This window comes from Oryzias latipes (genome assembly GCF_053564925.1).
Source record: "Oryzias latipes strain Hd-rR chromosome 1 unlocalized genomic scaffold, Olatipes_Hd-rR_3.1 chr1_Y".
Classification (NCBI taxonomy): domain Eukaryota; kingdom Metazoa; phylum Chordata; class Actinopteri; order Beloniformes; family Adrianichthyidae; genus Oryzias; species Oryzias latipes.
The window spans coordinates 4,891,895-4,960,506 of record NW_027616335.1 but is presented as its reverse complement, the minus strand read 5'-3'; the positions used below and the strand labels follow the sequence as shown (position 1 = coordinate 4,960,506).

Genomic DNA, 68,612 nt, shown 5'->3' with positions numbered 1-68,612 from the left:
TGAACTAGCAGCTTACACAGCTAAGCTTGCTGTACTGCGAGCTGCAGATGAAGAGTATGAAAATGAAGCCGATGGAATGAATTCTTACTTTGAGAAGCAAAGGCATCATATGGAGACTAAAACACCATTAAATCCTTCAGCGGAGGAATACAAACCAGAAACATGGAAATTAGCCTATCAAAATACTTCAAAGGGACAACAACCGACTCTGCCTATGGATGCAGTACCAAAGGAAACCAAACAAATGGAGTCAGCTGTCAAGTATCAACACAGCATAAGTCTACAACCGGAGCACAACAAGCAAAAAACGGTTCAACAAACTCAATCTCATTCATCAGTTCTAGTTTTAAATGATCACACAAGGCAATTAACTAACTACCATTATTCCAGCAATAACCAACAAGAACAGACTGGGAACTCACCAAATGACCGCATAATTAACATAATGGAGAAGCAAAATGAAATAACATCAGCACTTGTGCAACAGCAGCTTTCAACATCTCTACCACCACGAACTATTCCCATATTCGAAGGGGATCCTCTGGAATATAGAAGTTTTATCAAGGCTTTTGAGCAAGGAGTGGAAGCAAAAACAGGAAAAGCCGATTGCTTATACTATTTGGAACAGTTTACAAGGGGACAACCTCAAGAAGTGGTGCGTAGCTGTCAACACATGACTCCTGAACATGGCTATGCAGTGGCCAAGGATCTTCTTCAGTACCACTTTGGAAATCCTTATAAAATAGCAACAGCTTACAATGAAAAGGCGTTGGCTTGGCAAACAATAAAAGCTGAGGATGTTAAAGCTCTAAAAGCATTTTCTTTATTCCTTCGTTCCTGTTGTAATGTTATGACGGAGCTTCAGCACATGCAAGAACTTGACATGCCTGCAAACATGAGAGCTATAATCTCAAAGTTGCCATACAAAATGAGAGAACATTGGAGAGTCACAGCACATGAAGTTATGGAAAGAACCAACAACAGAGCTCATTTCATTGATCTTGTCGCTTTCATTGAACGACATGTAAAAATTCTTTCAGATCCTCTATTTGGCAACATACAAGATCCTTTATCAAACAATTCTCATGCAAAATCCTTTATAAGACCCAAGTCATTTCCTAAGTTTGGATTCAAAGGAAACACTGTGGCCACTACAGTAACATCAGGTGTATTTAAAAAACCCAGCAACAACAAAGAGTTTCCTAACTGTGTTTTTTGTGCAAAAGGCCATCTATTGGAAAACTGTAAAGCCTTTACAATAATGAAACATAAAGACAAGATTCAGTGGCTTAAAGATAGACAATTATGTTTTGCATGTTTAAGCACTGGTCACGTGAGTCGCATTTGCGAGCAGCGGCTAAAATGTGAGGCCTGTAGTCAAATGCACCCTACTGTGCTCCACATTAAAAGACAGCCCCTAGCTGCAGAGCAGTCAAAGGAGTCCATAGAGAATACACCAACCTTACAGACAACATGTGGACATACAGGGGCCGGAGTGGATTATTGTGCCCTATCTATACTTCCTGTGAAGATCAAGGCAAAAAAGGGAAATTGTGTCATCAAAACACATGCATTTTTGGACCCTGGGAGTTCAGCTACTTTTTGCTCAGAACATCTTATGCAAAAGCTGAATGTTACTGGTAGAAGAACTTCATTTCTCTTGCGTACAATGGGACAGGAGACTGTTGTTCCAGCCTACTCTTTGATTGGTCTAGAAGTGTCTGGTGTAGAAGACCATAATTTTTATCCTCTGCCAGAAGTGTTGACACAAAGGAAAATGCCAGTTTCAACTGAGAGCATGGCAACATCTGAACATCTGAAGAAACATCCTCACTTGTCTAAAATTCACATGCCAAAAATAAATGCAGAAGTCGACCTGTTAATAGGTACCAACGCCCCCCAGCTACTGGAGCCTTGGGAAGTTATTAACAGTAATGGAAATGGACCATATGCCGTTAAGACAGTGTTGGGATGGGTCGTCAATGGTCCACTGAATGGAAACAGTGGTGTTTTGGAGGAGTGCCCCCGCTCTGCTACAGTGAACAGGATCTCTGTGAATAAACTTGAGGAATTGCTGTCCAGTCAGTACAGCTATGAGTTTAATGAAAAGGTTTCAAAAGACAAAGAGATGTCAAGAGAAGATGTAAAGTTTCTAAATACATTGGAAAATTCAGTAACGTTGATTGGCGGACAGTACTGCATGAACTTACCCTTTAGAAATCCTGAGGTTCATTTTCCAAACAACTACAGTGTGGCTAAGCAAAGACTTCAAAGTTTAAAGAAGAGATTTATTCATGATAAAGCTTGGCAAGAGGAGTATTCAAGATACATGAATGAACTTTTCAAGAAATCTTATGCTGAAAGGGTCCCTAAACAGCAGATAAAGGGGAGGGAAGGAAAGGTCTGGTACATCCCTCATCATGGTGTTCAACATCCAAGGAAAAAATCCCTGCGAGTTGTTTTTGATTGTGGAGCCACCTTCAAAGGAGTGTCATTAAATGGAGAGCTCATGCAAGGCCCCAACCTAACAAGTTCATTGCTGGGAGTTCTAACAAGATTCAGACAGGAACCTGTGGCTTTCATGGGTGATATCCAGGCAATGTTCCACCAAGTGAAGGTAATGGAAGAACATAGAGACTTTCTGCGATTTCTATGGTGGCCAGGTGGAGATTTTGCTAAAGAGCCTGAAGAGTATAGGATGACTGTGCATCTGTTTGGTGCCGTTTCATCACCAAGCTGTGCAAGCTTCGCTCTCCAGAAAACAGCAGATGACAACAAATCTGAATTCAAATCAGAGGTTTGTCAAACAGTCAAGAAAAACTTCTATGTTGATGACTGCTTGAAGAGCTCGCCCACGGAGGAGACAGCAGTAAAAATGATGAAAGATCTCATTTTTATGTGCGCCAAAGGAGGGTTCATTTTGGAGAAGTGGATCAGTAACAGTCGAGCCGTTTTGGAAGCTATCACTTCTAGTCAAAGAGCCAAGGACCTGAAGAAGCTGGATTTAGATCGTGATAAACTTCCAGTAGAAAGGGCTTTGGGACTGCAATGGTGTGCAGAGACTGATGTGTTCATGTTTAAAATGGAGATAAAAGAAAAGCCCCTCACCAGACGTGGTGTTTTGTCAGTCACCTGCTCGATCTACGACCCTTTAGGTTTTCTTGCACCAGTCACATTGTGTGCCAAGATGATTCAACAGGAGTTATGCAGAAGAAAATGTGGATGGGATGACACTTTACCACAAGACCTTCGGTCCCAGTGGAAAAAATGGCTTGAAGAATTAGCTCTACTGTCCACATTTGAAGTGAGAAGGTGCATCAAGCCAGTGGGATTTGGAAAAATCAAATGTGCACAATTGCACCATTTTGCAGATGCCAGTGAATGTGGATATGGGACAGTAACCTACATCAGACTGGTAAACCAGAATGATCACATTCACGTAGCCATTTTGCTTGGCAAAGCCAGAGTAACACCTTTAAAACCTATAACAATTCCCAGATTAGAACTAACAGCAGCTGTTCTTGCTGTTAGACTTGATGCAATGCTAAAAACAAAACTAGAGATCTCACTGGAAAGTTCTGTATTTTGGACTGACAGTACTTCCGTGTTGAAGTACATTCGCAATGAAAACAAGCGCTTTCACACGTTCGTAGCAAACAGAATCTCTGCTATAAGAGAAGCATCTGAACCCTCACAATGGAGACACGTTTGCTCCAAAGATAATCCAGCTGACAAAGCCTCAAGAGGAATGAAGGCTTCAAGCTTCCTAAAGGACAGTGTATGGCTTAAAGGACCTGAATTTCTTTGGACACATGAATGTGAAGAGCCAACATCATTCACAGAGTTTTCAGTTGATCCTAATGACAAAGAGGTCAGAAAAGAAGAAACTGTAAATGCAATCAGTGGCTGTGATGCTTCTAACCCTACAGAGAAGTTGATTGCCTATTTCTCAGACTGGAGCAAGTTAACGACTGCGGTTGCCTGGATCCTTAGACTTAAATCCATACTCTTGGAAAAGGGTCGACAGAGAAAGCAGTTGAAAACTGTACAGGATGAAACCACAAGGACAAAGCAGAAAAATGTCACACCTGCAACAGACGCAACATTTGGCAAGGTTGACTTCTTAACACTGAGTGATGTGAAGGAAGCTGAATTGGCCATCATACGCTATTGTCAGCAGCAGCGATTTATGAAAGAAATTCATGCATTGATGACAAACTCAAGTGTGAGTAAACAAAGTTCGATCTACAAATTAGATCCCATCATGGATGATGGACTTCTGAGAGTAGGTGGAAGACTGTGCAAAGGAGCAATGCCCGAAGAAAGCAAGCATCCTCTTATCCTTTCTAAGGACCAGCATATCTCTATGCTCATTCTGAAACACATACATCAACGTCTTGGTCATGGCGGTCGGGCTTATACACTCTCCAAAGTAAGACAAAGATTTTGGATTACAAATGCCAACTCTGCGGTGAGGCGAGTAATTTCAGAGTGTCTATTTTGTCGACGGTTTCATGGGAGATCAGTAACGCAAAAAATGGCTGATCTTCCAAAAGAACGAATCCTTCCTGATCTGCCTCCATTCACCAACACAGGTGTTGATTACTTTGGTCCAGTGGAAGTGAAAAGAGGAAGAGGAACCTGTAAACGCTATGGGGTCATCTTCACTTGTATGGCTAGCCGAGCCGTGCATTTGGAGGTTGCAACGTCTCTGGATACAGATTCATGCATTAATGCTTTGCGTCGCTTCATTAGCAGAAGAGGACAAGTGAAGCAACTAAGATCTGATAATGGCACAAATTTCATCGGTGCCAATAAAGAACTAAAAAGAGCGTTGTCTGCAATAAACCAAGACAAAATTGCAAAGGTTATGACACAAGCCGGAATACAGTGGAGTTTTAACCCACCAGGAGCTTCACATTTTGGAGGCGTATGGGAGCGTTTAATCCGCCTAATTCGTAAGGTTCTTTGTTCAGTTCTACAGCAGCAGCAACTGGATGATGATGGACTGTCCACAGTACTCTGTGAAATAGAAGCAATTCTAAATGATCGTCCACTCACGAAGATGTCTGATGATCCAAATGACTTGGAACCTCTTACACCAAACCATCTTCTTCTTCTCATGAGGAAACCTGCTCTACCCCCTGGAATATTTGATCCACAAGACCAGTATGTTAGAAAACGCTGGAAGCAAGTACAATATCTTGCTGATCTTTTCTGGAAAAGGTGGATACGGGAATATTTGCCTTTACTCCAAGAGAGACAGAAATGGAAACAAAGGAAGAGGAATTTGTTAGTCGGGGATATAGTTGTAATCATGGACTCATCAGCTCCCCGTGGTTCCTGGTTACTTGGCAAAGTCTTAGAAGTTTATTCAGACAAAAGGGGACTTGTACGATCTGTGAAACTACAAACTAAATCTAATGTAATCAACAGGCCCATATCAAAACTTTGTTTGTTACAAGAAGTGTGAACTATGTTTGGCTCCTTTTTTTTTTGTGAGGTATTTGTAAATTGTTATTCAATTGTATAACAATTTAGGGGCCGGTGTGTAGGAGCCATATGGAGAAACATGTCCTGTGGGTGTCGCTGTTTTCATGTTTTTCTGTCAATTATAAATTTGTTGATTATCTGACCACAGACAGGTGTGCATGAGCCAGATGGAGAAATGGTTTTTGACCGCTTGTGCGGGAAATGAAGCAAAAAGAGTAGTCCAATCCGTTCAGTAGTGTAAATAAATAAAAGAAACAAAGTAATGCAAAGTTGATCGGAGTAAAGGACTCATTTTTCTTCGTCGTATAAGGAAACGACAGCCCGCTTGGCGCGTCAATCAACTCTGGCGTCGCACATCTCAGTGTATCAAAGGAGCTAGAACTTAGTTAAATAGTTTCTAGGCCTTTAGCTCCTACATCTAGTAATTATTAAGATTATTTAAGGCCATTTAAACAATACTATGCTGTTCAGCCTTCACCCCAGACTAACACATCATTTGACAGCTATGAAACTGGTCTTACAGTGTTGCCATCAATTTTTGAATTTTTTAAAAGATCACTCATCTGTCAAATTTTGTTGCACTACCATCAGGTTTGTTATTTCTTTTTTTCACGTTTTCATTGCTTTTTTTGTTGCATTTACATAACCTTTTCATAGCTTTTTTTCTAAGAAGCTTTAACAGTAGAAAAAGTCTTCAGGTGTGGGGGTTAAGAGGTTAATGGGGTTAGAAAACGATCAGAATACAACCAAGAACATACATGCAGTGGATGTGGAGGATCCATTGCTGTTTACAGACGACGCTGAAGATGATGCAAGCTCTTCACTTGTGGACGCAGAACTTCCATCTGAGGTGGAAGGCGAAGGAGTTGCAAGGAACGCATCACCTGTGTATGCAATTAACAAACTGTCACACATTGTATTTCAATGTTATAAAGTTAAGTCACAGTGGCTATGCCATGTGCAAATAACTCACCTGTATCAGTATCACCGCAAGACCGACCAGCCAGGCTGGCCGCGGCGGCTGCGGGACCTGGGCCCTCCTCCTCGGTCTCCTCTTGAGCAAAGCAGCTGTCCAACAGTTCAACTGGCTGAACGCTGGGCTTATCCCCCAAAATGCGGTCCAGCTCTTCATAAAACGGACATGTATTCCGTTGACGGCCACTTTGTTTGTTCCAGTCCTTTACCTCCTTGTATTTTGCTCGGAGGCTTTTAATTTTTCTCTGGCACTGGAGCCAGGATCTTCTGTATCCCCGCTCGTTCATTTCTCTCGCAATTTCTTCCAAAACCGCCCTGTTCCTATACGAGCCCTCAAGTTTTGCCTGGATAGAACGATCGCCCCATATACAGATCAAATCGGTGACCTCGCTTCCCTTCCACTGACTGGTCTCAGATGCAGCGTCCGCCATGGTTGCTGTTTTCGTTCCTGCCTAATTTAACGCAGAATGATGACGTTTGTAGCGTATTGACGACGTACGATTCGGAATCATGTGGCCTGGCCGGTCAGACGGCGGTCGCAATTGAAAAGAACGGCTACAATTCGAAATCAGGACGGCAAACCCACGGGGCCTGGGTCGCAATTGAAAAGATCGGATCTGTGTCATTCAGACTGTCATGAAAGGATCGGAATTGGGCCGCTTAGGGGCAAAAAATTCGGAATTGGGTCGTTTCAGCCTGCAGTGTGGACGTAGCCCAACTGAAGCCCAATCACAAGAGTGAATTCTGGTGTGATTGATGGTGACAAACCCCTGAAGGAAGGCGCTGAAAGAAAACCCAGTAAACAGTAAACTGTTGAGTTTTGGCACACCGGCTTGGTTTGGTCTTATTGGTTTTCTTTGTTGGTTGTGGCGTAAATGAGCAAAAGCTGAAGTGAAGCTGCCTTGCATTCATCTAACCACAGCTGAAAGCAGCTCTTGGAATCGTGGATGTGAACATCTCAAAATCCTAACTTTCTTGACTCATTACAGGCTGGTCCACAAATACGATTGCTAGGATAAGAAGCTGTACCCTATGCTCACTCACAAACACTAAGTCCTCACACAGACGTGTGCCGTCTGCCATCTCTTTATTGCCAGGTTTGGAAAAACAAACATTCCCAGTAATATTAGTCTTTTCTTAAACTAATAATTCCATCTTCTTGACACTTCTAGATGGTACACCACTAGTGACCAGTTTGCTCCCAGCGACCCGTGTCTTTTTGTGACAAATGCTTCCGGATGCTGCATTACGATGCTGACGGCAACAAACTGGGAGAGTTTTCAGCTTATCCTCATGTGGATCGAGGTGCTTTAAACTAAAGCTTTTCTGTGCTGAAGCCTCAGGGAATTATATTTGACTGTTGAGCAGTAAAATCTTTATTTCTGAAGGAAATGTTTGTTTTTGTGTTCTAACAGGCTGTAAATTTGTTCTGAGTAACAATTTTCCAATAAAGTTATTTTGTTTCCAGACTTGTTTTTCTGTAACATTAATAAACATCAGCAAAAACGTCTTTGTTGGGGTCACCTTACAGATATATTTATATGAAAGTTTCAAATTGAGACTTGTTCCTATGAGATTCATTTGCTTTGTTAAACAGTTCAAGTACATTGAGATTCTGCAGCATTTCATTTCTAATAAAGAAACAAAAAGGTTGTCAAAAATAGGAGGTATTAAAAACTGGAATATGAGCTGAAAGCTTTTTGCAATTGTTCTGAGCAGAAGAGCAACTCTGAATGCAAATCAAAAGTCAAAGTCAAAGTCAAAGTCGGCTTTATTGTCAAATGTACTGCATCCATAAAGACATACAGCACAGATGAAATTGCTTTCCTCTCACCCCACAGTGCAAGCAGCATATAAAATAATAAATAAATAAACGACTTAAAAAATAGATAAAAAGACAGCAATAATAAGAAGAATAACAGAAGTCTAAACAGTGCAGAGAGCAATGAGATGGTTAAAGTGGCAGTTTAAAGTGACAACAGTGCTGAGAACAATAAGTTGATGAGTTAGTGGTGGCAGTCTTTGGTGAAAGTGGTGATCTGAACTGTTGTGAAAGTTTTCAGTGTGGGCTTGTAGGACGGAGTGGAGGGGCCAGAGGGGGGAGGGCAGGGAGGGAGTTGAGTGTCCTTATCGCCTGATGGAGGAAGCTGTCTTTTAGTCTGCTGGTTCTGGCCTGCAGACTTTGCAGCCTCCTCCCTGATGGTAGCAGGTTGAAGTGACTCTGGGATGGGTGTGAGGGGTCCCCTGCAATCCTGATGGCTTTGCGGGAGCAGTAAATGTCCGAGAGGCCAATAAGAGGGACACCAACGATCTTCTCACAATGTGCTGCAGAGTCTTCCAGCAGGACGCGTTGCAGGCTCCGTACCACACGGTGATGCAGCTGGTCAGGATGCTCTCGATGCCCCCCCTGTAGAAAGTCTGCATGATGGGGGGGAGGAGCTCTGGCCCTCTTCAGTTTGCGGAGGAAGTACAGGCGTTGTTGGTATTTCTTGGCCAGTGATGCGGTGTTTTGGTTCCAAGACAGGTCGTCGGAGATGTGCACCCCCAGGAACTTGGTGCACCTCACCCTTTCCACAGCAGCACCATTAACGATCAGTGGAGCATGCTGGGTGGGAGTTCTCCTGAAGTCCACAACCATCTCCTTTGTCTTCTCCACATTCAGGTGGAGATTATTGTCTTTGCACCACAGAGCCAGCCTGCTCACCTCCCTCCTGTAGGGGGTCTCATCGTTGTTGTTGATGAGACCCACCACCATCAATATTGTAAGTATTGTGAACATTAACATTTTTGGAACCAAGAACCTTTGTTGTTGGCAGAAGCAGCTGCCATGTCTGCTTCTGGAGTGGTTTCATTTTTCTCTTTAGCTCTAGCCCTTTTTCCATCAGTTTAATCACTGACCTTCTGACAGCCACCTTCTCCAGGTCATTCTGTAATCAACGACAATTATGTCTGGTCTTAGAAAACATCCTGCCCTTTCATGTCCAGGTGTTTATAGCCAATCAGAATCTTTAATCACCTGATATAGAACGGTACATGTCTGCTTCTGGTGAGAAATGCCCAAAATCTGTACACGGGAGCAGTAAATGTCCGAGAGGCCAATAAGAGGGACACCAACGATCTTCTCACAATGTGCTGCAGAGTCTTCCAGCAGGACGCGTTGCAGGCTCCGTACCACACGGTGATGCAGCTGGTCAGGATGCTCTCGATGCCCCCCCTGTAGAAAGTCTGCATGATGGGGGGGAGGAGCTCTGGCCCTCTTCAGTTTGCGGAGGAAGTACAGGCGTTGTTGGTATTTCTTGGCCAGTGATGCGGTGTTTTGGTTCCAAGACAGGTCGTCGGAGATGTGCACCCCCAGGAACTTGGTGCACCTCACCCTTTCCACAGCAGCACCATTAACGATCAGTGGAGCATGCTGGGTGGGAGTTCTCCTGAAGTCCACAACCATCTCCTTTGTCTTCTCCACATTCAGGTGGAGATTATTGTCTTTGCACCACAGAGCCAGCCTGCTCACCTCCCTCCTGTAGGGGGTCTCATCGTTGTTGTTGATGAGACCCACCACCATCAATATTGTAAGTATTGTGAACATTAACATTTTTGGAACCAAGAACCTTTGTTGTTGGCAGAAGCAGCTGCCATGTCTGCTTCTGGAGTGGTTTCATTTTTCTCTTTAGCTCTAGCCCTTTTTCCATCAGTTTAATCACTGACCTTCTGACAGCCACCTTCTCCAGGTCATTCTGTAATCAACGACAATTATGTCTGGTCTTAGAAAACATCCTGCCCTTTCATGTCCAGGTGTTTATAGCCAATCAGAATCTTTAATCACCTGATATAGAACGGTACATGTCTGCTTCTGGTGAGAAATGCCCAAAATCTGTACTGTTGGCTGTAGGCTTGACCCGTCAAATAGCTCAGGTGCAGGCCACTTCGCTCTGTTGGGAAGGAAACTCACTCGGACAAAAGTCAAAGCGGAAATGACAAGAGGAGAGAGCAGCAGTTCCATCAAACGGCTCGGGGTGTCCCAGTCTAGTCAGCTGGGGCGGAGACGGGGGTGCCTGCACTAGTATGGAAAGGCGATCATGAAGCTGCTGCATACCAGACAAATAGCTGCGCATGTCCTGCTTCAAGGCAGATCCCTCCTCAGGTGGAGGAAAAACCTCACTGAAGTTACTCCTTCCTGCTGGGTCTGAGATGGTCACAGTGTAATGTTTCAAGGGTATCTGGATGACCCAATTGCAGACATGAAGAGGCAAGAGTAGTGAGGTGAATGTTTAAATTTATAATTTATGAACGAAATTATTAAAACATAGATCATCAACAAAACACCAAAAGAAAAAAAAACAAAATAAAAACAAAGGGTCTTTTGATTTGATTCTTCTCCCTGAAATCACAAAAACAAAAATCACATCCTTAAATTATTTCAGCATTTAAATTTGTTATCACAAATATTCCATTTTCTATTCCATTTTTCCCTTTTGGGGTCACGGGGCGCTGGAGCCTATCCCGCCCACTTGTGGGAGAAGGCAGGGGACACCCTGGACAGGTCGCCAGTCTGTCGCAGGGTAAGATGTCCACAATCAAACACCCATTCACTCTCACACCTATGGACAATTTAGAGTTGCCAATTAACCTATGAAGCATGGTTTTTATTGCAAGTAAACTATATAACAATTTGCTTCAAAGTCAATTTATATATATCTTTAGAATTTTCACATAAACCTTCATGACACTAAGAAGTCAGTATTCAACTTTAATGTGCATTATTCACAGCATATTTTTTATATTAAAACAGAATTAAAAGAATTTAAAAAAAAATTTAGTCTAATCTAATTGTCTGGCAGTTTTTATAAGATTTATGAAAGTAATCTTGCTAATTATTCCTTAAAAAAAACTTTAACCCCATTTGTTCCAAAAGAAAACTTCCAGTTTAAATATACATGTATCATTTTTGATCAATATCCAATAATATTTCACTGTCCTGACAGATTTTTCTTTGAAATGTAAATAAACTAGTAACCCTTATTTGTTTTTATATAACAAGATTTAAATGAATGAATACTTCCAAAATAAACTTCAAACAGTCTAGAGTGCAAAGGCACGCGCACCTTTAAAGGTTTTACCTTCATATAAGGTTAACTCAAATCTATCCAAAAAGTAATGAACATAACTTTTGTAAGCAAAAAAGGACAAATGTTTCTATTAAAAAAAAAAAAAAATGTTTCTATTTATACATAAACTCAATTAAAACGGTGTTCCAAATCAGAAATATACATTTCTAATTATTACTGAAACGTCCACATGTAAATTTGTTTCTTTTTAAATGAGACAAATGTGTTTCTCAAGTAAATAGGAATTCATTGATTTGAAAAACCTATTTTTTCCAATTGTGTAATAATTACTTCTGATGCTTCTCTCATACGTTTATTTATAAATTGTATGAATATTTGGCAAAAACCTTAATCTGGTTTCAAGCTTGACGTATCCAGTAGAAACAAGAACATCTATCATTTTTTGACTTAAATAATATGTTGATTTCTTTAAATGAGCTAATATCATATGACAACATAAGTACAAGAAATAAAGAGAACAATAATTGTAGGTCAGTTTTTTTATATTTAATGATTTTCAATTTCGTTTAGATTTTTTAAAATTTTATGCACATTTGATTGAAAAATAACATCACCGACTCCTCTGTTCACACACAACGAGCAGGAGGAGTCAAACTTACCATTTTATCTGGACCCACAAATCTGGATTAGCCGGCGCCTCTCCTGTTCGTTCCTGGGCAAGGCCAGGAGCCTCCGAAGGAGAAACTATTTTGTAATGAGTGCACCATTCTTAAAATGCACTTTGGTTAAAGTGGGTGCGGCTGGGCCTCTGGGCAGGGGTGGGGGTCTTGGCGGGAGCGGGGCTCTGGGAGGGGGTGGGATTCTGGGCCGGAGTGGGGTTCTTGGGGAGAACGAGGCTCTGGGAGGGGCACCACGAGGGGGTGGGGTTCTGAGAGGGGGTGGAGGAGGGAATTTCTTCATTTTCCTGTGAGTTCAGAATACATATGTTAACGGTTAAGGCACATATCACTAGAGACATCACGTGATTCCTCATGGGAGGAGAGCACCGCCATCTTGGTGAGGTCAAGTTACTGCTGCAGTGCATGCATGTGAACACATTTTTTGCAATATGCCAGTTCATTGTGCAAGTTTCAACTGCCAAAATAAGAGTCCACAAAGGAGGAAGGCAGAACATTTCACAGGTAAAATTTTTTCTTTTACTGCTGGAGGGGCTTTCTTAATAGAACACAAGTTGACATGCATGATGCTGCAGGGCTATTATCAACATGCTGCATGCTGTACGCATAATTTGCTGTTGACATAAATGTAAACTTTATTTAGTTAAACCTATAAACAGCATACTAGGATTAGGCTAATATGGTAATATAGATTTAAGCATTTCTGACTCAGTGACTGAACTTTTCTTGCAGTCAGGAGGAGGACCGCAGAAGGCAGACATGCTTCTATGTAGTCCTGAGAAGCTGTGGAAACTCATCAGAAGTTCACAACCAACTCAAAGCCGTTTTCTCTGCCGCTAACACAGTCTGCTCCTGGTGCGTGTGGCCGGCCGGCCTGACACAGAGAGCGGTGACGTCATCGCCCCGCCTCCCCTCTGCTAATGCTTTTTCGAAATGAATATTGCAACAAGGTGCGCAGGGTGGATGTTAAAATGCAAATGCAATCCCCTCTTTGCATTTTCGTTTTAATTATGACACAGAATGAGCGGTTTTAAGTGTAAAATGAAAAAGCATTTAGAAATATTGGTTTTTCTTTTTAATTTTGAGTCAAAAAAATGCAGCTACATTTTGAAAATTAAAAAGCATTTCTGTTAATCCATTTTAAATGTTTAGACATTTCTAAATAAATTTTGGTACACATTTACCATGGACCTTTTTAAAATGAAATGTCAAATACATTTTCATTATCATTTTAATTAAGTGACAGAATAAGCTGTATTGAGGAAGGAAATGATCAAGCATTTTGAAGTATTGCTTTTTCTTTTTAATTTTGAGTCAAAAAAATGCAGCTTCATTTTGAAAATTAAAAAGCATTTTTGGTTTTGACTTTATTTTTTATTTATGCTACAGAATCGCTTCCATACATCTGATCTGTTCACACAACAAGCAGGAGTCAAACTTACCATTTTAGTTTGCGCCATTGCCGGAGGCAGAGTCTCTCCTCCTTGCCAAGGCCAGGAGCATCCTCAACAGAAACTGACAGAAAACAATATTTGACTTCACAAGGAAAAACTTCGAACAATCTGCGTGTATACAATTGTTTAAATAAGAAAATGACGTGAAATTTTAAACGTTGGGCCTACACAAAGCATTTCTACATAGGTCAGTGTAATAGACAGAAAAAGTTTAATGATGAAAACTCCAAAAAGGCTAAAATGTATCTGTTTTCATTTGAAATCAATTTTAAAAGAGTATTTGTAACTATAAATTGTACTTCTTTGAGAAAAAAAATCGTGGAGAAATGAGGTGTGTCGTATGTGAGAAAGATGACATGTTTTTGAGCAAACACTTTCAACTCACCTGATTTTCCCAAGCGACTCTGCGGTCCCGCCTCGCCGGAAGTATGGCGGAGTGCCAGACTAGGTGTTCCTTTGCGGGGGTGAGGGGTTATTTTTTCTGTTAATTCGGCAAAAATACATGAAATGGTTAACGTTGAAGTACCTACAACCTGAGTGGTTAGCTTACATTGTATTGTACAATTGGCAAAGAAAAACACTGAAAGCATATTTATCTAACAAACAATTTATCTAACTACAGTTTGTTTCCACACACAACAAATTGTAAAAATAAAACAAGTACCTCACCTGGCTTGAGGGGGTTTTCTTCTGTGATTTGCGTCAGTTAGTTTGAAAAGAAAACAAATCTATTGTCGTTATTAATTGAAACTATGGATGTCACATCCAGCAAAATTATATCCATCTATATTTATTAGGGGTGTAAAAATAAGCTAAAAATCTCAATAATTTGGTTGTATTCAGAGTTCGGCTCCATACGGTTCGGTACGAGCCACGGCTGTTAACAAATCTGCTTGATAGAAGTTACTATTTGTGAACCATAAAGCTTAACTATTTCTATTTTCCATTTAACAATCCAAGCATAGTTTCCACACACAAAATAGTAAATCAACGAAACAGAAAAATATACCTCACCAATTGATTATCCGGGATTTCAGCCTGACTCGATTGCGGACAGACACCCGCGTTCCCTCACACAAATGGTCTGATTCGGAACATACTGCAGCGATCCAGCCATACACTTACTTCAGCGAGGAATCAAACGTATATCTGCCTGTCAGATGATTTTGTTGGAGAGCTGACCGTGCCCCATACACCGCACGACCCCGGTCAGTCTCAGGAAGGATTAAGCCGAAGGGAGGGCTCTATTTGCTTATCAGCAAATGCCCGTTAATTTCATTAAACCCAATCGGCCCAAACAGCATGGAAGTCACTTCAGTACACAACCCTCTGACTCAAGGTTTCACCCTGAAGCTCCCCACTTCCCATAGGCCTTTGGGGCTGAACACAGCGCTAAACTCCTAACCCCCGGGTCGCTACGTGAGACTGTTTTCACGTCTCACAAATTCGTCCGTAAATGCTGCGTTTAAATACCAGTGGAATGCTCGGTCATTAGAATTTTCCTATCAGCCTTCCCTTCTAAACGTATTTCCTTCAGTGGGTGTAGCAGGCAATGAATTATATAACTCATTGGTAGCAGGGCTTAAAAATACTTTAAAGGAAAATAAAAATTATTATCTGAGAATATGACGTTCACTTTTAAACGCTAATATATATATTAAAATTATATTATTATCCGAGACACCGAATTGATACAAAATGCGTAACAGGAACAACCAGTAGGGGGCAATGTTTTTTTTCCCCCGGAAAAATCAAAGGCAGTCACACTGAGAGAGTCACGGGAAGAATGGCGGCCCATCTCGGTGGTGAGCGCCCCGAAGTAAGTAGCCTCTATGTTCAACACTAACATCTACTGTCTTCATGTATTGATTGTGTCATTGTCTGGATACGTTTAAAAGGGAAGGCTGATAGGAAAATTCTAAAGACCGAGCATTCCACTGGTATTTAAACGCAGCATTTACGGACGAATTTGTGAGACGGTCTTTTTTTTTTTTTGGTTTTTTTTATTTGAACATTAAACATACAAATAATAACAACACACAAAAAATAGAGAAAAAAAATTAAAACAAAATATATAGAATTGTAGTTTACAATACTAGGGATTGTGATACAGCATATGATCTTCAATGAAAATACACAGTTTTATTGCATTTTTGTTTTTCATCAATGTCAGAGATTTAAAATATAAACTGATTTCTTTAAGAAATGTATTGAATAATGGTTTGGTTTTTAAGAATCTGCACTTGTGAATGAAAAAATTCCCAGATATTAATAAGGTATTGAATGTCAAATCAAATAGATTATCACCAGAAACTACTCCAAATAATATAATGTGCTTTTGTAATTGAATAGAAATGGGAAAGGGAAACTTTGAAGAGCACCAAAAAAAGAAATCCTCCCAAAAACTGTAAACATACATACACTCAAAAAACAAATGATCAAGTGTTTCAATATTTATATCACAAAAAGAACAGTTATTTTCTGGAAAACCAAAACGTATGTGTAACAGTTCTTTGCACGGATAGACTTCATTCATTATTTTAAAATGGATTTCTTTGTATTTTGGGAAAATTGGATATTTAATAAACTGAGATCTTAACTTGCTTATTTCCTCTCTTGTGTAATGCTGTGACATAGAAGGATTTTTGTCAAATGTTGGAAACAGTTCTCTAACAAATAAAGATCGTATAAATGAGTTTGGAAGTTTTGAATTAAGCGGTCGACCATCGAACAGCAGAGATAAAAGCAGAACTTGAACATTTTGAACCAGACTGGAGGACATTTTGATCAAAGTCTGAAGGATTGCTTTGATCACGTTGTTCTATTGTTTTCTATCATTTATTTTAAAGTTACTGGAAAGAGTTTCAAATGAGACAATGTTTCCACTGTCATTCATAATATGTAGTAATGACCAAATGCCGTTATCAATCCAATTTTTGTAAAACAAAGATTTGTTTCTACATAACACATACCGACAGTTCCATATGGGAGTATTGTGTGGACTAAAGTTATGCTTGTATATGAGTTTCCAGTGCAGTAACACCTGCTGATGATAAGTAGAAAGTTTAATAGGAAGTTTTCTGTAATCAAAGTCACATTTTAGAAGCAACTCAATGCCCCCCAGATGAGAAAAGATGTTTGAGGGAATATGAAACCAAATATTTCTTCCATTTTGCAGAAAAGACCTAAGCCAATTTATCTTAATCATACCATCCAAACTTTCAAAGTCTATGGCTTTAAATCCACCTTCACTGTAATCCTGAATTATAGCTCCATTTTTTTTGTAATAATTTTTATTTTTCCAGATTAAGTTGAACTTGGCCTGGTTTATTGCTTTCTTTGCAGATTTAGGAATTGGGAGTGAATATGCTGGATAAATGAATCTGGATAAACATTCTAACTTAGTGAGAAACACTCTGCCCAAAATAGAAATATCTCGCTGTGACCACATGTTTAAATTGGCTTTACATTTTTCTAAAGTTTTCCATAAGTTCATTTTCTCCATTGTTTTACTGTCTTTGGTGATATGAACACCAAGATATTTCAAAACAGTCCTAACAGCTGTGTTATGAAGAACTGACTGATCAGAATAGTGAACTGGCAACAATTCATATTTGCTGAGATTTAGTTTTAACCAGATGCTTTAGAGAAGAAATCCACAGTCTGAATGATCTCTGGTATTTGATGACTGTCCTTCATGAATGTGGCCGTGTCGTCTGCCAGCTGAGTGATGGCTAACTGTTCTCTCAGGACATTGAGTTTACAGAAACCAGAGTTTTTAATAAATATTGATAACATTTCTGTTGCTGTTATAAAAAGTAACGGTGAAATTGGACAACCTTGTTTCATTCCTTTGTTAATTAAAAACCTGGGAGAAATGCCATTTGGTAAAATAACTGCACTGTTTGTATCATTATAGATTGTTTGAACAAAACGTATGAAATTAGGTCCAAATCCAAATATTTCTAAAGTCTGAATCATAAATTTGTGTTCAACCGTGTCAAAGGCTTTAAAGAAATCCAAAAATAAAATGAAGCCATCATTTTCAATTAATTGATTATAGTCAATCAAATCAAGAACTATTATTGTGAATTGATCGTCCTTTTAAGAATCCTGATTGTGTGTCTGAGATGATCTGATTCAGTCCTGTTTTTAATCTAGATGCATAAATGTTGGTTAGAATTTTATAATCACTGTTGAGGAGGGATATTGGCCTCAAATGATCAATTAGTCTGGTGTCTTTCCAAGGATTAGGAATCAGGGTACTGACACCCTGCTTCATGGTAGTTGGAAGGATGTGCAACTCAACTTATGACCAACAAAAACTGCTCTTTCAAGTGTTCCCAAAAATGTCTGTAAAGGTTCATGATAAGCGCATCAGATCCTGGACATTTATCTACAGCTAAACTTCTCATGGCTTTTTCTGCTTCTTCCATAGTGATTTCTGCTTCACACACTTGTTTAAAATTTTCCTCCACTTTAGGAGCCAAACCCTTGATGTGGTTGAAGAAGCGATCAGCATCCTGAAATGAATAAGAAGAAGAGTACAACCCGCTGTAAAACTGGAAAATTTCTCTCTTAATTTCCTCCATAAACTTCATCCTCCAATAGAATAGAGTTGAACTTCCAGTAACCTTTGTTTTTAGGATTATTGCGAGGTTGAATAATAAGTTTAATCATAGAATGATCTGTTAATGTTGCAGCAGAAATATTGGCTATTGATGTAAAATTCTGTTGATTTTCATTTGTTAACCAAAAATCCAACCTAGATTTAGCAGATCCGTCTGGTTTAAACCAAGTGAACGCTCGAACATCAGGATTATCACGGCGCCAGACATCAGAAACATTTAAATCTCTACATAAATGAAGAAGAACTGGATTATAATGATGATTTTGAAATGTTGAGGGAAATCTGTCAAGGTATTCATCTTCCACCATATTAAAATCACCTCCAATTATTAAATTACTGCTAGGATATCTTTGGTTTAGCTCTTTAACAGAATTTGTAAAATCTGAAAACATGATTTTGTTTTGCGCTGCAGAGTTATATCCATATACATTTCCCAGAATAACAAATTTATCATCTTTCATATAAACACAAATCAACCAGTGAACAGAACCATCTCTTTTTGTAACTTAAAGCTTGCCAGAAAAACTATTCAGTAATATAGCGACCCCTGCTGACCGATTGGTGCCATGAGAGAAAAGGATTTCATCTCCCCACTGATTGGCCCAAAACTTTTCATCAGTCTCGTTGGAGTGAGTTTCTTGTAGACAACAACATTGAACTTTTTGGTTTTTGCAAAATAAAAAAAGTGATTTTCTTTTAACAGAATCCCTAATACCCCTAGTATTTAGTGAAATGAAAGACCACACAGAACTTAAAGACATAAAATAAAACACAGAATGATGTAAACAACAAAAAAAAGAGAAAATTTAAGATAAAAGAATCTGGTGTCTTAAATTAAGGGTTAGCTGTGCCCCTAACTATTTACTAAATATGAAACTGAGAATTTTACCATTACAGTATATGATGATTTTCATGAAAATGTTTCACTGGAAAACAATATAAAATGTTATAACAAATTATATAACCATATTAATTATGCAGTGCTATTTTGGACAGGATTCCAACCACATGTTCCCTGATGTTCTCGTCATCTTTTTATTTCAGACCATGAATTTTCAAGTTCCATCTTCGTTTGTATCTTTCCAAGTCTGCAACTGTTTCCTTCAGTTCTAGGTTCTCTTTCACTATCCTTGAGATTTCTCTTGCCAACGTTGCAATTTTCGTTTTGCAGTCTTTTATTTCAGCCGCGTTCATCTCAACGAGCCGGGAGATGTTTGCCACCATTATTGTTTTTTCACGCTGCTGACTTCCAAAATCTTCTATTTTGGACGTCAACCTTTCAATTGCAGCCAAAACAGCATCATCAGATCTGGAAGTAGACTCCTGTCCCGTTTTCACCTTCAAAGGTGGTCCCGTAGACTTTGTGGGAGTAGGTGGTGGTTTCCTTTTCACACTAGAAGCGACGTCCATGTGGGAATAGTCATGCTCGCTCATCATGGCTGAGGGCTGCAAAGTTGGAGCTTGCTTCGGACTTGTTTTCTTCGTCGCCATTTAAGCAAAAAAGATGAACTCTCCAAGATGTTTTTTCCAAAACGAAGATAAAGTCAACGCGCAACTGTTCTCCAGTCAAACCGTTCTCTCTCAGTTTTCAAATTCTGACATTTACCGTGCAGATCGGGGCAAAAGGCGAGAGCTTAGCGAGAGACATCCGCTCAGTCCGCCATCCCAGCCGGTCTCCACGAATTTGTGAGACGTGAAAACAGTCTCACGGTAGATCCGTGCGTAACTTTGGCTTCGTGTGTGCGTAACAAGGGATTCGTGTGTGTTTTTTAAAGATGTGTGTGTGTAAGTAGTTTCAAGCTGTTGTAATCTTAATTTGTGCATACGTAAATTGCATTTTGTATTTTTTTCCTTTTATATTTTTTTAACTTATACAAAAAACGTATTATGTGAGTAAAAAATCACGCACAAATCCAAATTTATGCACAAATCCTAATTTACGCACAAATCCGACTGAGTCTAATTTCTCTCCATATCGGTGTCAGTAAAGCGGAGCTTCATATATAAAATAAGGAGCTCAGAGACACATTTGGGTGTAGAAGACCGCTGCAGCCTTTATTTTCCTTTTCCTTCACATAAGTTCATCTGTCACCTTACGACATAAACCTGTCATCCGAACACCAATGCAGAAGTAAACAGTTTTACATACGCCCCCTACTCCAGATGAAATGTCCCGTTATAACATATAACAATAAAGAGGAATGAAAATAGTCTGTTATATTAGCATTAGAACGTTTAAAATGCCAGAAAGTATGGGGCGCCAAATGTAAAAATTAACCTCATGAAATTTATGTCTCAGTTTCACCACATTTAGACATTTCCTTCCATATTACTACATTTATATCACATGAATGTCAATCTGGGACTACCAGATGCAGTAAGTTACAGGGACCACATGGGGGCACTCTCACATGGTTCCATGAGCCAGGGGGTTGAGTCAGGAAGTGCATACGCTCTCCAACTGAAGCCCAATCACAAGAGTGAATTCTGGGGGGTATTCCAGAAAGCAGGTTATGCTAGCTCCCACGATAAGTTTGAGGCTAAGGAAGTTAATAACTTCAGCTTTCAGTTCCAGAAATGGAGGTATATTTCAGGTTAGGTCAAGTTACCATGGCAACTCATGCTCTGAACATAACCTGGTCCGGAGCAGGTTTAGTTGAAGCTTAGTTTGTTTACAGAGAGGTGAAGCAGCATGGCGTGTCCATTTGAAGATGATTTAGTGGATGAAAAAGCTCAGATAATACTTTTTCCACCATGAGAGGGTGATGAGACCACGTATGGATGTTGTATAGATAAACTTTTTTACTTTGATCTAACTTAATTATTTGCTTCAGTTAAGATAAATCATTTTTTGTTAGGTCACCTTAAAAATAAAACGTAGTTTTCAGACAATTATTGTCCTTTCGTTCAAATTAATTAAATTAAGTAGGTGTAACTTTGATGCTGTTGTTAGATCGGCACCGTAAGGGATTCTGGGATATCATTCCCTTTGCCTGTCTGGACGGATTTGGGTTTAAGTGTGGGTTTTTTACAAAATGTGTTTAGTTGTATAGCTTTTTACTGTGTTTCACCGTGTTTTGCCGAGCTATTTTGTCCTACTATGCTTACGTCTCTGCACCATGAGTGAGAGTAAATGAGAGGATGATGAGTTTATATCACCCCTACCACCTTATCCTGTTATGACAGAGATGGAAAATTCTTTAATGAATTTTTGCACTCCGTGCATTTTTATCCGTCCTTTTTATTGTTATAAAAATAAGCATATCTGCCGGCTCAAACTTAGACATATGAAAGTTCAAGAAATATAAGTAATTAAGATGGAAAAAAGATTAATGGAGTAATGTAATATTTAGTTAGATAAATACGTACATTTGAGTTGTATAAACAATTATTGAGTTTGAATAAATTTAACTAAATTATTTTTCAGCCGTGTTACTTTTTTGATGGACTCATTAAAATCTCAGACGCCGTCTCACTTCCGTCTCAAGTGTCGCGCTTTCTTTTTTTTTTCTCCACGCGTTTCCATGGTGACTCCAGAAATCGGCGATCTATTGAGGATGTCTTTATGTACCGTGCGTTAACCCAGGGTTACCAAGTCGAGCGTAATTACGCCAACTCATATCCGGTCTTTTGGAACCGACATACCCAGAGTAAGCAAGTTCAGGCAGATTGCAGCCAGAGTTCAGGCTTAAAGTCAGGCTAGTTTAAACATGCTTCCTGGAATACCCCCCTGGTGTGATTGATGGTGACAAACCCCTGAAGGAAGGCGCTGAAAGAAAACCCAGTAAACAGTAAACTGTTGAGTTTTGGCACACCGGCTTGGTTTGGTCTCATTGGTTTTCTTTGTTGGTTGTGGCGTAAATGAGCAAAAGCTGAAGTGAAGCTGCCTTGCATTCATCTAACCACAGCTGAAAACAGCTCTTGGAATCGTGGATGTGAACATCTCAAAATCCTAACTTTCTTGACTCATTACAGGCTGGTCCACAAATACGATTGCTTGGATAAGAAGCTGTGCCCTATGCTCACACACAAACACTAAGTCCTCACACAGAAGTGTGCCGTCTGCCATCTCTTTATTGCCAGGTTTGGAAAAACAAACATTCCCAGTAATATTAGTCTTTTCTCAAACTAATAATTCCATATTTTTGACACTTCTAGATGGTACACCACTAGTGACCAGTTAGCTCCCAGCGACCCGTGTCTCTTTTGTGACAAATGCTTCCGGATGCTGCATTACGATGCTGACGGCAACAAACTGGGAGAGTTTTCAGCTTATCCTCATGTGCATCGAGGTGCTTTAAACTAAAGCTTTTCTGTGCTGAAGCCTCAGGCAATTATGTTTTACTGTTGAACAGTAAAATCTTCTTTATTTCTGAAGGAAATGTTTATGATTTTGTGTTCTAACAGGCTGTAAATTTGTTCTGAGTAACATTTTTCCAATAAAGTTATTTTGTTTCCAGACTTGTTTTTCTGTAACATTAATAATCAGCAAAAACGTCTTTGTTGGGGTCACCTTACAGATATATTTATATGAAAGTTTCAAATTGAGACTTGTTTCTATGAGATTCATTTGCTTTGTTAAAAAGTTCAAGTACAATGTGATTTTCCAGCATTTCATTTCTAATAAAGAAACAAAAAGGTTATCAAAAAAAGGAGGTATTAAAAAATGGAATATGAGCTGAAAGCTTTTTGCAATTTTTCTGAGCAGAAGAGCAACTCTGAATGCAAATCAATATTGTAAGTATTGTGAACATTAACATTTTTGGAACCAAGAACCTTTTTGTTGTTGGCAGAAGCAGCTGCCATGTCTGCGTCTGGAGTGGTTTCATTTTTTTCTTTAGCTCTAGCCCTTTTTCCATCAGTTTAATCATTGACCTTCTGACAGCCACCTTCTCCAGGTCATTCTGTAATCAACGACAATTATGTCTGGTCTTAGAAAACATCCTGCCCTTTCATGTCCAGGTGTTTATAGCCAATCAGAATCTTTAATCACCTGATATAGAACGGTACATGTCTGCTTCTGGTGAGAAATGCCCAAAATCTGTACTGTTGGCTGTTGGCTTGACCCGTCAAATAGCTGAGGTGCAGGCCACTTCGCTCTGTTGGGAAGGAAACTCACTCGGACAAAAGTCAAAGCGGAAATGACAAGAGGAGAGAGCAGCAGTTCCATCAAACGGCTCGGGGTGTCCCAGTCTAGTCAGCTGGGGCGGAGACGGGGGTGCCTGCACTAGTATGGAAAGGCGATCATGAAGCTGCTGCATACCAGACAAATAGCTGCGCATGTCCTGCTTCAAGGCAGATCCCTCCTCAGGTGGAGGAAAAACCTCACTGAAGTTACTCCTTCCTGCTGGGTCTGAGATGGTCACAGTGTAATGTTTCGAGGGTATCTGGATGGTATCTGGACTTATTCTTCTCACACACTCAGTGGCCGCCTCACAGACGGGCATCACGCAGCGGTGAGCTGCTCTGAGCCGTGCATAACCGTTTGTGGTCGGGGGTGACGCGCCGCCGCGCGCTTAACCAAAACCCTAAACCTTCCTCCGGGTCTGTGTGACCCAGAGAAAAGTTTACCACGGACTGCATGTATTTAGAAAATTACGAGCTAAAAAATGAGTTCTAAGGAAAGTAAGGAACTCCTTAATGTGGTCCGGGGAGGGAGGGGGCTGTCATGTTTCCTGGTTTAAAGCTTGTCATTGTCATGCCCCCAAGAGTCATTTACCCCACTGTGATTGGTTGGTCAGCTCCGCGCACGACAATGAAAAAGTGTCATTCATACAAACTGGCGGGCCGAATTAAAATTGAACTTTCATATTAAGGCGGGGGCCGCAAAATATCATCATGGGGGCCGTGAGTTTGAGACCCCTGCTGTACACTCTGGCACTGGTACACTAGCCGCAGGTCGGAAGAACGAATCAATTGTTTGCTTGCCCATAGCTCAGACGCACATATCAGGTTGTGATGATATTTGTCTCCATTTCTTTCCCACAGATGTTTACGCACGCGAATATCTCTAGGCCCCTCCCCCTAGGCATCACTCGAATGTGTGCTCGCGTTTCATGAGTATGTGCGCGAGTGTGTGTGTCTGCCTGCGTGCGTGTGGGCTCGCGTCTCATTGATCATTTCATTGATCATTGACGTGCGCCTTCCATGTTTGATGTATAAAAAAATACGGAGGGTGGGGGAGGCAAATTTACTGGTCGCACATGTGCGACTGGATGTAAAATTTAGTCGCACACTCTCAAATTTAGTCGCACACTCTCAATTGGTCGCAGTCTGGAGCCCTTGGGTTACTCCCTTACTCAGACATAAGCAGCAGCACCCTGACTACATCGATCGAAAATGCTTTAGCGAACGTGACGGCGCAATGCCCACTCATCAACACTAGGGGGGAGTATGCACCTCATCTTATCTACACTGTTATCAGAAATTGGGCAGTTTTGGTTCTAAATTTGCGGATAAAAAGTGGCTTTCGGCATGTATACATTGAAAAAATTGATCCTAACTGTACTTTTTTCAAAGAATATCCAGAAACAATTAATCTTTTTTGCAATTGCAGGGCTTGACATAGCCATTTGTCTGCTGGCCCGGTCCAGCTTGCTCGAGCAGTATGGACCACAAGACTTTATTTTTCACTTGTCCGCTCGGGTCACTAAAATATCTAACGGTTTATATATTTTTCATTGTTTTCAATAAAGTATATTTTGCGAAAACGTGTAGATTTACCTTGTCTTCTTCGCTTTGAAAGTTTGACGTGATTGTCACTGTTGTTTGTTTGACGTGGTGCGCCGGTGCCACACTCCCTGTCGGAATAAATCATTTGGGCCTGCGCAGTAGTGTTAAAAAATCCCGGAAGAGGACATGAGTCCCGTTGTAAACAAACGGCTGCCGCATTCATTTATGCAGGAGCTCGGTAATATACGAGACGATCTCCCTAACGTGCTTTTATTAATGTAATGAATATTGAGAAGCGCCTGTTTGCTCACCTTTTTATTTTAATCTGCGTGGTTGGTGCTTTTTTTGTGGAAGAACAGAGCTGGAAGAAGCCAGTTAGGAGAGGCAATAAACACGGGCTAACATTATCCTTGTTTGATCATGGACACAAAATCCAGGACCATGCCGGAAAAGCTGTAATCTGCATCTTGGCTGGACATAAATGTGTGGGAATAACATCAGCCTTTATTTTCTCAGGACACAATTGGAAACACAAATCCACGTGATTGTTTGACCGGTTTCTTAACACGAAGAGAGGCATTTCTGCTTTGAAAAGTTTGCACACCGCCCCAAAGCCGGCAGCCGCTAAACCCAGAGCGGCGGGACAGATCGCAGTCCATCTACGTCTCCCACACATAACAAACACGTTTCAAAGCATCTGCCTCCCTCCCCTCAAACACACATTAATAAATGCGGCTACTCTGCTCAGAGAGAGACACGGTCCACTAGGTCCACTGGCACCCGAGCCCGAACACAGAGCTAGGGTGCAGGGTCCGGACGTCGGTGGGCACGAAGCGCTCCTCCCCCGGCATCCCCCTCGTGAGGGTGTAAGATAGCAGAGAGGCGAAGAGCCAGCGGGGCGAGGGCGGAGAGGCGCTTTTCAAGGGGCCTCCGCAGAGCAGCTGGTCGGTCCCCTATGCGCTCCAAAGCTTTCTCTCAGCGAAACACCGTCTATGCATGACATAAACCAGAGCAGTAGTGACTAGAGGTAAGATCGGGCATAAAAAAATCCAGCCCGACCCGACACTGGCCCTGGCATTAAAGCCGAACCCGGCCAGAACCCGACCAATTAACTTGCTTTGCAGGCCTGAGCCCGAAGCAAACCTAAAATTTCAATTTCTCCCATAGTATTTTTGGCAGAAAAAAAACGCAAGAAATGCGTGCGCAGAGCTGTGGGCACCCCTCATTCTGCCAGTAGCTGGACCACAGTGTATGTCAATCAACGGTGGGCTGGTGACTGGTGGGATAGAGGGGGCGGGGTCTACCTGTGTGTGTGTGTGTGTGTGTGTGCGTTCGGTGAACGTTCTCCCTCGGAGTAAGAAGAAGCTGGCTGTGCCTTTCGGTTCGTGCAGTAACCGTTCTGACATTGAGGATTAATAAAGAGCTGTTTGACAACCGCCCGCCTAAGGAGCTTATTTGCAGCCATTACAATATATTTATTAAAAAAATCCGCGAGAGAGAAGCCTGGCCAGACCCCGAATTTCGGACAGTCATTACGTTCGGGTCGGGTTCTGACTCGGTCTCGGGCTTAAGATCCTACCTGTAGTAGTAACACACGATCGGTATGAACCGTTTCCATGACCAATGATCGGATAAACAATCGGTATAACCCACCTGTCTCGATTGGAAAGAAATTTTAATCTGGACGAGTCTGATCGAGGCAGACTATTCCGAACGGCGTGTTTACATGACGCATTTTTCTTCAGATCAGGCATTCTTCCCGATTACTTTTGCCCATGTCAACGCGTCTATTGTTCACTCTCCGCATCTGTCGGAGCAACTTAGTGGCGCAAAAATAGATACAGAAGGAGTGGATGGGGAGGCTACTGAAGAAATATGAAGGAATATGTTAGATGGAGTAATGGGTGGAAGTTGGTAGTATGGACAGAAAGATATTTAATGAATGCATTGAAGATGAAACTGTATGCACTAAGCTTTAAGCTGAATTTCAAAGAATCAAAGGCAACTCCAAATACCTGAATCTCAGAGTCAAATCCAGTATAATGTCAAAGTACTTAAATTTGTTTTTCTTTACAACACTCTAACCAGTAAGTATTTCTAGTCAAAAGATGAATGATCTCAGTAATTTAATTATGGCCCGCAGCAGCAGTCACTGACTGCAAGGACCATATTGTTTTCGCAGATGGAACGACAATTTTGCCGCATTTCAGCAAGAATGTGACCCCCGCCGCATGCTCGAAAAGTCACCAAAACATGCACACACCTGGGATAAATTGCAAATGAATTTTCCGCAAAGTCAACGTCACCACCCCGAAGACGATAACATCACGGCCAGCGATCCCGTCGAAAAAATGAATGGGCCGAAAATCGTGTATGGGGCCAAACAAAATGTACTTCAAAATACAGTTGCAAAACCCAAACACACGTGTTGGGTATATCCCAAAGAAGTTTTGAAATCATTATGGGACGGCAACACGACTTACGGCCTGGAGGCCATTTTGTGGCGAACTCTGAGAATTGGCGATTTTTGTGGTTTCCCATGATATGGGAAAACAACACTTTTGTTTGAGCGATTTTCACGCAATTGCACACACTTGCTGCCAGCTCCAGTCTACAAACACCACAGAAGGGTCGTTGACCTTTGACCTTGGGAAAAGCCTCTTTAGCGCCACATACAAACGAAAACTCGTCCTAGGGATTTCTTGCCATTGTCTCGTAACTTCTTAGGCATCCATAGCAATGCGATGTGGACAAAATGTTGGAATTAGAAGTTGTAGATTTTGAACGGCGAGCGTGTGGCGGATTCACAACAGTTGCCATCTTAGCAACTCGCACATTTTTTATCGGAATGTTGTGAAGAGGAAATTTGCGATTCCCTGGCCCACGCTGAACAAAACGATGTCACGGACGACAAGATCGATAAAGGAACGTGGGCGTGGTAAGCAAAAAACCATCGCAAAAAAATGTGCCGACTCGGAAAATCGGCTCAAGAAACCCAGATAACTTTGTCCAGTATATCCAAACAAAGTTTTGAAATCATTACGTGTAGGTGACATGACCTATGGTTTGGTGGCCATTTTGTGCCAAGATTTGCCATTTTGAGATTTTCGCGTTTTTACACAATATGGAAAAAGGAACGTTTTTTCGAGCCATTTTCATGAAATTTGACTCGCGTGTCCCTAGCCAATAACCTCTGGAGTTTCGTCGACCTTTGACCTCGGGAAAAGGTCCATCTTGAATTTTCTATAAAAAACACCTTTACCACTGGATTCAATCGTAAACTTGTTGTTGGAATTTTCAGCGATCGTCTCACAATGCTAGCACTTTTAACCACATTTGCATAGCTAGCATATTTAGCATAATTAGCATTTTTAGCAATGTTTTTTTCTGAGAGAGTTGATGATGCTAATCGCCTTGCTAGCACTTTTAGCCACCTTGGCATAGCTACCATAGTTAGCATAATTAGAATTTTTAGCAATGTGTTTTTCTGAGAAAGTTGATGATGCTGATCGCTATGCTAACAATTTTAGCCACATTAGCATAGTTGGCATAGTTAGCATAATTAGCATTTTGAGCAATGTGTTTTTCTTAGAGAGTTGATGTTGCAGATCGCAATGCTAGACCTTTTAGCCACATTAGCATAGTTAGCATAATTAGTAAATGCTGCTTTCACTAGCCTTTATCAAAAGTGGGCGGTGAGGGCAGTGAAGGCGGAGAGGGCGACAGTGGTGCGTAGAGTTGGGCGTGGAAGGTGGGTTGCGTCTGCAGGCCATACAACGCCGCTTGCGGCTTTAATGTTACGTTTCTCGTTTCTAACGGATCCCCGCCGCATACCCGAAAACTCAACAAAATTGGCACACAACTAGGGCTGCAAGATATGAGGAAAACTTGCGATATGCGATATTAGTGATCAATATTGCAATAACGATAAATTTGCGGTAAATAAACAAAAAGAAAAATAAACAGAAACATCATTCCCATTTCATTGCAACAGTTTAAAAATTATACTCCAAATGACCCTCGTCGACATGGGGGACACACATCTAACATAACAGGCCTCCATCTGATTGGTCAACAATGGGAAGGCGTCCATCTGATTGGTCAAAGCATAAAGGGATTTATTTGATTCGTTAAATGCTTCAAGCTGCTAGAAGATTGTTTTAACACATTTTGGGTTTGCGATTTATTGCGATATTCGCCGTCTTTTGCGATATGTATATTGCAGAGCTGGATATTTTGATAACGATAAATTTGCGGTATATTGTGCAGGCCTGCACACAACTAGGATAAATTGAAAAGGAATTTTCGGCAAAGAAAACATCACCCCCCCCTGAGGTCGATTACATCACAGGGAGCATTCCCGTCAAAAAAATGAAAAGGACGAAAATCACTTATGGGGCCAAAAAAAATATTTCGAATTACAGTTATGAAACCAAAACACGTGTTGGAGAAATCCCAAAGAAATTTTAAAATCCTTATGGGATGGCCACACAACCTAGGGCTTGGCAGCTATTTTGTGGCGAACTCAGAGAAATGGCGATTTTCTGTTTTTTTGACTATATTGGAAAAACGAAACTTTTGTTTAAGCGATTTTCACGATTTCGCACTCACATGCCGCCAGCATCATTCTACAATAACCAAAGAAGTTTTGTTGACCTTTGACCTTGGGAAGAGGCTGCCATCTTGAATTTAAAAAAAAGCCCCTTTAGTAATGCCACATACAAATGAAAACTCGTCCTAGGGACTTTTACCGATCTACTCGAAACTTCTCGGGCATCAATGGCAAGCTACAGTTGACAAAATGTTGGAATTAGAATTTGTAGAATTTGAAAGGCGTGCGTGTGGCGAATTCGCAAATGATGCGATTTTAGCTAGCTCGCACATATTTTATCGGAATGTCCTGAAACTGAAATATGCGATTCCCTGGCCCACTCAGAACAAAAAGATGTCACATACGACAAAATTGATAAAGGAATGTGGCCGTGGTAAACAAAAAACGATCACAAAAAAAGTGCCGACTCGACTTTAAAGAAAATTAAGATTAAAAAAAAAAAAATTTAGATTTTTTTTTTAAGAATCGGCTAACGAAACCCAGATAACTTTGTCAGGTATATCCAAACAAACTTTTGAAATCATTATGTGATGGCGACACGACCTATGGTTTGGCGGCCATTTTGTGCCAAAATCTGCCATTTATAAATTTTCGCGTTTTTACACAATATGGAAAAATGAACTTTTTTTCGAGCGATTCTCACGAAATTTGACTCGCATGTCCTTAGCGTAAGTCTACAATTACCTCTGGAGTTTTGTTGACCTTTGACCTTAGGAAAAGGCCACCATCTTGAATTTTCCATAAAAAACACTTTTATCACCGGATTCAAACGTAAACTTGTCGTTAGAATTTTCATAGATCGTCTTGAAACTTTTTGGGCATGAATGGCAAGCTACTGTGGAAAAAATGTTTGAATTAGATTATGAACGGCGTGCACGTGGCGAGCTAGCAAAGTGGCGCACTGTTATATATCCTGTTTTTCAATGGACTACTGTGAAATTTGAATGTACGCATTCATGCCTGAAACTGAATACATGGGCATATAAGAATGTGGGCGTGGTTAGCATAAAACCACTGTTGCTAAGGACAACAAAAAGTTTACTTTTTCCATTTCGTCTGAAACTGACATCGATCTGTTCGTCATCAAAAGGCGACCAAAACACAAAATGGTTGCTATGGAGATAAAATCATGTATGCATGAATTATGTATTTAATTATGAATAGTTTAGGACTCCATTAGGTGAATTTGAAGAAAATTTTAAAAAACTTTTACAAAACACAAAATCACCAACCAACTCTTTGTTGTCAACAAAAATGACTTTAAAAAGCACCCCAATAGCTTTTGACTTTCTTGTAATTTGATACTCTGGGGAGGGAAAAAGTGAGCAATATTAAGGCAGAGTTGCACAAGTACACATTCTAGTACAGCAAAGCAAAATTGAAGGTGAGATCTCGTTTCTGTCACATGTACGTCTCCTAGACACAAATGAGAACCATTTGAGACTAAATTGGTTTTCTCATTCTTAAATATTTTTTCTGAGAAATAAGTCTCACAGTGAGCACTGTGTGAGATCTCAAAATTCTCTCACAACTGTCTCTTCTCCAGATCTCAGTTAAGAGACAAATGAGACATTTTATGATGCACTCAAGTATGTCTCAATTTGATATCCTTTCTTTAAATCCCTATCTCAGTTGCGTCTCAGTGAAAGATATTCATGATTCTGTCTCTCGTTGATCGATAATTTAGATGTTGTTTTAACTTTTTTGTTGTCTCAGCAAAAAGAAAAATGAGAGTAGTACAATCCCTCAGATGAGTCTCATTATAACACGATCACAGTTCATCTCGAGAAAATAACCAATTATGATGTGCTACCAGTAAATTTGCTTCCCCCACCCTCCGTATTTTTTATACATTAAACGTGAAAGGGGCACGTCAATGATCTATGAAATGAGCAATAAAATCATCAATGAGACGCGAGCGCACATGCACGCAAACACACACACACTCGGGCGAATACTCATGAGACTGGAGCATTGAGTGATGCCTGAGGCGGCCAATGCGTGTGAGAAGAATAGGGAAAGTCAAAGTGGCTAAAATATGTGGAGGGGCGGGGCCTAGAGATAATCGAGTGCGCGTAAACATCTGTGGGAAGGAAACGGAGACAAATATCATCACAACCTGACATGTGCGTCTGAGCTATTAGCAAGCGAACTATTGATCTGTTCTTCTGACCTGCGGCTAGTGTACCAGTGCCAGAGTCTACAGCAGGGGTCTCAAATTCGCGAAGCAAACCACGGCTCTCATGCACGGCTGTTACGGCAGCACATTGCTTCCGCGGGAGATGGTCAGATGAGGAGCATAAATGTGCTCCTCAGCTCTAACATTAAACACGTGTAAGCGACAACACGATTTAAAACAGGCGGGGAAACAGCAACAGTAGACGTGTTTAAGATGAACCAGCGCCCTGGGGGGGGGGGGGGGGGGGGGGGGGGGCACTGAAGGAGAACTGGAATTAGGAGTTGTCCTTAACATTCAATTTAGTTTTAATATGCCTCTCCCCCTAAGTATGATCTGTGATATTACATCTTTTATAATTATTTTAATGTTTTGTAATGTATGTAGCCTTTTTTTAATCAGTTGGTACTTTAAATGATTTTAATTTATCAGTGAACTACAAAAAACCCATCAGGACACATGTCCCATAATGCATTTCAGGTTTCAGTCAGTTCAGTACTACATTTCCAGCTGTGTTCGCTTAGGTTGGGGTCTTGCTTCCGCCCCTTTCTGGTGATATTTTTGTTTTGATTGACAGGTGATGTTAGATCAAAAACAAAAATATGTCTCACACCAGGTGATCTGTGCAGGGTTGCGTCCATCTGGGTGATCTCAAATTATTGTGCATCTTGGCTGCACCTATTTGGTGCCGCCAACATGAATTTCCATCCCCTAATATTTACATACATTTAAGTATTGTTTGAAACTGGGAAATGACCGAAAGGTTACTACGGTAATCACTTGTTACTAAAAACTTTTTTTTATTCTAAATGTATGGTATTTTGTTTACTATTTGTACTGTCATGACAGCGATGGTGCTGTCAGTTTACCTTGTTGTTGCATCTTTAAAAGGGCAGAATAAAATGTGACACTGAATTAGAAACAGCACATTTTAATTTCTGCATCTATTATTAAAGTATTTATTAGTAATACAGTGGAAATTAGTAGATTTGGTTAAAATGTTGATTTACGGTATGCGCCCCTAAATTTTCTGGTTGTGCCCCTAAAATTTTCAGTTGGGGGCCACAGTGCTCCTAGTGAAAAAAGTTAGTCTGGAGCCCTGGACTGGTATTTTGAGTCTTTGTTCCGCATTCCTGTTGAGTGGTAATAAAACAGACTTATTAATAAAACAGACTTATTAAAGACAATTAATGGAATAGTCTGATATGGAGGAGAATTCATTTATGATTGTTGCTGTTTCATTTACAGAATATAAATTACTTAAAAACAGTAACATGTCATCCGCATAGAGACTAATTTTATGATGGCTGTGTTTGGTTTTAATTCCTTTAATGCTCTCATTCTGTCTTATTGCTGCAGCTAAAGGCTCAATAAATATAGCAAAAAGAGAAGGAGAGAGTGGGCAACCCTGTCTGGTTCCTCTTCCAAGAAAAAACCTGTTGGAAGTCTGTTTATTAGTTCTAACTGATGCATTGGGGTTGTGATATAATATTTTGATCCATTTGATGAATGATTCTCCAAAACCAAACTTATGGAGGGCAGCAATAAGGAACTTCCAGTTTACTCTGTCAAAAGCTTTTTCAGCATCCAGCGATAATATAGTCATTTCCTGGTTTTCAATGGTGGCAAAGTCAATAATTGTTGATACAACTCAAATTTACATATTTATTTAACTAAATGTCATATTACTCCAATTCAATTAATATTTTTTCAATCTTAATTAATTATATTTCTTGAACTCTCATATGTCGAAGTTTGAGCCGGCAGATATACTCATTTTTATAACAATAAAAATAACTAATTAAAATGTACATAGTGAATATTTTCATCTAGGACTTTTCCAATATTGTCATTGCACTCAATAATTGTAGGTGTGCTATATAAACTCATCATCTTCTCCCTCCCTCTCACTCATGGTTCAGAGACTTAAGCAAAGTAGGACAAAATAACTTGGCAAAACACGGCAAAAACAGTAAAACAGCTAAACAACTAAACACATTTGGTCAAAAAAAACACCCTTTAACCCAAATCCGTCCAGACAGGCAAAGGGAATGGTATCCGACAATCCCTTGCGGTGCCGCTCTAACAGCAGCACCTACGCACCTACTCGGACGGTTCAGGCTTCCACGGGGTGCGTTAAAAAGTAATAAACGCACACTTTGTCGGCCATTAACCCTTACGTAATATGCTCCTCTGGCATATCTGAAGTTTACTTTGTGAAATTGTATTTTGTATTGTACTTCTGTTTTGTACAATAAAGTTGTAAAAAAGAAATTGCAGCCGTTTTTCTAGATGCATTGCTTTTTTTATGTTTTCATTTAAATATTTTTGCATCCCTTTTTTAAATCGCTTTTTTTTCTTTTTTGCTAGTAGTTTTTTATTTTTGCACCTTTTTTTAGTTGCTGCTTTTTTTAAATTTTCATTTCATTTTTCTTTTTTGCTAGTAGTTTTTTATTTTTGTTCCTTTTTATAGTTGCTGCTTTTTTTTAATTTTATATCATTTTTTTTTTTTGCTAGTAGTTTTTTATTTTTGCTCCTTTTTTTTGTTGCTGCAATGGCGGTTCTCGGCCACCGTACTATCGTACACGTTTTTTTGCCAACTTACAGCCAATCAAATAGTGTGACGTCATCATTGGTCGAAGGACCCCGAGAGGATCTGGCAGCTCGAGACGATCCGGTACCCACACCAGTTCATTTACACTCAAAAAATGTTCTATTCGGTGTGGTATCATATAATAGACCAGAAAATACAGTTCTTAATATCCTGATATTGCAAGAAAGTTTCATATGCACTAAAATAAATTTTTGAAGACCAAACCACTTTTTATAACATTTCATAAAGAGCTCTGTTTTTACTTTCAATCACTTCATTATATGAAAAAGAAGAATGGCTTGAAATTGCTTAGTTTTGTTCAGAAATACAAACTTCACGAGTACCCCTAACTAGTATTAGACTATTTACATTGGTTCTATGTTCCTTTATTTTATTTTACTTGTGTTTTTATTTACTTGTGTGTTATGTTCATTGTTTCTTTTTTCCCCCTCTATTCTTTATTTTCTATGTTAATATGTTATGTTTGGCAATGGTGACTGATCTTTGAGGTAATATTGATTATTTTGTTATTGTTCGTTATTTAATGTACGATACCGCAATTGTCAATAAAGTTTTAAAAAAAACTTAGCGACGTTAACTCATTGGTCGTGGCAACTTACAGCCAATCAAATAGTGTGACGTCATCATTGGTCGAAGGACCCCGAAGGACCCCGAGAACATCCGGCGGCCCGAGAACATCCGGTACCCACACTGGCATTGCAATTTTGGAAGAATACCATAAGCAGAACTCATCTCAGAATGTTTTTATAATTCCACAGTTAAAGAAAAAATTATCCACCGTCTCAATGTCATTCAAACAAATACTGCAGTCATTCTCTTCAAACCCAAAACGGATCCTCAAAAACTCCTTAGATGGGTACGACGTCGCTAAGTAGTAAAATCGCTAAACGTAAAAATTCCTTAGATGGGTACGACGTCGCTAAGTATCAAAATCGCTAAACGTAAAATCGCTCGCTAAGTAGTTTGTCCAACTGGTGTTACCGTCGAGAACATCCGGCAGCCCGAGTCGATCCGGTACCCACACCAGGCAACCCTCAGACTAGCCACCCCAGGAGGATGGCCAAATGTTTTTGTCCTGATAAAAAAAATATTACGCTTTTTAATTACACTTAAGCCGCGAATATATTGGTTTTTAAATTATATCATTTTTCTCAACACATCTAAAATTACATTACGTAAAGAAATTGGTACTTACCACTTGTTGCTGCTTTGCCGCTTTCTGCCTGTCTTATTCCCACAATTCTTAGCGCCAAAAGCGGGAAAATTGTGGGATTGACTGTACAGTATAATGTTGGTGTTACATGAAACAATTGAGTGCAATCCACACATTGAAAACCTGTCGGTGTTTTTCTCAGTGAATTATGTAGATTTAACAAAATACTATTACATTAGATACAAAACATAAAGGAATTGTGTCAACGTTACATAATACTATTGCATCAATTCTACCAATTAGTTATATCACAAGAGGAGACATCACGTGGTTCCTCATGGGAGGAGAGCACCGTCATCTTGGTGAGGTCAAGTTACTGCTGCAGTGAATGCATTTGAACACATTTTTTGCATAATGCCAGTTCATTGTGCGGGTTTCAATTGCCAAAATTAGATAAATGAGTCCGTGAAGGAGGAGGGTGTATCATTTCACAGGTAAGTATTTTAATTATTTTTCTTTTAAGACTGCAAGGGCTTCATTAATAGAACACATGTTGACATGCTGCAGGGCTATTATCAACATGCTGCACAATACACATTTATTTTGCTGTCAATATAAATGTACATTTTATTTTGCTAAACCTGTATACAGCATACTAGGCTGTTATAGTAATACAGATTTATACATTTCTGACTCAGTGACTGAACTTTTCTTGCAGGTTTCCAATGGATTCAGACTTAGGGAAAAAGTGGGCCTTAGCTATCAAAAGAGTTAACCCAGATGGATCACTGTGGTACCAACTAGTAATACAGTCTAATAAAAAAAAATAAAAAATAAAAATAATAATAATAATAAATCAATAGTAGGTCAATACAAACAATAAATAACAATAAATAAATAATAAGTCAATAAATAATAATAAAAATAATTTTATTATTATTTTTATTATTATTATTATTATTATAACAATAATACAATTATTTGTATTATTATTTATTGACTTATTATTTATTTATTGTTATTTATTGTTTGTAGGGCTGCACGATATGAGGAAAACTTGCGATATGCGATATTAGAGATTAATATTGCGATAACGATATAATTTGCGGTATATAAAAAAATAGAAAAATGCCAAAAACATCATTCCCATTTCATTGCAACAGTTTAAAATTATACTCCAAATGACCCTCATTGACATAGTTGACAAACATCTAACATAATAGGCCTCCATCTGATTGGTAAACAATGGGAAGGCGTCCATCTGATTGGTCAAAGCATAAAGGATTTTATTTTATTCGTTAAATGCGTCAAGCTGCCATAAGATTGTTTTAACACATTTTGGGTTTAAGATTTATTGCGATATTCACAGTCTTTTGCGATATGCCTATTGCAGAGCCGGATATTGCGATAACGATAAATTTGCGGTATATTGTGCAGGCCTAATTGTTTGTATTGACTTACTATTGATTTATTATTATTAATATTATTATTATTATTGACTTATTGTTGGGTTTTTCTAAATAATTTAAATTACATGTCAAAGAGGTCTAAAACTTCTAAATGTTTAGAAATTAATTTTAAAAATTCTTTCTAATAATTTTTTATTTTTGAGAACTCCTGCAACAATGCATTTTCATTCAAGTTTGAGCTTTTAAGGCTGACTGTTTCTCTTCTTTAACAACAACAAATGATGTATCTATACATTTATTATATATATATAAATATAATATATTTATATATATGTATAAATATATTTAAATCTAAAAATATATACAGTTTATAAAAGCTACTTAGAGACCACTAAAATTAATAGAAATCAATGTCATGTGGGCGTTGTCGACCTCACCAAGATGGCGTCGCGCTCCACCACCGTCGGCCAGGCTTCTAAAGCGGGCGTGTCTCCTCTAGTGATATAACTCATTGAATTCTACAATCAACGTTTCGCCTTTTTTCAGTAAGGGATCAGCCAATATGCGTTTTTTTTTTTTTTTTTTAACTTGTCCTGTCCAACAGCTGGGCAGACAGATGAGAGCTGAGGGCCTCTTGTGTTGGACATATTTTACTTTAACAAGAGGGGTTATTAATCTTCAGACAAACCAAAGGTATGTCTGAATAAACCCCTTTTGTAATTGAGGCCAAACTTTATTAATTTCAAACATGTTTGAAAATCTTTGGTGTTAGACCGGACGGAAAAGGAAAGAGGGGAAGAAGAGAGAGGGACGTTAGAGAGAGGGGGGGTAGGAGGGTGATAATAGGAGGGGAAGGGGGATAAGACCATGAAGCAGCATAAAGCAACAAGTTTACTGGTTGTTAATCATTATGGTAAGGTTCAAATGTAGTATAAAAAGGCCGGAGCCTGTCCACATACACACTCAAGTGTTATAAACACACCTGCTAGCTGCAAAAATGTCCATCTGTCGACATGTACACAAAACAGATAGTGTTCACACGCATACTTATGCCTTAAAACCAACTAGTGTCAGTGTCATTCAGTCATGCAAACTGTTAGTGCAAAGGTGAGCTAACACCTGTGCTCAGGTGAGTGTTTATGTTCTTCTAAAATGGATGGTGGAACGTGAAAAGAAGGAGGGAGAGTGCCCAGCCATCCCCACCCCAAGACCCCCACCACAGCAGCGGCGGCAGCCGGAATCCCACCAACGCCACACGGAAACCGGCAGGGAACAACCGCCGCACGGGCGACCAAGCCCGCCACCCAGGCCAGTGCCAGGAGGACCGCCGCAAGGCCTCCAGAGCCAGAGAGCAGGGAGGCACGGAGGGAAAGAGAGGGCCGCCCCAGCCCAACCAGGAGAGCAGCCCCCCCGCCGCGCCGGGAGAACCCAACGCAGGGCCCCACCGGAGAAGGACGCCCACAGCCCCAGACGTGCACCCCACCACCACCCAGGAGTTCTGGGCATCCCCCCGCCCCAACCCCAGGTACGAGCCAGGACCCCCCAAGGGAGACCCGCTCCGCACTCCAGGCAGCCATCCGCCCGGCCCACGGTTGGTCCAGGGAGGAGCAAGGCAGGGGCCCGCCGCCCCCGCCCAGGAGTGGGGAACCCCGGGGAAAAAACAGGGCCCACAAGGGGTGTTGTAAATATGGCCCGACCAGGCTCGGCCACAGTTGGAAATTTGGCGGGGCCCAGCGCTCAGGAGCAAGGACCAGAACCCACCCCCCAGGGACACCCATACCCCAGGCTCAGATGCAATGTGAACCCCCCCACCGCGCGGAGAGAGCACCGCCGGGCCCAGGAAGCCGGCACCCCGGGGACACGGCCGCCGTTGCAAAGGGGGCCCGTACCCCCCACCAGGGAAGAGGCAGGGGACGGATGGTCCTAGGTCCCACCTTCCTTGCAAAATGTGTGTGCGTGTATGTGTGTTTAAGAGGGTGTGTGTGTGCATGTGTGTGTGTTTATGTTGGGATGTATATATTGAGGGGGGAGGGGTGTGTGTACCAAGGGGGGTGCAGTTAAAATTGGCGGGTAGGGCACTAAGGGGACATCTCCTGATTACTCACAGTGACGTCCCCTCACCCTCCCCACCAACCAGCCAATATGCTTTTAGACCCCACCCACTTTCACTGATTGACAGCTCTTCATGAAATAAAAAACTCATTCTGGAAATGAGCAATGTGAATTATAAACAAAGCTACTTTGGAAAATATTGATTTTGAAATCCAATGTTCTGTAACTGTAAAAACCCATAGCTTTATATTAATGTTCAACATGATTAAAGTTAATATTTTTAAAATGCTGTTTTAAAATAATGAACAGGTTTTAAAAGAAAAATGAAATATATTTAATAATATAATGGCTAATTTAAAATCTGTGTGCAGGTTTTTACAATTTCGTGATCTTTTTATATATTTATGAGAGATTAATTATTTTATTGTGTATTTGCACAAGGTCATATTTATGTATTTAATTATGAACAGTTTAGGACTCCATTAGGTGAATTTTGAAGAAATGTTTAAAAAACTTTTACACAACACAAAATTACGGAGCCCCTAAAGGGCCGGGCCATTTATGAAAAAAAAACTTGAAGTAAAAAAAAATGTTTTTGAAAAAAAAACAAAAAACTAACTGGTGTGCACCATTTAGTATCAGAAGATATCAGATGGTTGACCTGCTTGCTCTTGTGCACCAAGTAGCTACAGTTGTCTTGAGAATGGCTGAAGTTGAGTATATGGACCTTGTAAACTTTCTGAAAACACGAAGTATTACTGACAATTTCATCAAAAAGATTCTGGAAGACAAGGAAAGCAACATTACTGCTGTTAATATTTGCAATAAGCACTATGAGCTATGCCTATGAGCAGAGCAGATGGACTCTTAGCTTCCTGTTTGCATGCATGTGAGGATGCTTTGGTTCAGTGTGTGCAACGGAGAGGACTTCGGACCGCAATCCGTTTCCCTGTTCTGCGTGAGCGGGCTGCCGCCCAGACTTAGAAGAACCGTGTCTTCCGGGAGATTTGTATCGTCAGACAGAGGACGTGCTTTGGGACAGGCGGAGGCGGATTTTGGGAGAACAGTCCTGACAAACTGTGCACACAATCCTGTGAATTTGTGTTACCCGTCAGATCCAGACAAAATCAAGGCTGATGGTTATTCCAGTTTAAGTTGATCCATGGCTAAATCTGTTATTAGCACAGCTAATGTTGTTAGCACATATGTATTAACCTAATCCAGACACTACTCCCTTTTCAGTTCGGCCAAGTAAACACTGGGCGCAAAATTATAAGCAAATATGCACTTGGTAATAATCACAACAATTAAAAAAAGTCAGTTTAGAACAGTGTTTTTCAACCAGTGTGCCGCGGCACATTAGTGTGCCGTGGGAGATGGTCAAGTGTGCCGTGAGAAATTGCCCTCATTAACTGATCTAAAAGCAATTACCATCTCCAGGAAATCAGCTCTTTGTTCATCCAAACAGGCCCTGATAAAACACTGAGAAGTTAAGAATATGAACTATCATAAAATTATTTTTTCTTTATGTTTATTTGATTCTATTAAAGACATTTTGATAAGAATAACGGGGTACCGCGAATTAGCTGCAGCTATAACTGTGTAAGGAAAACTCCCTCCCCTTTAACTGTCTCCACCAATCATTCTTGAAGGCTTAATCACATGCCATCAGTCTGACCAATCAGAAGTGGTTAAAGTATTCACTTCCTTGTTTCGATTTAGCGCAAAAAAGTCTTTCTGTTCTAACAAAAATACCAGCTAAAGCTCGTCTTTAGCGGCGTAGCTTTCTACAGAATCTGGTATCAGACCGTGGAACAAGTGAACAAAACCATGAAGCTCAAAGACTATGAGGTTCCATTTGTGCCAAAAATCTGTTTTTGTGTCCACTGTCTATGTCTTTGGTCGTCTCACTTTGTCGTCAGGACTTAGCAACCGTTGCTACTGTCGATAGCTACTGTCGATAGCTATTGTCGTTAGCTACTGTCGTTAGCTAGGGTGTTTGCTGCTGTCGTTAGCTACGACGTTTCCCCGTGTTTTGTCGTTAGATGTTCTCGTTTTTCAAATTTTGCCAAAGTCGTCAGAAAAGTCCTTTGTAAGGCCGGTAAATTTTTTCCTGTACTACCACGGAACGAAAAAGAAATGTTTATCAAAGCAGACATCAGGGTTAACCATGACAACACGTTTTTAAGATGAACTTTATTTTGATATTCCCTCAAACGCGTATTGCCAGAAAGGGGGGGGGGGGCATGCATACAACGCTTGAAACGAAAACAAAGTGGCGCATTACCGCCACCACCTGATCTGGAGGCGAACTACTTCTATTTAACGCGGAGAATGACACATAATAAATATGAACATTTTACGAAGACTATTTATGAATGTGCTGTGTTCTGATCATGAAAAACGTGGTTGATTTATTAATAATAAAATTACAAACACATTGGTGTTGATTTAATGTATTTGTTCAGAAATAAACCCTCAAGTCATTAGTCCATGGCAATATTTATTTTTTTTGCCGCTGAACGATTTACGGGGGCCTTGCAAGGAGGCCTTTAAAATATCTTTGATGAGTTACCTTCTCAAATTTTAGTGGGTCGAGTCACTAATTATGAATATAACAGTCGAAAACTGACTGGTTTTTGAGCTTTTCTTTTTAATCTATTTATGTGACCATGAGATGGCGCACTCGGGACCACATAAGGCTCTTATTAGCCCGTCTGATCCTCGTTTATCCATCAGATTTGTAACAACATATTTTATAAAGATCAGTCATTTTTCAAAATAATTTGAAATAATAGTTTCATCACAAGATTAAATTAAAGCCATACTCTAAATAACTATAAACGGGAACGTGAAACCGTTGTACGCTGCACCCCCCCCCCCCTTTCTGGCAGTGCGCGTTTGCAGGATTGTCAATAAATGTTTTTTTTTTTAAAAGTGTTTTGTTCCGTGATAATACGGGAAACAATTTATCGACCGTACAAAAGACTTCTCTGACGACCTTTGCAAAATTTGAAATACAGCAAGATCTAAGGACACGACATGGTGAAAGAACGTAGCAAACGACACTAGCAACGGTTGCTAAGGATCTTCCTGACGACACGTGAAACGACGTAGCAGACGACACTAGCAACGGTTGCTAAGGATCTTCCTGACGACATGGCGAGACGACGTAGCAAACGACACTAGCAACGGTTGCTAAGGATCTTCCTGACGCCGTAGTTAGACGACATGGGATAAGGACAATGACAAAGATAAAGTTTAAGGATAAAGCAAGCATATACATCACAAAGTTAATACAAAGTAATAATCAAAGAATCATGGGCATGCAGAAGATATTGCTTAGTAATACATAGACATGAACCAATGTAAAATGAACTCGTTCAATAGACATAGACAATGAGCCCAAAGCATAGACAGTGGACGCAAAAACATGATCAGTGGACATAGACAATGGACCAAAGACATAACAGTAGACGCAAAAACACATTTTGATATTTTTGGCACAAATGGAACCTCATAAAAGACGCGGGTCTTTCTGCGGTCGGCGGATTATCGGCACTACATCTCCCATGATGCAGTAAAGTGACTGTCTTAGCGCACAATGAGTCTCTCCTCTTAACGTCTTAAAACAACGAACACACATCAAACAGTTTTTGAATCTTTTGACTTAATTTTTAATACATCTTTTAGAAAAAACAGCTGCAGCTTCCAGCTTTTTCTGCAACAATTATCACAAAAATGCATGTGAGATTGCAGAGCGGCTGTAGATCAACACAGACTTTTTTATTTATCTATTTTTTTGGATTCTGGTGTGCCGCGGGATTTTTGTCAAGGTTAAAGTGTGCCGTAGCTCAAAAAAGGTTGAAAAACACTGGTTTAGAAGATCATCTCCATGTGTCGGAGCTTGGTTTGTTTACATCAGTTCATCCGTTTTTGTTTTATCCAGACCAATCACTATCGTATACATCATCAGACCAAAGTACAGCCAATCAAATAGTGCAACGTCATCATTAGTCGCAGGCCTCCCAAGCCAATATAACTCATTGCCCTGAAGAGCTATTGCAGCCCAACAGTTTTGGCATACATGACCGGTACCTGCTAGGTAAGTGAAGTGGATTCATTGTCAAATGTTAACTCATTGCAGTGCCAAGTCTTTATCACTTAATAACATGAAATGTTATTAGGCACCAAATTTCTGTACAATTAGTAATGTACAACTAATCCTTTAGTTGTATTTTTGTTGCACAACACACATATTGAAATAGAAAAGTTGTTTTAAATTTTTATGTAAATGTTTCTTTAATTAGGATGTTTTGAACACTACTGCTAATCCTACCTCTGTTATTTTCCTTTTCTAGGCGATTTCTTTTTGAAAAGACGGAAGATGTGACCCTGATTTTTCAGTGCTTTACCCTTGAACTGCTATTCAACTATGGATAAACTGGACCTAATAAAGTTTTACTTTAAATTAGGCCTTGCCTATAAGGACATCCTTCGTAGAAAACATCAAATCATTCTCAGCTTGAGAACCTTAAAATGAGTTCTGAAAAATAATGGACTGTTTTGCCGAATCCACTTTGACAGTTTAGAGCAGGGGTCGGAACCTTTTTGGCCGAGAGAGCCATAAACGCCACATATTTTTAAATGTAATTTCGAAAGAGCCATACAATGAGGAATTGTCTCTTTCCCACACTGAGACATAACCTCATTTAGGGTTCTTTATTCTGGTTACTGTAGAGCGCAACAAACGCCGTACAATTAATTCAGCAACTCCTGAATTCCCCCCCCACCCCGCCGGGACGAGAGCGCTTCTCCCAACTTTACATTTCTTCACTGCCGCCACAGCCCTCCCATATACCTTATTTGGCCCATGGCTGAACCCCATTGGCCCAAACCCCTTAAACACAGGCTGAGTGACAGAACTGAGGGCCAATCAGATCTCTGCTTGGTGCATTCAATGAACTCCGGAACTTTTAACGCGGCCCAACAGCCACCAGTTTAACTCAACTAAACAATATGTTTAAAACTAAATATACAAGTGAATGTGTGCACTTGATGTAATTTCAACACTTTTAAAGTACAATAAGTCTGTGGATTCTTTCTTAATAACATTGTTATGCTGTTGCTAATAAATGATGAGTATTTCTTACCATTATTACAAATTCTGGTGCTGCATGGTTTTGCTGATCATGGTCTAGTCTGGTTGACACGTGGTGAGTTTCTGCTTCATGCAGGCGTTGAGACTTTAAACTTGATCTTAGGTTGGTCTGAATGTTCTATAGATGTGAGAAAGACTGCTCACATGCAGACGTGGAGCCAAACATATACTCCCACGCAGGGCCGGCCCTGGTCTTCCGGGGGCCCTAAGCGAAATTTAATTTGTGGGCCCTCTAACTGATCAGCAGCACCAACAAAACGCAACTGTTGTTGTAATATAAATGAGACATTTTGTGAATGTATTATTGTTGCTGCTGAAGAATTGAATACGTTTATTGCTTGCATGTTGGATGCACATTAAGTGATGCCAAACCAATTTTAAAAGTGAAAAGAAAAAAAATATGAATGACAAAAGTAAATATATATGTATGTATATTAAAAATATATATATATATATATATATATATATATATATATATATATATATATATATATATATATATATATATATATATATATATATTTTTTTTAATGTAACATTAGGCACTTAAAAAATGACATTCACAAAACTCCAACTTATTAAAAACAGCAACTTAATAAAAAATCAAATAATGATAAAACAATCCAAAAAAAAGAAGAACAGCTCAATGATGGGGATTTTGGAAAGTCAGAGTCTTTATCAGTCTGAAAAGGACCTTGCACCAAATCCATTCTTACTGGATCAGAGAGTGTGGTTGGTCATTCAGCTGGATCAATTGGATTTGAGGTTGGTGGAATTTTGGATCCAGTCAGCTCCTCTTCCATACACGCCTCTCTTGGAGCCTCTGGAACATAAGAGACAGAACATGAACAAAAGCAAACAGTGAAAAGTTGCTGTGATGCTAGAAGCAGAATGTTGGAAAGAAGTGCCTTCACTTTTGTTTGTGTGCGCGCACATGTATGACTTGATTTGAAGTAATAATGAAACAATAAGTTTGATTTAGGTTCCATATTGGGTAGATTTGAACTTACCAGCAGCAGCATCAACGTTTTCTCTTTTAACTACTAATAGTTTAGTGGCTCATTTAAAATCTGTGTGCAGGTTTTTCACAATTTCATGATCTTTTTATATATTAATGAGAGATTTATTGTCTGATTGTATATTTGCACAAGGTCATATTTATTTATTTAATTATGAACAACATGGGACTCCATACTCTTCAGCTGCGTATTATGAAAAAAAGGGCTTATGCAGACACTGTTTTTTAAATTACTTTACAAGCTATTAAAATGACCTGAGATTCCATCTTCAGTGAAGTCAGGAACATCTTGGGATGTGGACGCTGCACCACCTCCAATACTTTTTAATACTTTTTGAGAGCAGAAGAAACTGTCGGCTGAGACGGAACTGTGCAAAACATCATTATGTAAAACCAAAACTGCAAAATACAAATAAGAAAAAATGTACCCATTTATAAATAATAAATGTGAACAAAAATTTGAGTATAAGTGGAAATATAAGCACTTATACACTTCTTTGTCTATTATTTTGTATGTTCATAATTTGAAAATGAGTACATTTCTTTTGTTTGTCATTTATAAATTAGAACCTTTATTTTCTATTTGTATCTGGCAGTTTTGATTCTCCATATTTCATGCCAATGCAAGATTTTAAGGCACATTGTTGAAAAAGTCAGACTACCTGACCTGCTATAACAGATAAACAGCAGTTTTTATACTGTCATAACCAGAAAATGCAGAACGCACTTATGTGTTAGCAAAACAATTACACAATATTATAACGTGAGTTAAAACATTTATCAGCCATCGCCGTTGTCATTGTTTACTCTTCTCTACTCTTCGCCGTTTTGGAAGGTCATGTCCGACCTCATCTTGGAAACTTGGGTATCAGAATTATTTTTCGAGTTTTCCATTGGAAATTTACGACAGGGGACGTTTGTGCAAACTTCACCTGGGTTTGATTAGTATTTACGTAAATTGCGCAGCTGCACAGAAATACTGGATAATGTAAACATTACGGCCCCAACATCCTCCAAACTTACCTTGTGATTGATGTTGAAGTTCTTCATCTTTTTTCAGCTCCTGATGGATAAAGTCTCTGTGGCATGATGTTCTCTTGTTGTCGCTTTGATCAGAGGGACAAATTTCGCTCGTTTTTTTCTTTTCCCCAACTTTATTGAAACAAAATGCGCTCGTAAATGCACACTGTGCCAGGCTCAGATGCAGTGATGTTGACCAATCGTTGAAGAGTGGCTTAACGTCATTATCTGGGTTGCCAGATTGGTTCAGGTGATCATTAAAGTGCAGGCAACTTTCTTTTGCACAACATTCAGAGCGCACGTTGGTACGGATGTGCTATGAAATGGGTTGCCAGATTTGGGTCTTTTTTCATTTTTTTTTTTTTTTTGCCACTTCGGGGCCCTGCAGGTGACGGGGGTCCTACGCGGCTGCGTAATTCGCGTATAGGGAGGGCCGGCCATGTGTGGAGGTCTGTTCTCAGCAGACTCCCTGTCTAACTGGTGTGCTGCCGTGGCCCTGGCCCATGCTCTCCAGGACAACCTCACTCAGAAGGAACAGTTGCTTCGAGTTCAGCTCGCCACCAGCCTGGGCAAACCTCCCGTGTCCCTGCTGCAGCAGTGCACCAACATCCTGTCCCAGGTAGGGCACCGTAGTACAGACGGGACAAGCTTTATGTGTTCTGTTAGCATGAAACGAGTTAGCCCATCAACATAGATCAGTGCTAAATTGTAAGCCCCAGTGAAGAGAACCGGTTTGCATTGTTGTGGTTTTGCAGGGTGTCAAGATCGTCCGGTGGGTGTCCAGCAGTGTTATACCTGAGTCAGACTCATAGTCTTTGTCATCATACTAATCAGTTTTGTCGACCTGTTGTTGTCAGACCACTGACTGGACATGAGAACTGGATGGAGTGCATGTGACATCACCTGTCAATCACTGTCAATCACTTTCAACGTGAGACCACACACTTTTATTGAAGTCTGATTGGTAGGTTTATGACTTAAAAAAATTGTAATAAAGAAAAATGCAAAAATAGGATTAGCTAGAACATTTAAAAAAAGATATCACAGGGCTCCAGACCGCAACAAAAATTTGAAAGCGTGCGACTGAATTTTACATCCAGTATTCCAGTAAATTTGCCTCCCCGACCCTCCGTATTTTTTATACATTAAACGTGATAGGGGCACACCAATGATCAATGCAATGAGCAATGAAATAATCAATGAGACGTGAGCGCACACGCACGCAAACACACACACAAACTCATGAGACACGAGCACACACTCACGTTTCATTGAGTGATGCCTGTCTGTGAGGCCGCCAATGCGTGTGAAAGAATAGGGAATGGCCACTGTAATTGGCTAAAATGCGTGGAGGGGGAGGGGCCTAGAGATAATCAAGCGAGCGTAAGCATCTGTGGGAAGGAAACAGAGACAAATATCATCACAACCTGATATGTGCGTGCGTCTGAGCTATGAGCAAGCGAACTATTGATTTGTTCTTCCGACCTGCGGCTAGTGTACCAGTGCCAGAGTCTGCAGCAGGGGTCTCAAACCCGCGGCCCGCGGACTATTTGCAGCCTTCAAGATGATATTTTGCGGCCCCCGCCTTAGTATGAAAGTTTAAAGTTAATGCGGCCCGCCAGTCTGTAAGAATGACACTTTTTCATTGTCGTGTGTGGAGCTGACAGAGCAACCAATCACAGTGGGGTAAATGACTCTTGGGGGCGTGATAATGACTTGGCTTGAAAGCAGGAGAACATAGGCAGGAAACCTGACAGCCCCCTCCCCGGACCACATTAAGGAGTTCCTTACTTTCCTTTTTAGAACGTATTTATTTGCTTGTAATTTTCTAAATCCATGCAGCCCGAGCTGAACTTTTCTCTGGGCCGCTGGGATCAGAGGAGTGTTGAGGTTATGGTTAAGGTTAGGCGCGCAGCGGCGTATCAACCCCGACCAAACGGTTCTCATGCACGGCTGTTACGGCAGCACAACCGTAGAGGATGGGCCAGCTGAGGAGAATAAATGTGCCACACCTACATGCGTGACAGCTAACGGGGCTTTAACATTAAACACGTGCGAGCAACAACACGATTTAGTCTTAGACGCACAAAAATATGTGAGGAAAATGCAACGATAGACGTGTTTAAGATGATCCAGCGCCTCACCTGGATCGTTAAGGAGACCAGGCCGGGGTGGGGGGATGAAGGCGGACTGAAGGAGAACAGGAAGTTGGAGTTGTCCTTAACATTCAATTTAGTTTGAATATGCCTCTCCCCCTTAGTATGATCTGTGTAATTTTATACTTTATATTTATTTGAATGTTTTGTAATGTATGTAGGCTTTTTAAATCAATTGGTATTTTAAATTATTTTAATTGATCACTCAACTACAAAAACCCATCAGGACACATGTCCCATAATGCATTGTTTTGTAGTCATCAGGGCAGCTGTCAGTCAGTGCAGTACTAAATTTCCAGCTGTGTTCCCTTAGGTTGGGGCCTTGCTCCCGCCCCTTTCTCGTGATATTTTTGTGATGATTGACAGGTGATGTTGGAGCAAAAACAAAAGTATACGTCTCACACCAGGTGATCTGTGCAGCGTTGTTTTCACCTGGGTGATCTCAAACACGCTTATTGTGCACCTTGGCTGCACCTATTTGCTGTCACCAACATAAATTTCAATCAGTTTTTGAGCCTCTCTCTGATCTCGGGTATCTGTATCGATTGTTCTGATCTCCAATGAGCAGAACCCAATCTTTTACAAACCACAGTTTGAATTCAACTATGAAAATATAGGAGTGGCTGACCGGCTGCTCTACAATAACTTATGACCGGGGTTTAAATGTGCAAAAAGTCATAAGAAAGAAAATCCAAAAATGGTTACTCAATTTTGTTTCTTCTTTACTGATTTGTGTGTTAAAGAGTAAACTTAAAAAAAAAAAAAAACATTCAACACAGACTCAAAAGAGGGAGCACATATTCTCTGACTTCTCCACCTTAACCCTTGTGCTTCCTAGGCAGTTTAACATTGGGAGTTGGGTCATCTAGACCCACTAGACAGTGCTCTGAACCCTTTTTCTTCAATGATTTGTGATCTTCACTGGTGTCCATGGATTACATGAAATCTTTCCACCTTTATCCACCTTTGTCTTGGTAGGGAGAACACGTCAATGTAAGGGTGGGGTCATCTAAGACAGCACAAGGGTTAAATGTCAATAAGTCCAGGTACAGTCCAGATTTACAGACAATCATCTTCATCCACACTGAGGGTCTCAGCTGTTTGGGAGGAAGTGCTGCTAAGTGTCCAGCAGTAAGAAGTAGACAAGAGAACCGTGTTCAGAAGAACCATTGATGGATTTACAGAACTGTAGAATTTGAGTCTTCTTTTGTGTTTATAGTTATAACTCAACAGTGTTAACCAAACCTTGTTAATAAGGATGTTTAAATGAGAAATCAGCAGATGTAGAAGACTGAATAAAACAAGACTTGATGCCAAGGAAGCAAACATGGTTCAGTCAGGGTAAAAAGGTCTAGGACGGAAAGTTACAAGGGCTGGCCTTCTGGTCCTCCTAGTGCAGGGGTCGGGAACCTTTTTGGCCGAGAGAGCCATAAACGCCACATATTTTTAAATGTAATTTCGAAAGAGCCATACAATAATGTTGTGTCCCTTTCCCACACTGAGGCACGGAGACTCAACCTCTTTTAAGGTTCTTTATTCTGGTTACTGCAGGCTGTAACCAACGCCGTACAATTAATTCAGCAACTCCTCAGTCTCTCCCGCTGAGAGCGCTTCACCCAACTTCTTATTCGCTCACTGCCGCACCAGCCCTCCTATTACCCTTATTTGGCCCATGGCTGAATCCCATTGGTCCAAACTACATAACAGGCTGAGGGACAGAACTGAGAGCCAATCAGCATCTCTGCTTGATGCGTTCAATGAACTCCAAAATTTTGAATTTATTTTGAATTTATTTCTTTTATTTTGTATTTCCTAGCATTATTACGACTTCTGGTGCTGCGTGGTTTTGCTGATGGTCTAGTCTGGTTGATACGTGGTGAGTTTCAGCTTCATGCGGGAGTTGAGACTTTAAACGTGATCTTAGGTTGGTATGAATGTTCTGTAGATGTGAGAAAGACTGCTCACATGCAGACGCGGAGCCAAACATATACTCATACGCTGCAGTATGTGACGGGCAGCGTGTTTTAAGTTTTGACAATCCCTGCGCGATTCACCTTGCTGCCCGTGCCCACAACCCCCCTCTTTCTTCCTCACACATCCCGCTGCAACCGCGCGCTCTTTCTCAGAGACGGGAGCGCGCAGTCGCCAGGACAGCAGTTCGCAGGTTTTATAAACTCTGTGAAATAATAGATCATACTAAACTGATATGCGGTGCAGATTTTTTCTCTCCAAGCACCGCTACTACTGGCATCGCATCTCACCCGAGATTGACTGGTCTTATGAAAAAAAAGTATAATTAAAGATTTGTCTGCGAGCCACATGTGACCATCAAAAGAGCCATATAGGGCTCGCGAGCCATATGTTCCCGACCCCGTCCTAGTGGAACACAGGAGGATCTGCTCTAAGGGGGAGTGAGTAAAGGCTCAAGTTGTTTAGACCTACGTGTTCTAGTGGAATGTTATTGGACAGTGCCCCTAATGTTTACATACATTTAAGTATTGTTTGTAACTGTGAAATGATTTAAAGGTCACTACGGTAATCACTTTCTTACTAAGCACTTTTTTTATTCTGAATGTATGGTATTTTGTTTACTTTTTGTACTGTCATGACAGCGATGGTGCTGTCAGGTTACCGTGTTGTTGCATCTTCAAAAGTGCAGAATAAAATGTGACTCTGAATTTGAAAGAGCACATTGTAATTTCTGCATCTATTATTAAAGTATTTATTAGTAATACAGTGGAAATTAGTAGATTTGGTTAAAATGTTGATTTACGGCATGCGCCCCTAAATTTTCTGGTTGTGCCCCTAAAATGTTCAGTTGGGGGCCACAGTGGTCCTAGTGAAAAAAGTTAGTCTGGAGCCCATCATTACTTCACCATTGACACTGTCACCTTATCTGAGCTTTGCAAACATGCACAGATGTTCTGATGAGTGTTATGTTTTTCAGCCGCTTCCCCCCCACTCCTTTATGGAAAAGGATTCAGACAGCAGTCCAGAGGCAGAGGAGGATGCAGGTGACAAAGAAGCCAAAGTAAGGTTTAGAAGTTCATCTCACTTTTTTCCCCTCAGAGCTTATTTAACCCTTGTGCTATCCTAGGCACTTTACCATTGGGAGTTGGGTCATCTAGACCCACTAGACAGTGCGCTGAACCTTTTTTCTTCAATGATTTGTGATCTTCACTGGTTTCCATGGGTTCCATGAAATCTTTCCACCTTTAAAAGTTGCTAACTGTTCTCCCTTTGATGACTTCATTAATCCCACCATCCCATGCTGTGTCTCTGCATGCAGGTTCCAGGAAGTGAGGCCGAGCATGAGAAGGAAGAGGAGGAGGAGGATGACGAAGAGGGGAGGTGTCTGATATCTGAGTCTCAGAGTCAGGATGTACGTGCTTTGCATGCTGGGATAGCATAAAGTGGTGCAAACCTTTCATCAAAGCACGTGACACTTGCTAATGCTTCAGTCTTTTTTAATAATAAGTCAGTTATTGCTGGCAGCCAAAAAGAACTGTCTGTTTCTAGCCTTGGTATCTTTTCTTTATCAAAGCTTGTATTCTATACATGGGTTGTTTAGGCTTTTGGTATTTTTTAAAAATAGTTCTTCTTTTTATTGTCTTACTAAGGAGCCCGTGACCTGACATGGGTAAAATAATAAATATCTTGTTCCCACACTATAATTAATTTGTGTGAGTGAAATAATTAGTCATACATAAACACGGATGTGAGCAATAGTTATATTTACAGCAGACACCTTCACATTTCTGTCTGTGTGTCTCATTACATTGCATGGAAGACACGGATGATGTTTAGAGATCAGATTTATACATTTTAAAAAGCTCTACAAAAGCATTATACTCCTTAGCAGTCATTTTACATCAGAAGGCTAGTTGGTACATGCCACGTATGGGATATGTGTGATGCATGATGGGATACAGCTCCACTGTTATGCATCAGCTAAACACCAGAGGGCGTTGTTGATCTGTAATCAGTCTCAGGCGTCTCCAGTCCTGTTCACTCCAATTCTGCAGGCTGCAGCCAGGGCTTACTCGTTCCTTGTGAGGTTCTGCCCTGCTTGTTCTGCAGCTAACCCTGCTTCAGCAAATGCTGATGAGCTGGATTAAGAGTTCTCAGCTTCTGCGTGACTGAGCTCACCTGATCCAGGTGAGCAGTTATAAATGCAGCGGGGTTCAAAAGCCAAGAGAGGAAGAAAGAAAAAGGTTGGTCATGAACATTTCTACTTTTGTCTCTATGAAAGAGTTGGAAATCTTTCTAAGGAGAACGTTAACTACTTTCCAGAGTGACTCAGAACAAGAAAATGAAAAAGATGAAGCCCCTGCAAGTCCTGTCAGTCCATCTGGTAAGTGTGATGTGCAATGCTGACATCTTCCCGGTGTTAAAAAGACCCATTGAAGTGCACAGCAGAATAGTTTAGATCTGCTGCAGGAGAATGGAATAACAAAGACTAAAAACTCAAAGCAGATTTCAATGAAAATGTCTCAGAATTATTGCAGTTATCCATAAAGTGGAAGTATTTTCTGAATGTGTTTCTTGGTGTTTTTAGGTGGAGATCCTCTTAAACGACGAGGCAGGAAGCCCAAAAGTGAGAAGTTGCATTTGTTTCAGCAACAAGACCATCACGGATCAGGAAGTGAAATGTCAATACCTCCCAAAAAAGAAGTGCTGCATTTCCAACAAACTTCCATATCTAATGTTCAAATGATGCAGACAAACACAAGTGTACAACTGCTGTCCTTCTATTGGTCAGTAAAGCTTTGCATCTTTTCTTAGGGAAACAGCAGAACCAGAGAAAAGGAGGAAGAGGGCATTGAAGGACAAGACCCACAGTGAAGAAGAAAGGAGGAAGAAGAGGGAAGGTAGTAAAAGCAAGGAGTTGGAATGCAAAGAGCCATCCTTGCTGGAATTCAGTTTTTCGAACACAGGTCCATAGTTTAGGCAAAGGTCTTTGTTTTTGGGTTCAAAGTTTAGCTAATTGGTGTAAAATCCTTCAATTGAATGGAAGTCTGGAGTGCTGCATGTGTTATCACATGCTTTTCTTTCTGTGGTAGTTGGAATTGTGAAATGACATTTCATCTAGACTGAAGTGGTGATTGTTTCAGACTCTACTGACAAGATGACCAACGGTGAGATGAGTCCTGCAGAAAAGAAGGAAGAGATGGAGCAGGAGAAGTTCCTGGAAAACTCCTCAGCAGCAGAAAACCACAGGTGTTTGATGGAAAACTTCAGTGTTAAATAAATGGATCCTAAATGTTAAAGGACATTTGTTTTAGGCTTATCCTCTTTTTCCATTAGTGCCTACACTATATTACCAAAAGTATTGGCTCAGCCATCCAAATGATCAGAATCAGTTTTCTAATCACTTTGTCCGGCCACAGGTGCATAAAATCAAACACTTTGGCATGCAGACTGTTTTTACAATCACCTGTGAAAGAATGGGCCGCTCTCAGGAGCTCTGTGTATTCCAGAGTGGAACTGTCATAGGACTCCACCTGTTTAACAAATCCCAGTGAGAAATTTTCTCAATGAATATAAGAAAAATATCATAAGATTTATACCTAGGGTGCTTTGTCGTCATATGATAGCTTCTGCTAGGCTACTACTAGCTCCGCCGCAGAGCTCTTTGCTTGTATGCCAGCATTTGGGCAACTGGCTGGTCAGTTGACAGACAGACAGCTGATATTGTAGTTTAGGGTTGAATATGAATAAATATATTCAGGACTTGTCTTTTATTAACATACTCTTTAGCAGTCAGTCGCTTTATATTTGAAGGCTATCTATATTAGGCTACATGCTAACTAACTAGCCGATCATTTATCCTGTTATTAATTTACGTCATAGATTGACAGCAGATACCTTCACATTTCTGTCTGTGTGTGTCTCATTATATTGCATTGAAGACACTGAGGATGTTTAGAGATCAGATTTATTTATTTTAAAAAGCACAAAAGCATCCATCGTTATTCACATCATCCTGATGGTACGCCCTCCGGTCATCTTGCTGCAAAAGCCGCTTCCTGCCGCTACTTCCATGTCTCTGTGAGCATTCAATAGGGGTAAAAATAAAAGCAAGAATGGTCAATCTGTTATTGTCTCGATGAAAATCTGAAAATTATCAGTTACACCCCCCCTGTTAGAGGCATTCATAGAAAAAACAGCGGATGGAATGTGGATTAAAACACTCATGAACGACCCAAAACCAAGGTAAAAAAGTGCAGCAGGGTTTTTTTGTGCTGTAAGTTTTTCTCATGTGAAATTCACTGCATTTGTTACCATTTTAATGCTTTTAATCCACGTTACAGCCGCCGCTCCTTTTCTATTAAAGCCCGCTGCTTGACATGCAAATTTTAGCCAATCAGATCAACCAGAAAGGTTCCTGCCCCTAAGTGACAAACACACCCCTGAATAACGCCCCCAAGTGACAAAAACGCGCCCTTAACACTGAGCGTAAATCCGGGTGAGGGCGCAAAAGAGAATTGACCGAGCAGGATCACTGCTCAGTTAGGATTTCAGCCGTTCAGTTGTAAAATACGGGGTCGCTTGGTTAGAATTGCGCCAGCACTGTTTTAAGGTTCACTCACTCAGTTCCTAAATACGCCCGCTCCGTTGTCTTTACGCTCTTTCAATTTTTGGCAGATATGTAATTCCATAGGATAGCCATAAAAGCGTTCTGTCAGCAAAGAAGCACCACGCTGGAAGGGCCAGGATCAAAGTCATCGCTCATGCAGCGAGTAAGTGTTAAGATGTAAAGATTAAAGAGCGTCCTTACTCAATGTGTTATCGTAAAGTTAGACCCTGTGTTTATGTGTGTGTTCATACAAGGTGCTTTACGGTAAGCTGTTGACAGTGATGTCGGGTGATTCTGCAGCAGAGCTGCGCATGTGCAATGTTCGGTGTGTATGGCGGACTCCATGATCCAAGGAGCATGTTCTATATCTTTCCAATGTGAATAAATGTGCCTGTTTTGGACAAAAGAGAAAGTGGTTCTACGTTTCTTCATCACATAAAGAGGACACCGAAGCAGACACCGTTCCCTCCATCCCTCTACAGTAAGAGACAAAAATTCAGGGAAACTGAAACCAAACCTGCACTGGTAACATGGCAGGCCGTCATGCTGGAAACAAGCATGCAACAAAGGAATTCGCTGTTTGCGCTCAACAGAATGAAACCTAAAGATGTTGTACAATCTCTCCCTAGATAGAAACAAATAAGCTATACCTATCAATTTAACAGTTTCTCATTGACAGTTTGTTGAGAAACTAATTTTCTATTTTTTCCTAGTTTTTACATAGGAAAATGTCTTGAGTTTTAACTACATTGAAGTTTCTTGGTAGTGGGTAAATGCTTTGAGCTGAATGCTCCTTACAATAATGTAATAGGAATGAAAATGTCTGTCTATGTACGTCTACATCAGGGGTCGGCAACCTTTACCACTCAAAGAGCCATTTTGATCAGTTTCCCACAGAAATGAAAACACAGGGAGCCACAACATCCTTTTGGATAACTCAGTGGTTCCAGTGAATGGCATAATTTTCCCTTGTTTTTAGAGTTTCAAAAGAGATGTTTTTTTTTTTAATCTTGTGTCATTTAATGGGTTCAAATTTAACTATTTCCCAAGAGTCCACAAAACTAGCACATATGTCGTAATTATCAAGAAGTTAATCCGCTTCTCCAATAGATTTTTGTCAACAAACAACTTTTTTTTCTCATCTGGACCAGGATGTTTTTGTGCAAAAGCTGCATATTTATTGTGGGATGTTTCGCCACATTTTATACTTTGTTTTTTAATTCCTCTTCACATATTACTCACACTGGTAAAGTCGTTCAAAGCAAACATCTGCCCAGGGGCCAATAGACTGACCGTTTTCTTCAGGAACTTCAATTTTCTCAAAGTTCTCCATCGTTGTCCTTCCTGGGTCGGAACATTGTTGCGCTTACACACCAGCAGGACTTGTGGTGGTGATGCAGGTCATTAGTCACATAGAAATGTACTTAGAAAATGTCTATATTGACTTTTTAAACCTAATACTCAGCCCGTTAGTTCTTTGTTCTGTTTTTTAAAATTATTTTTATGAATCTTCCCGTTTACTGCTTACTGACCGTAGCCATCAGCACGGAGAAGCTGCTCCAAAGACGAGCGGCTCGCCTGGTACCGACCTGCTCACAAACATACAACAGCTGGTCGACAGATGACCTGGAGAGGTTGTGCATGATGAGGTTTTTATTCACTTGTCATTCAACATGCACTGTCTTTTTAGAAGAACATTCCATCCCATAACAGTCTCTGGTCTGCATTCACAGCCGTAGACACGCCCCCTATGCTGCTTTCTTCCTCCTGCCCACCCGCACATCCCAGTGGTGTTAAAGGCACCACGACAATCTTAGAACATTATAGTTATTTTACCAAACCACAGAGAGCCGCAATACAGGGATGAAAGAGCCGCATGTGGCTCCGGAGCTGCAGGTTGCCGACCCCTTGTCTACATGAACATCCTACTTTAGACTAAGTGGGATGTTTATGGAAAAAAGGTATGTCCACAAACAAAGATGACAGTGTAATTTTAATATTATTATCAACAGGAAGGAGAATCAAGTAAGCAGTCAAGACCCCACTCTGAGTTGCACTGCATAGAGATTCTCCATTCACCTCCTCCTGATGATGATGGGAATAATTTACATATACCCACAAGCAACCATGAAGTTGAAGATGACTGCCTAATCCTAGCTTGTCATGAAGAGACAGAACAGTTAGTCGGTGAGCCCAATCCTCATCTTGCCCAGGCTATCAATGCATCTCCTGAAGACTTTGAAATACAGTTTACCTCACTCTGGCGATGATGGAGCGAGTCTTGACTCCACTCTTCCCTGGAATCCAAATACCCTAGAAACAAATCAGGTAAGAAATGCTCTTTCTATTCATTAGAAATGTTTTTAATAAATTGTCATTTTTTTTTAAAACTAATTGTACATATATTTTCAACAGTAATCTGTAGATTAATATCTTCAAATTGGTTTTGGACTACTAAAAAAAATTAAATACATTTATGATTTGATTTCTTTTTGATTTCATTCTTTTTTTTTCACAATTTGGAAGCATTCAACGTGGAGTGAAGGATCTGCATCATCAAACAACGATCAAGTCTTCCAAACCCCACCTGTAATGGACATCCGCTGTGTTACAATTAGGCGTATCAATGTAGTTCAGGATCTCATAGGCCGCCTTTACACTGCAGGTCTTGATGCTCATATCCGATTTTCTGACTATATCCGATTTTTTTGACGACCCGCTTACATCATCTTTTAAAAGTGACCCGTATCTGATTTATGCATTTACACTATACAATGCTGAAACTATCAAACGTAGACGTTCTGAGGACTACGTAGCAGCATTTCCGCCTTCCGCGGACCTCCTTCAGACTTTTGTGATTGCGGTTGTCATGGAGGCAAGGCGGCGACGGAAGGAGGCGTTGCCCTGGGCGCTCCTGAGGGGATGCACGGGGGAGTAAAAGGGAGGGCTGCTAGTCTCTCTCTGAGTTTTGAATGAAGAAGTGTTTGCAGACGTGCTGTACTAACAGTTTGAAGTGTTGAACCTTTCCTGCGCGATGACTTCTCTTTTCCGACCGTAGTCAGAAACACACGGGAGATTTCCTCGGGGTTCACCTTTCCGTTCTGAACCCTCAGCCTCCAGAGTGGGTTAAGAAAGACTCCAAAACTTTTGGGCGAGACACCTTATTTTTAATTTACGGTTCTCCGACAGTCCTCCGCTCCGCGCTCACCCCCCCTCTCTCCTTACACACACACACACGCAAGCACGCGCGCGCGCTCACACACACACACACACGGCCCCCATCATACACGCCCCCCAAAGAAATAAACGGCTTCTAGCCTGTTCCGTAGCAATGGTGTCCTGCTTCATTAGTTACCGTTTGGGTCCGGGCCGGACATAAAATTCGATCGACAAAGTATTTTTCACACTAAGGAACGGGAAAGCGGACCCTTCCTGCCCGGACGGCACCCACGCGGCTGGATACACCATCGATCCATGGGGCAAGTGGAGGCTGGTGTGCCTGGCCCAGCTGTCTGTGGAGGATGTCGAGGATGTGTACCTATTTGGATTTCTGATAATTGGATTCCTCGTAATTGGGATCGGAGGATTTCTAAATTATCAGGCGGTCTGGGAGCAGAAGATGGAGAGAGGCAATCAAACAAAGCTCCTGGGAAAGATTTTTCGGGGAGGAAAGACTCAGAATGAGAAACTTTCACAAGCGGATCAAAAGCTCTGTGCTTGTCTTGCCCACTTAAGCAGATTGCTTGAGACCCCTGAACTTGTGCGGAAGATGGATGCCACCTTGGAGCAAGTTTCTGCCCGGATTTGAGGGAAGACTGGGCTAAATTCACCCAAATTCACCCACTTCTCATTCGGATCAATCTCTGCCTCACACAAAGCGAAGAGCCAGTCAAGGACTTTGCCGGCAGTACAAACAACCTGCTGGCGCCCAAAAGTATTTTATCTAATCAGACTCCTCGAAGGAGCTATGGACAACTGTCCTTGGCTCCACCAAAACAAAGCCGCTTCTACAGAGTGGACTACAGCAGCTGTTCTTGAGGGTTGATAACTGCAACTCACCCCCTCCCTGCTTGTCCTCGGCTTCCCAACCCCCTCCCTACCTCCTCTGTGAGCTGCCCGGAAGATGTGCCTGGCTCACGGAGCTGCACCTGATGGACAGACTCATGGGGGGCCCCCCACTCCCGTCCACCACCGTTTTCCCCCCTGAGCCCCATGTACTGTGTCTTTGTCTGAATATGTGCTATTTGTGTTTAAACGGTGTAGTTTTTTTCTTGTATCAACACATTGTACGCAGTGTAGGGATACGACTTTTTTTTGTCACCAAACCCAACCCCCGGCCCTCTTCGTGGTCCATCTGCATGCTATACAAAGGTGCGCCGGCGCAGGTCATCTAAGGCGCTCGGCTGCATTGACCTCAGTAACCTCTCGAGATGTGTGTGTGTATCCTGTGTTGCTGTTTGTCTGACCTTCTTCATCGAGATGTACTGGAACTGAGTTTCTCCTTGTTGGGATTAATAAAGTTTTCATTTTCATTATAACAGCGGTTTCCAACTACGGTCTGAAGCCTGCGGCTGAAAGGTAACATGCTGACAGCAAAATCAGCGCACAAAAGCACCTTAATAAGTCATGTTATCTCAGTTGGTGGTCTCCTGAATTGACGTCACTGACGTACGACTCGCATTTACTGGGGAATATCCGATCTGTCTGCTTACATGACACACGCAAATGCACATATCCGATTCGTTTCCGATTTATTTCCACATATGAGAGAGGCCTGTATCCGATCTGAGAAAAACGGAATCCATGCGCTTTTGTCCTGCTTACACATTCACCGATCATATCCGATCCGTGCCAAATGAGAGGAAAAAATCGGAATTGGGTCACTTGAACCATGCAGTGTAAAGGCGGCCATGGATGTCTTTATGGACCCAGAAGTCCTTAATAGAAAGCTAAAGATGGATTTGAACAATGGAAAAGGTTTTGATGGTGGTGGTCTATCCAGAGAAGTCTACTCTGCTTTCTGGGAGCTTTTCTTAGAACAATGTGAGGGGGAGGAGGAACGAGTTCCCAGACTTCAACCAGACTTTATGCAAGAGCACTGGGAAGCTGTTGGAAGAGTTTGGTTGAAAGGATACTTGGACCACAGCATCATACCAATCCAACTGTCACCAGCTTTTGTTCTTGCTTTTTGTCAAGGAGTCAGTTCAGTAGATGAGGAACTTTTGATGATGTCCTTTAATAAATTTATTTCAGGACCTGAGCGAATGGCAGTTGAGAAAGCTCTCCAAAACAACATGGATGAAACTGTTGAAGACCTGCTGGATCTTTTTTCTAGAATGGGCTCACACTGTTTGCCCTCAAGAGACCATTTACAGGCCTCTCTTTTAACAATGGCGCATAGTTCTGCAAGTTCTGCTTCAAGAGCCAAAGTTTATAATACACTGTTTCCACTCCATCATCCACAATGTGGTTCCATCTCTGACTGAAAAAGGCATCATGAAACTTTATGAGTCTAAAAAGCCAACAAAAAAGAAAGTGGCCCAAACAGTGAAAACCTTGATCCACAGCAGCAGTCAGTCTTTAACCATCTGTTAAGGTATGTGAGAAGTGCTGACCAAAAAAGACTGGAGAAATTCTTGCGCTTCTGCACAGGGTCCACAGTTCTTTGCCAGGACAAAATCGAAGTAACCTTTGATAGGCTGTGTGACGGTGTGGCACCGTCAGATGACGAGGGACACACACACTGTGTTTTATTGTTTGTGTATTTATGTATTTTATGTTTAAAGCTCATTCCTGTGAGGTTACCTGCCAGGTAATGAAGAGCAACGCCCAAGGGGGGGGGCTTATCATTTAAAGGGGGTGCGTCACAGGAAGAAAAATGAGGAGTGATGGAGGTGACGCATGCTGGTGCTGCCCTGCGTGGTGTCTTGCCCAAGGACACTTTGACACATGGGCGTGTAAGGCGGGAATCGAACCTGCAATATTACGATCATGGGTCGACTGCCCTACCGCTGCACCATGGCCGCCCACTAGTGGCGCACACCTGCGGTGCTGTCCTTGAGTTACCATGTACATATAGTTCCTACCCAGAGTTTCAAGCAGAGCTGGACAACACACTGTCAGGTGACTGCTACACAATGGATATTCTGTGATAGACCAGTGAATCAATGCTTTTTCCCTCCCCTTTCTTTTTCCTGTCTCTTTAGTTTTTGGGCTTTTGCTTATGGCACAAATTCCTTTCTAAAAATTTAGCAGTAAACTCAAGAACTATTTATTGTATTCACTTCAACATTTTATTTTTTATCAGTCTGAATTTGGTGTAAATGTCAGAATTTAGAGCTCTGTCTTAGAGGGCTGCATTGGGATCGGGTCCCGCCGGATCCCGCGGGACCCAACCCAAATCTTGCGGGATTGGGCGGTTTGAATTGTGCTGCGGGCGGGAGCGGGCGGCAAAACCCCCCCCCCCGCGGGATCAGTCCTGCCATGAATATCTCATGAATATATATTAGCGGACTACGTTAGGCTGTGCGGCTGTTGGATTCTTATGTACTGAAGCTCCGTGAAAGCACCAGGTAGAGACGCCCAATGGCCTCTGTCATCTAACCTGTTGTTGGGGGTGCGCCCCGCCTCTTACTTAAGATAAGATAAGATAAGATAAGATAAGATAAGATAAGATATTCCTTTATTCGTCCCACGATGGGGAAATTTCCTTTTTGCGGCAGCAGTACAGGGCAGAGAGAGAGCAATATATATAAGAAACAAACTATGGACTCAATATACTCACATATATACACAATGTACACATACATTTCCAAAAAAAATTGCACAGGGTGACCATATATCGGTTATTGCACAGGATAAAAGAAATATGACAGAACCAATGATGTTGGTTAACGTGGTTCACTGGGAGCAGCTAACGTTGTACAGTCTAACGGCAGCAGGTAGAAACGACCTGCGGTGTCGCTCCTTCAGACACTTAGGGTGTCTCAGTCTGACGCTGAAGGAGCTGCACAGAGAGGACACAGACTCATACATGGGGTGGGCGTCGTTCTCCATCATGGATGATAGCTTAGCTACCATCCTCCTCTCTCCCACCTCCTGCATTGAGTCCAAAGGCAGCCCCAGAACGGAGCTGGCCTTCTTCACAAGCTTCTCCAGCCGCTTCTTTTCTGCAGCCGAGATGCTGCTACACCAGCAGACCAATCCATAAAAGATGGCTGATGCCACTACAGAGTCATAAAAAGTCTTTAGGAGTGATCCCTGCACTCCAAAAGACCTCAGTCTCCTCAGCAGATAAAGTCTGCTCTGTCCTTTTTTGTACAGTGCTTCTGTATTGTGTGACCAGTCCAGTTTATTGTTGAGGTGAACACCCAAGTACTTGTATGAATCCACTCTCTCTATGTCCCTTCCTTGGATGTTCACCGGTGCTATTGTAGAGTGTGTGTGCCTGCGAAAGTCTACCACCAGCTCCTTGGTTTTCCCTGCATTAATCTGGAGGTAGTTCCGCTGGCACCAGTCCACAAAGTTCTGAATCAGCTCTCTATACTCTCTGTCATCGTCATCCATGATTAGTCCGACAACGGCAAAGTCATCCGAGAACTTCTGCAGGTGACAAGATGCTGAGCTGGACATGAAGTCTGCGGTGTAGACAGTGAACAGGAACGGAGCCAGAACTGTTCCCTGCGGTGCTCCTGTGTTACAGACAATCATGTCAGACTCACAGTGGCGAGACCTCACGTACTGCAGTCGGTTTGAGAGGTAGTCCAGCATCCATCCAGACAGATGCTGGTCCACGCCCATGTGCACCAACTTGTCCCTCAGCAGCAGCGGTTGAATGGTGTTGAAAGCGCTGGAGAAGTCGAAAAACATGACTCTCACAGAGCTTCCAGTCTGGTCCAGGTGTGACAGAGCTCTGTCCAGGAGGAAGATGACAGCATCCTCAACTCCGATGCCGGGCTGGTAGGCGAACTGCAGCGGGTCCATTGACTGGCTGACCATGGGACGAAGAAGTGTGAGCAGCAGCCTCTCCATCGTCTTCATCAGATGAGAGGTCAGCGCCACCGGTCTGTAGTCCTTGAAGTCAGTCGGCCGGGATGTCTTTGGAACCGGGACCAGGCAGGATGTCTTCCACAGCTGTGGCACTGTTGAGATGAACAGGGGTTCCGTGTGGTTTTCTATGATCTTTTCATTATGCATTACAGGGGTTCTATTATGTTGTCTATGTTTTTGTTATTATGTATTTAATGGATTCTATATATGTATGTATATTGTACTGCAGAAAATATGCTTGGTTCCTGCCCTCAGTAACAGATAATATGTGCCGAGGTCACCAGTAGGCCTGTTTGTGACTTTTGGTCTCTGTTTTCTTTCTGTACTGGAGTGTTTATGGAGCCACGACACCTGCCATGCAGACTAGACAAAAACACACCATTCTAATGACGTATTTTGTATGCTTTCGTCTTCGCTGACTGAATAATAAAAAAAGCCTTTTTGCCTTGAGAACAGAGAGAGCGGACAGCCACAGAGCCTAACAGGTCGTGTTTTTCCACCTCTCCCCTTTTGCAAAAGGTTTGAAAATTCATGCAAACTCTTGTGTGTCTTTTCATTTCCCAACTGCACATTTCATTTTTGGACGACCTGAACCACCCGAATCTGCGAGGCCGGATGGGAGGCCAACAATTTGGAGGAACGGACGGGGTGGTTGAGGACGGTTTTTCCTGAGGAATTTGGCCTGGATGAAGGGTTTCTCACGAGTGGACTGACGACACGGGTGCACCCTACAAAGGTAAGCAGAAACCTATTAATCAAATTCTGCATTGGGCATAGCCAAATCAAGTGTCTGATGTCCACAAAGTGAGTAACTCAGAAAAGTGTAGAATTGTGCATTTGGGAAAATTAGAGTGCTTTGTGAAGAAAGAAGTTGAAGTATACAGAATAAAAGTGAAATGAAGTTAAAGAGTAAAAGTAAAGTCAAAATTTTATGGAATTAAAGAAATTAGTGACTAATTGTCCTTGAGGTGGTGGCTCCAACAGTTCTCTGACGGGAGGCTGGTTTACTAGGTTCGTGGCCTGGGGAGTTGAGGACCCCTGAATTCCGAATTGGCAAGTCTCAAGAAACATTAGAACAAAAGTTGAGAGGCTTTTAAAAAAAATCGCAAGATACCTATGGTTGAGCGAAAACACATTGGACAGTCTCAAGAAACAATTTATGGTGAGAGACCAAACGCGCAAGAAATCAGAAGATTGAGCGAAAAAACAAATTGGCCAGTCCCAAGAAAACTACAGAAAAAGTTGAGGGACCAAACGCGCAAGAAATCAGAAGATTGAGCGCTTTAGGTTAACCATGGTGTTGTAAATAAGCGCATATAGGCTAGTATAGGCTCTGCAGTGTTGTTTGTTCTGCTATGTGGTTTTGGTGTGAATGAAGTGCACGGCTGCGTATGTGAGTGTGAAAGCCATGTCTGTGCTGTGAAGCAGCAGCACTGCTGGGAACCTGACGGTGTCAGCACGAGTAGGAGTCTGTTGAAGTTGGTGCACAGACCTCTGGATTAGGATATAATATTAATAAACACACAACTATTATAGTTTAATAATAAATCTAATACTATATTAGCATTAGGATATGGTGTTGATAGATACATGAATACAACAGTTGTATAATGAATTTTATACTATATTGGCATTTTTGAGCTTGTCGGGATATGTATATAGAGTAGGTAATATAGAGGGAGAATTTGACAAAGAAACTCATAATGATGGTTGGGGCCCGGATGGGCCAGAGAGGAATGTGAGGGTACAATTTTTAGAAGGATTAAAATTGGTGGTCTTGGCTGGTGGTGTGGTGGCAAAGTGCAGAACATATGATGAGGTGTTCTTTTACTGGACTTTAGAAATTCCATTTGGACTTCCACAGCATTTCAGAAAATCTGTTAGATAAAACTTCAATGAGGGTCATGTAACATGAAAGTAGAGTAAAAAATAAAAAGACTGGGTAAACACACACAGACAGAGAGGAAGTTCTGCTGGGAACAGAGGAACAGCCTACGACTGAACCAACGGTGACAACTTTTATCTTAAATGGTTTGAAGAAGAAGAAAAAAACTGTCCTTTTTATAGCCTGATGTTGTTGAGAAATTCTCGATTAGAATAGGAATATTTTGTAATATTATTTTGTAAGGGAGCGGAGGATTAAGGTTTTGCACAGAGAGGTAGGTGCAGCTGCACGTTCCCGCGTGGGTCTGCTGGTGGATCGGGCGCGCGGACGAAGTCCGGGTGTGTGTGTGTGAAAAAGAAATAAAAATAAAAAAACAGAACAAAAAGATAGGACATGAAGGTTAATACTATTCACACACTAACAGACTCATTTCATTTAAAGGGTTTATTTTGTTTAAGGGTTATACTTAAGTGTTGTGTTTTGTATTTTGTGATTTTGGGTAAAGGTTTTGATTGTGTTAAAAGTTATGGACTGTATAATTCTTTGCTTTGTCTGTGTTTTAAAAAAAATTTGTAGTTGGGTGTGTGACTTGCATTTTTGTTTAATTGGAGTTGTGTTGGTGACATGGCTAAAGGTAGATAAAGAGCAGCAGGGGCTCTGGGGACAGCATGAGGTCAGAGGTCATTTGGGAACCAGTGTATGCAGAGGCAAAAGAAACGCAGCAAGGAGGATCTGAAGACGTCTGACAGGACAGAGTAGTGAAGAAAGGCAATGTCTTCCCTCTGCGGGGTGTCAGAAAAAACAGGAAGATGAGATACACCTAGGACAGGGAGCTGTGACAAAGCAGGTTCGTCTGGGAACTGCTTATCGAACAGGATGATGGACATACAGCACACACATACATTCTAAATATAAATAAAATAAAAAACACAACACAACTATTTTGGATGAACGGAAAGTTGCAGTATTACGGGCTCCTAAATCTTTAATTATACAACAGGTGATATCATTTCTGTAGATGGATATTTGTAAGGAAACGTTTTCTGGAATCACACTGCATAGAAATGCTGTTAGTTCACGCCCAGCTTTTCCAGACACACAAATAGTTAGAGAAAGACTGAAAATAAATAGATAAAATACAATAGAGGTTTGGACAGACAATGCTTACATTCATTCTGTCCACTGACGGGGCTTTCGAAAATTATAATCAGAGATACTGTTTGGACACACATCCTAGAAATTCAGCCTCTCATCACAGCTGCAGGTCTGCAGCCTTGAGTTTCCCAGGGAGATGCAGTCAGAGCGCTTTGTTTGGAGTTTGCTTCAAATGGTGTACAGGAGTGTCTGTGCATGCTGGTGTCATTCAATAAAAACAGAGGATATGGTGTCTGCACAGTGTTAACTAAACAACTAATGTTTCTTCGGACTATGATTGGGTATAATAATATGATTTAAACCCTCAAACTAACAATGCCAAACTATAACAAATGCATGCACCTGAAAGCGAGAAACAATTATGGATTAAACGTTTAATGTCAAAAGAAAGACAATAAATTGGAAGAAGTCAATAAACAGTTAATTAAGTTGCAGCTGGCAGAGGCTAGGCAGAAAGCACATAAATAAATACATGAATAAAGAGATAAAAATTAAATATATAAATACAATTTCTTAGGCTTACAATGGAAGCTCAGTAGTTGCATTTGTCTGATGTATTTCTGCCAGGTCCGGCCTGGGTTCATTTTACAACCTATGACTCATCTATGAACAGTCTTAGTGGTGACGGCTGTCAATCCCGCCCTCGCCCCGCAGGATTTATGGGACAATGACGGGGAGAGGTGGGGTGAGAGGCGGAGGTTTCCGGGGCGGTACACTCAGGGAACTGATGGATGCTGGATTGTGCTATTACTGCGAGGAACCTGGCCATTGGACTAGAGGCTGTCTATACAAACTTTGCCAGCCTTGTGGATGGCGTGGGTCCAGAGGTGGACCACCTAGGGGCGGAACCCCGAGAGGGCGTGGACAAGGGCCTGTTCACCGAATGCCTGCGATAAACTGGCATCCCAGGAGGCCTGGAACCTCTGGAATCCTCAAGAACAATGAGACACAGACTCTGCCATACACCAAGTCCTTGAACACTAAGGTCAGCAAACAGACTCTGAGCCACCACTTTGTGCAATCGCCGACAGAGCCAGTCAATTTTTGGGTTGTCACCTGCTGGTGAAGCTGGGAGCCACCAGTCTGTGCAGCCCGGATGGGTTACAGGTCACTCTACCAGATGGGACTATACTCCACTGCCGAGCGGATGAACTCACTCATGAGGCGCAGTACCTTGTTTGTCCAACAGAGGAACCACTCGCAGACTTGTACTGGGGATTGCTCAATCCAGAAACCACAGTACATGAAGGTATTCTGTCAGCTTTTCTGGTGTGGAAACCTTGGATCTCCAGCCTTGAGCCCTACACCTCCCCGCCTGACCCCCTCACATTATTTTTTTTAAGGATAGAAATGAGAGAACCTGGTACCAAGGCCCAAGAGTAGGACAGTAATAGCAGATCGCTAGACTAAATATTTATGTAGCCTCTGAGGGGTTGGTAGCAGACGCTCTGCTCACACCCTCTCACAAGGCGTAGTTTCTGACAGAGTACCCCACATTTCCTTTACATTGCATCCCAAACATAAGACTAAATAATTAGGCGGAGTGTTAAAACGCGCCTCCGCCCAAACGGATAAGACTCCCGCTCAGATGTCCCAAGACTGGTTTTCTCCCATAGCAGAAACTTCTGGCATCGTGGTTGCGGAGAGGGCAAAGCCACCCTAGAACACGCTCAGGGACTTTGCCGTCATGGTCATGAGCGGACTGACCATCCCTTGGCGAAGGCCTTAATTGACTAAAAGCCACATCATCTGTGGGCTCAGGGCACCACAGATGATGGGTCGGTAAATTGCCCACCAATTTGCATGCCGTATATAACATTTTGAGCGCTTTAACCGTTTCGGATCCTAATCCATACGTAGCCCCGGCCAAACTGACCACTCGCACTGCTGGGTTACATACGTTGACCTCACTATTGCTTTTTCCCGGTCTGCCTCTACACCCTGAGTGTAGACATATTCTCATTTACGTGTGACACCCAGTAGATGCGTTACACGCGTTTTCAACAGGGGTTCGTACTCTGGATGTACGAACCCCAGAGTTTTCAATTAGGAATTTTCAATCAGGTATTAAAGGAGATGCTTCTGACTGTCCCCTGCCAGCCAACGTCACTCTCATCCAGTATGTGGATTCAATTCTGATAACAGCTCAAACAGTGAATGCATGTTTAGACACCACAGGAGTGATTCTTAGACTTATAGCTTTGCAAAAATTGTAGGCGAGTCGCAGACAAGTAGATTTATTAGAACATTATTTCCCTGCCCCACAGATCAGCTGTGCGTCTCATCCTAAGCACATGAAGGTCGACGATGTTGTCATTTTTAGGTCTGACTGGAGGCAGCAGACATTACGTTCCCAACTAAACAGGATTGACCCATCCACTCCATGACATGGTCAGACAGCAAAATAGGAGGAACCTTAAAACAGACCTGCACTGAGTTGCAGAGGCTGAAACTACTTTAATTAAAATAAAATAGGCCCTGGCTGCGACCTCTGAGCTGACAACACCAGATTATCATAGACTATTTTCCTTGATGTTTCTGGAACAGAAGATCTTGCAAACAGTGTTCTGTTCCAGAGAAAAGGGGGAGGAGAAGTAATACTTAT

The 68,612-nt window shown here is 41.2% G+C and overlaps 1 protein-coding gene and 3 long non-coding RNA genes across 10 annotated transcripts; 2 read left to right on the top strand and 2 right to left on the bottom strand.

The window, feature by feature from the left end:
* Positions 1-8,217: 8,217 nt before the first annotated feature.
* LOC144990355 (uncharacterized) lies at positions 8,218-15,207 on the bottom strand. 3 transcript variants are annotated; one of them, XR_013654334.1, is made up of 7 exons: positions 14,680-15,207; positions 14,335-14,355; positions 14,051-14,146; positions 13,654-13,726; positions 12,194-12,498; positions 9,485-10,846; positions 8,218-9,395 (listed from the first exon to the last, which is right to left on the bottom strand). It is a non-coding gene; the product is annotated as an uncharacterized LOC144990355 (long non-coding RNA). The 3 variants fall into 3 exon arrangements; XR_013654335.1 differs by having other exon boundaries at positions 8,218-10,202; positions 10,292-10,846; positions 14,680-15,206; XR_013654333.1 differs by having other exon boundaries at positions 8,218-10,846; positions 14,680-15,201.
* Positions 15,208-15,394: 187 nt separating this feature from the next.
* Positions 15,395-22,941, top strand: LOC144990367 (uncharacterized). Its single transcript, XR_013654354.1, has 3 exons — positions 15,395-15,484; positions 22,271-22,378; positions 22,454-22,941. It is a non-coding gene; the product is annotated as an uncharacterized LOC144990367 (long non-coding RNA).
* A 22,730-nt stretch (positions 22,942-45,671) lies between these two features.
* Positions 45,672-55,330, top strand: LOC144990352 (uncharacterized). 5 transcript variants are annotated; one of them, XM_078943573.1, is made up of 7 exons: positions 45,672-46,801; positions 51,286-51,369; positions 51,628-52,552; positions 52,632-52,692; positions 52,897-52,990; positions 53,124-53,209; positions 53,453-55,330. In XM_078943573.1, the coding sequence occupies exons 3-7, from the start codon at positions 52,511-52,513 to the stop codon at positions 53,587-53,589; spliced, it is 420 nt and encodes a 139-aa protein (XP_078799699.1). In that variant the 5' UTR covers positions 45,672-46,801; positions 51,286-51,369; positions 51,628-52,510; the 3' UTR covers positions 53,590-55,330. The 5 variants fall into 5 exon arrangements, with proteins under 5 accessions (XP_078799699.1, XP_078799701.1, XP_078799703.1 ...); XM_078943575.1 differs by having other exon boundaries at positions 46,132-46,801; positions 52,897-55,330; XM_078943577.1 differs by having other exon boundaries at positions 46,132-46,801; positions 51,628-52,692; positions 53,124-55,330.
* On the bottom strand, positions 54,263-56,653 carry LOC144990370 (uncharacterized). Its single transcript, XR_013654357.1, has 2 exons — positions 56,212-56,653; positions 54,263-54,387 (listed from the first exon to the last, which is right to left on the bottom strand). It is a non-coding gene; the product is annotated as an uncharacterized LOC144990370 (long non-coding RNA).
* Positions 56,654-68,612: the final 11,959 nt, after the last annotated feature.

Excerpts from the sequence above, each read along its gene's own strand:
- LOC144990352 (XM_078943573.1), top strand. The coding sequence starts at position 52,511 with ATGCAGCGGGGTTCAAAAGCCAAGAGAGGAAGAAAGAAAAAG. Across the intron at positions 52,553-52,631 it reads AGAGAGGAAGAAAGAAAAAG|AGTGACTCAGAACAAGAAAA; the intron begins GTTGGTCATGAA and ends ACTACTTTCCAG. Across the intron at positions 52,991-53,123 it reads CACGGATCAGGAAGTGAAAT|GGAAACAGCAGAACCAGAGA; the intron begins GTCAATACCTCC and ends ATCTTTTCTTAG.